The sequence below is a fragment of the Eleutherodactylus coqui genome, chromosome 9 (genome assembly GCF_035609145.1).
Source record: "Eleutherodactylus coqui strain aEleCoq1 chromosome 9, aEleCoq1.hap1, whole genome shotgun sequence".
NCBI lineage: Eukaryota > Metazoa > Chordata > Amphibia > Anura > Eleutherodactylidae > Eleutherodactylus > Eleutherodactylus coqui.
Window position 1 is genome coordinate 150,994,687 of NC_089845.1, and position 72,089 is coordinate 151,066,775.

General features: G+C 47.2%; 1 protein-coding gene across 1 annotated transcript; it reads left to right on the forward strand.

Annotated features, from left to right (window-relative positions):
* The first annotated feature begins 19,549 nt into the window (after positions 1 to 19,549).
* On the forward strand, positions 19,550 to 60,254 carry YWHAZ (tyrosine 3-monooxygenase/tryptophan 5-monooxygenase activation protein zeta). The gene is made up of 6 exons (XM_066578636.1): positions 19,550 to 19,683; positions 36,109 to 36,413; positions 47,076 to 47,199; positions 57,458 to 57,621; positions 58,090 to 58,185; positions 59,206 to 60,254. The coding sequence occupies exons 2-6, from the start codon at positions 36,120 to 36,122 to the stop codon at positions 59,266 to 59,268; spliced, it is 741 nt and encodes a 246-aa protein (XP_066434733.1). The 5' UTR covers positions 19,550 to 19,683; positions 36,109 to 36,119; the 3' UTR covers positions 59,269 to 60,254.
* Positions 60,255 to 72,089: the final 11,835 nt, after the last annotated feature.

Genomic DNA, 72,089 nt, shown 5'->3' on the forward strand with positions numbered 1-72,089 from the left:
CGCATGTAATACGCTAGTAGATGCATGATACACTGCGTAATTGTGCAAGAAAAGAACACATCTTAAATTCATTACACGAATTAGCCGTTTCGATGGCGGAGAACATCAGTGTGTGTTCTTTTGCACACACAAAAAACAATAAAATATACGCTGATTAGAGATGAGCGAGCGTACTCGCTAAGGCAAATTACTCGAGCGAGTATTGCCTTTTGTGAGTACCTGGCCGCTCATCTCAAAAGATTCGGGTGCCGGCGGGGGGCAGGGAGCGGCGGGGGAGAGCGGGTAGGAACGGGGAGGGGGGGAGATATCTCTCTCTCCCCCTCTTTCCCTCCCACTCCCACCTGCTTACTCCCGCAACTGACCACTCACCCCTGACGGCACCCGAATCTTTTGAGACGAGCGCGCAGGTACTCGCAAAAGGCAATACTCGCTCGAGTATTTTTGCCTTAGCAATTATGCTCGCTCATCTCTAACGCTGATGCACGCACAAAAAAAAACATACGCTCCCGTGTGAAACTGGCCTAAGTGCTGTTTTTAGTGCCCTCCACTGCCTCTGTTTATGCTGTATTAGTAATAAGACCCCTAATGCCCCATCACTAATAATGCCCTCACTCAGACCCCCATAGTACTGCACCCCTCACGGTCCCTCTCGTTGTCCATGTGCTGTCCTCATTTCACGGGTCTGTTTAAATTGCACAGGAATTCTCACCCGTTATTTGGATCAGAACAGCGCATTGCAGTTTTCTTTCACATAAGCCCAAAAATAATTTGCGAGAATCGCCTCATTGACTACTACGGCCTCCCGCACACACGGACGGCACACGGATGTGAATTCCACTTGTGTGAATTAGCCTTTAGGTGACCCTTTTTATTTTTTTCTCAAAACATGGAATTCCCCTTTCAGGTACAGGTGGCGATGACTGGAATGCGCTGCCCCCTCCCCAATCTACATGGCTTAGAGGTGTCAACAGTTCAGACTAGTAGAGTCATTGTGTGCGGAATGTTTTCTTGTCACTCCATAGGTCATCTGATACCTGTGGACAGACAATAGAGTGCTGAGGTTCTGAAGTCCAAATGTCCAGCATGCTATTAGATGGCGGTCTCTAATAAGGTGGCCATTCCATGTAGATTCCTGAGCAAATATATTTACAATTTGTAGGTCTTTCTGCAAATCATGGACAATTTGCAACTGTGTGACTGCAAAAACTGTATTACAAGCCATTTGAAGCCGAGGAACAGCAGGCTACGGTGTTCAATTACTGACCATACATGCTGAGATAATAGCAGCAACATCAAGCACTAGTGCAACCCCATCGCTCCACAAGAGTCCTGCCACAACCATGCAGAATTAAAGGGATTCTGCCCGAACCTCGGATAACATGAACCAGAGACAGAAGCCTAACAGCTCGTCTCCCTGTTTGTGAATAGGGAGAGGGGTTGTCAGTCAGCATACAGAGGGTGAGGAGAATTTGGGGTGGCCCGCCCTTATGACTCGGAGCTCAACTCCGATCAAACCTCAAAGTGCATCTATTCTGTAATGTTGTAGCGTTTCGGAATAAAGCGTGGACAATAGGCTTCATTATCTCAGGTTCACGTTGTCTGTGGTTGGGGCAGCGTAAATCTGGACACAGAATCCCTTTAAAGGGGTTGTCCCGCGGCAGCAAGTGGGTCTATACACTTCTGTATGGCCATATTAATGCACTTTGTAATGTACATTGTGCATTAATTATGAGCCATACAGAAGTTATCAAAAGTTTTATACTTACCTGCTCCGTTGCTGGTGTCCACGTCTCCATGGTGCCGACTAATTTTCGGCCTCTAATGGCCAAATTAGCCGGGCTTGCGCAGTCCGGGTCTTCTGCTGTCTTCAATGGGGCCGCTCGTGCAGAATGCTGGCTCCGTGTAGCTCCGCCCCGTCACGTGCTGATTCCAGCCAATCAGGAGGCTGGAATCGGCAATGGACCGCACAGAAGCCCTGCGGTCCACAGAGAGAGAGGATCCCGGCGGCCATCTTCAGCAGGTGAGTATGAAGACGCCGGACCGCCGGGATTCGGGTAAGTACTACCCGGTTTGTTTTTTTAACCCCTGCATCGGGGTTGTCTCGCGCCGAACGGGGGGGGGGTTAAAAAAAAAAAAAAAAAAAAACGTTTCGGCGCGGGACAACCCCTTTAAGTATTTTGTGAGCTAAACTGCCAGTATAGAAGGATGCGCTTCCATACGGGGTACATCAGGCATAAACACAGAGGGACACATTTAGAAAAAAGGGTGCTTAGCATAGCTTTCACTTTTCCATAGGAGCTCTAATTGATTGAATTGGGCAACAATGATAGATTTTTGATTAGACAGATTTGTTAAAAGATGCAATTAATTTGATTTTTTGGGCCCAACCCTTGGGCCTCCCACCAGTCAGCAGAACAAAAGGGGCCGTTATATTCTACATATGTGCAGCTGTGTCTGGTACTCAAATGAATGGGATTGCACTGCTGTACCAAACACGCATGCAACAACAAACACTGCACTGTGGCCTGGCCCTCTCATTTTGCAGATTGGTAAGGGTCTTGGGTAGAGACGAGCGAGCACACTCGTCCGAGCTTGATGCTCGTTTGAGTATTTGGGTACTCGAAATGCTCGTTACTCGAGACGACCACCGCGCGGTACTCGAGTCAATTGCATTTCCTTCCCCGCATGTTTAGCGCAATTTTCTAGCCAATAAACATGCGGGGAAGGCATCACCACTTCCTGCTGTGACGTGCCAGCCCCCCATCCCCCTTACAGAAGTGAGTGGCTGGGCCGATCAGGTGACCGCCGAGTACTTAAACTGGTCCCGCGCGCGGCTCGCCTCAGACGCACGCTGGCAGAGGTTAGGGAAAGTGCTGCTGCTTATACAGGGATAGTGTTAGCGTAGGATCATGTCTTCAAGAACCCCAACAGTCCTTCTTAGGGCTACTCCTCATCGTGTGCATTACTGTTGCGGCTGGCTTGGAGCAGTAGTGCACCATTTTTATTTTTTTTTCATCTCGGGCTGTGCAGGCCATTTCAGCTATAGCGTTCTCAGTCTGCAGTGCATTACGCAGAGTTTAGGGACAGAGCTGCCTATATAGGGAAAGTTTTACAAGACTCCTGATCCTCTGTGCAAGAACCCCAACGGTCCTTCTTAGGGCTATATCTCACCGTGTGCATTATGGTTGTGGCTGGCTGGGAGCAGTAGTGCACCAACTTTTGTATTACGCATCTAGGCCTGTTTCCAGCCTTGCAGTTATAGCGCTCTCAGCCTGCAGTGCCTTACAATGAGCTCTCACCGTGAAACAGTACTCTAATATTTCCTGGGCCACTGCAAAGTATTTCAGCTCTGCCACTGTGCAGAGCATCTCACAATACCCTTTCCTTGGTGGGGTTGAGATAGCCGCAGTTACCAGCACTATCCACTGGCTTTAGAGTCTTCTCCCACTCCATACAGCCTCCCTTATCTACAAGTCTCTGTGAGCAGTAAATTACCCCTAGGTATCAGCGCAAGACAGCGGGTTACTTTTTTCAATTCACAGCATAGAGCCTCCACTATCTACAAGTCTCTGTGTGCGGTGAATTAGCCACAGTTGTCAGCGCTGTACAGTGGGGTAATTTATTTGGGCCCTGCTCTATACTTAATCCGCCATGATGAGGAGTAGGGGTAAGGGTCGAGGACATGGACGCTGACGTCCAAGTGAGGGTGTGGGCACAGGCCGAGTTCCTGGGCATGGTGAATCACAGCCGGCTGCTGTGGGATTAGGAGAGAGGCAAGTTTCTGGCCTCCCCAGCTTCATATCACAATTTGTGGGTCCGCGTGGTAGACCTTTATTACAAACAGAGCAGTGCGAGCAGGTCCTGTCATGGATGGCAGAAAACGCGTCCAGCAATGTATCAACCACCTAGTCTTCTACGCAGTCCACTACTCCCGGCCTAAGGACTTCAACTCTGAATCCTCTGGCTGCTGCTCCTCCTTCCTCCCAGCCTCCTCACTCCATGAAAATGACATATTATGAGCAGGTAGACTCCCAGGAACTGTTCTCAGGTCCCTGCCCTGAGTGGAAAAAAACGGTTCCTCTCTCACCTGAGGACTTTGTCGTGACCGATGCCCAACCTTTGGAAGGTTCCAGGAGTCCGGTGATGAGGCTCGGGACTTCCGGCAACTGTCTCAAGAGCTTTTTGTGGATGAGGATGATGAGACACGGTTGTCCATCAGTGAGGTAGTAGTAAGGGCAGTAAGTCCGAGGGAGGAGCAAACAGAGGATTCGGAGGAAGAGCTGCTGGACGATGAGGTGACTGACCGCACCTGGTTTGCCAAGCCTACTGAGGACAGGTCTTCAGAGGGGGAGGCAAGTGCAGCAGCAGGAAAGGTTGGAAGAGTAAGTGGTGTGGCCAGGGGTAGAGGCAGGGCCAGAGCGAAGAATCCCCCCAACTGTTTCCCAAAGCACCCCGTCGCGGCAAGTCTCCACGCAGAGGGCTAGGTGTTCAAAGGTGTGGATGTTTTTAGTTAGAGCGCGGATGACCGTCGAACAGTGGTGTGCAAGATCAGCCAGAGAGCCACCACTACCAGCCTGACCACCACCAGCATGCGCAGGCATATGATGGCCAAGCACCCCACAAGGTGGGACGAAGGACATTCACCGCCTCCGGGTCACACCACTCCCTCTTCCCCTGTGCCACAACCTGCCACACCAATCCCCCTCCCAGGACACAGGCACGAGCACCTCCCGGCCTGCACCCACACTCTCACCTCCACGATCCTCCACTCCATCCAGCAATGTCTCTCAGTGCAGCGTTCAGCTGTTGCTAACAAAAGCGTTGAAACGGAAATACGCCGCCCCCCACCCGCATGCACAAGCATTAAACGTGCACATTGCCAAATTAATCAGCGTGGAGATGCTGCCGTACAGACTTGTGGAAACAGAGGCTTTCAAAAACATGATGGCGATGGCGGTCCTGCACTACTCGGTCCCCAGTCGCCACTATTTTTCCCGGTGTGCCGTCCCTGCCATACACCAGCACGTCTCCTGCAACATAAATCGTGCCCTTACCAACGCGGTTACTGGGATGGTCCACTTAACCACGGACACATGGACAAGTACTGGCGGGCAGGGCCATTATATCTCCCTGACAGCACATTGGGTGAATTTGGTGGAGGCTGGGACGAAGTCAGAGCCTGGGACCACTCAAGTCCTACCCATACCCAGAATAGCAGGTCCTACCTCGGTGCTGGTATCTGCGGTGTTTTATGCCACCTCCTCCAAACCCTCCCCCTCCTCCTCCTCCGCCACCTCTACCTCTCAATTAAGAAGTGTGAGCACATCGCCAGCAGTCGGTAGCGCGTGGCGCTGCAGCACAGTGGTGGGCAGGCGTCAGCAGGCCGTGCTGAAACTACTCAGCTTAGGTGACAAGAGGCACAGGGGCCCCGAGCTGCTGCAGGGTCTGACAGAGCAGACCGACCTCTGGCTTTCACTGTTGAGCCTCCAACCGGGCATGGTCGTGTGTGACAACGGCCGTTACCTGGTGGCAGCTCTGCAGCTCGGCAGCCTCACACACATGCCATGCCTGGCCCATGTCCTCAATCTGGTTGTTTAGCGGTTTCTGAAAAACTATCCCCACTTGTCTGACCTGCTCGGCTAGGTGTGCTGCGTCTGCGCACATTTCCGCAAGTCCACCACGGACGCTGCCACCCTGAGGACCCTGCAACGTCGGTTTCAGCTGCCAGAGCACCGACTGCTGTGCGTTGTGCCCACACGGTTGAATTCTACGCTGCATATGTTGGCCGGGCTGTACGAGCAGCGTAGAGCAATATTAGAATACCAGCTGCAACATGGGCGGTGGAGTGGTAGTCAGCCTCCGCAATTCTTTACTGAGGAGTGGGCATGGATGGCAGACATCTGCCAGGTCCTCAGAAACTTTGAGGAGTCTACCCAGATGGTCATTAGCGTTACCATCCCACTGCTTTGCCTGCTGAGAAGTTCACTACTAAGGATAAAGGCCATCGCTTTGCGGTTGGAACAGGAGACAGGGGATGACAGTATGTCGCTTGATAGCCAGACCACCCTCATGTCTATATCTCAGCGCGTTTTGGAGGACGAGGGGGAGGGGGAGGAGGAGGAGGGGGAAGAGACAGCTGGCCACACTGCAGAGGGTACCCATGCTGCTTGCCTTTCATCTGTTTAGCGTGTATGGGCTGAAAAGGAGGAAGAGGATCCTGAAAGTCATCCTCCTAGTGAGGACAGCAATGTGTTGTGTACTGGGGCCCTGGCACACATGGCTGACTTCACGTTAGGCTGCCTTTCCCGTGACCCTCACATTAGACGCATTCTGGCCAACACGGATTACTGGGTGTACACCCTTCTAGACCCACGGTATAAGAAGAACCTTTCCACTCTCCTTCCAGAAGAGGAAAGGGGTATAGGAGTGATGCAATACCACAGGGCCTTGGTGGAGAAAGTGATGCTAAAGTTCCTATCTGACAGTGCTAGTGGCAGAAGACACCGTTCCGAAGGCCAAGTAGCAGGGGAGGCACGGAGATCAGGCAGCATGTCCAGCGCACGCAGGGGAGCACTCTCCAAGGCCTTTGCCAGCTTTATGGCTCCCCAGCAAGACTGTGTCACCACTCCCCAGTCAAGGCTGAGTCAGAGGGAGCACTGTAAAAAGATGGTGAGGGAGTACGTAGCTGATCGTACCACCGTCCTCCATGATGCCTCTGCTCCATACAACTATTGGGGGTCAAAGCTGGACACGTGGCCCGAACTTGCGCTGTACTCCCCGGAGGTGCTGGCCTGCCCTGCTGCTAGCGTCTTGTCAGAGAGGGTGTTTAGTGCAGCGGGGGGAATCATAATGGATAAGCGTACCCACCTGTCAACAGATAGTGCCGACATGCTTACACTCATAAAGATGAACAAAGGCTGGATTTCCCCAGACTTCTCTTCTCCACGGGCGGAAAGCAGCGGAACCTAATGATTCTTTTCGCTGCAACAGGAGAAAACTGCATCCTCTATCACCACAATAAAAGGGGGAATTAGCTTTGTCAATCACTCTCGGATATTATTACTCCTCCTAAAACAGCATGTCATCACACAGAACTGCCAATTTTTCTGCGCCCCAAAAGGCTCTCTTTAAAAGTTTTTTACAATTTTTCAAAGTTTCAAAAGCATATATGCTTTAACGGAAACCAATTTTTCTCACAGGGCTGCCTCCAGGTTCTGTTACAAATTAAGCCACAGTGAGCTGTACCTTTAAAAAATGTTTATGGGTTTCACCAGCCCTCGCGGTTGAGCAATTTTTCAGGGGTACACTTGTACTCTTGGTACACCAATTTTTCTGGCCCTTGCCTATACTGTTATCTAACTAATTTTTCAGGCCTTCGTCTACACTCTTGGTAACCAAATTTTTTCAAGGGTTCGCCTATACTCTTGGTACACCAATGTTTTAGGGGTTCGCCTACACTCTTGCTACAGAAATGTTACAGGGGTCCGCTTATACACTTGGTACAGAAATGTTACAGGGGTTCGCCTATGCTCTTGTGACAGAAATGTTACTGGGGTCCGCCTATACTCTTGCTACATAAATGTTACTAGGGTCCGCCTATACTCTTGCTACAGAAATGTTACTGGGGTTCGCCTATACACTTGGTACTGAAAGGTTTGAGGGGTTCGTCTATACTCTTGCTACAGAAATGTTACTGGGGTCCGCCTATACTCTTGCTACAGAAATGTTACTGGGGTCCGCCTATACTCTTGCTACATAAATGTTACTGGGGTCCGCCTATACACTTGCTACTGAAAGGTTTGAGGGGTTCGCCTATACTCTTGCAACAGAAATGTTACTGGGGTCCGCCTATACTGTGGGTGCACAAAGGTTTCCCATTGCAGTGTTCAGCTGCCTGACACATACACAGAATGAAGTTTGTGGGGACACATAGATTTCCAATAGCTATTTAACTCACGGCAACTTGGGTCACAGAAGGTGGAGGCTGGGACCGAGCCTGACCCAGGGCTCGCTCACGTACTTCCCAAACAGAGTATTGGGTCCTACCTCGGTCATGGGTTCTCGACCTTATTATGCCACCTCCTCCTCCTGCTTGGGGCCTGGTGATCAGCGGTGGGTAACATGTATTTTCTCTTGTGTTACCACAATTATCTTAGACAGTGGCTTGCGCCAAACAAAAGGAGCATTACTGCATTAATGAGACGTTCACAGCTGCACTAGCATCCAAGTCCGCTTGAGGCCCACGATTACTAAGGGTGTGGGCAGAGGCCAAGGTCCTGGGGGGGAAGAATCAACTGCGCCAGGTATGGCCTGTGGAACTTCTTTGTGGTTCATCCAGTCTTTGGAGCGATGAAAGCAACCATAACTGCTTTAAAGAGACATTCACAGCTGTACTAGCATCCGAGTCCACTTTATGCCCACGGTTAATGAGGGTGTGAGTCTTTGAGTTTCATGGGCTCACCTATGCTGTGGGTGCACAAAGACTTCCCATTGCGTTGTTTTGCCTGTCTGGCAGAAATACACTGACTGACTTGGCTAGGGTGCAGACGGCTTTCCCATTGCAGTGTTTTACCTATCTGGCACAAATACACTGAATGACTAGGGCAGAAGTGTGGGCCGAGGTCCTGGGCAGGGTGAAACTCTGACATGTTTGGGCACTCTCTTTTTTTATGTTTAATACTGTCTTTGAGATTCATGAGCTCGCCTATGCTGTGGGTGCACAAAGGTTTTCCCATTGCATTGTTCAGCTATCTGACACATACAAAGAATGAATTGGGCAGAAATGTGGGCCGAGGTCCATGGCAGGGTGAAACTCTGCCATGTTTGGGCACTCTGTTTTCCTCATGTGTAATACCATCTTTCAGTTCCTTGGGCTTGCCTATGCTGTGGGTGCACAAAGACTTCCCATTGCGGTGTTTTACCTGTCTGGCACAAATACACTGACTGACTATGGCAGAAATGTGGGCCGAGGCCGAGGTCCTTGGCGGGGTGAAACTCTGCCATGCTTGGGCACTCTGATTTCTTCCTGTGTAATACCATCTTTGTGCACCGACAGCATAGGCGAGCCCAAAGAACTCAAAGACTTCCCATTCTGGTGTTGAGCTATCTGACACCTACACTGAATGAATTGTGTGGGGACACATGGATTTCCCATTGCTATGTAACTCATGGCACCTTAGGTCACACAAGATGGAGGCTGGGACCGAGCCTGACCCTGGGCCAGCTCACGTGTTTCCCACACAGAGTATTGCTGCATTGTGGAGATGTGTAGAAGTGCTGGCACCTGAGTCCCCTTTATGCCCACGTTTGCAGCTCCTGACAATTTTGTGACGGAGGTGGCACGGGATTAGAATGATGATCGTACGTCAATTTATCATCAATTCTCAACAGCATTGTGGGCTATCGCCCACACTTTCAAAGAGGGTCGCTGCCTGGCCCTGCCAATCCTCTGCAGTGTGTGCCTCCGGTTCCTCCTCATCCAGTACGCGCATATAAATAGACATGAGGGTGGTGTGGCTATGAAGCGAGCGTGTGGCATGAGGCCGGCTGAACGCTGTGCAGGGAAAATTTTGTGTGCTGTGTGGACGCAGGGTCATGCAGAGGGTTGGATACCAATGCCAGCATGTAACCCAGGAGAAGAGGCAGCGGTGTCACCCGCAGGCAGTGATTGTCCTTGGTTGCAGGTAGTGTGGTGCTTAGCTAAGATGTGCCAGCGCATGTGCCTTGCTAATGAGGGTTTGTTCCAAGTAAATTGTTAGGGGGGTGACCGCCAGGCTCTTGCCCCCATTTTGGCTTAATAGTGGGACCTGGGAGCCTCAGGTGCAGCCATGCATGCTGCCCCTGCCCTTCCCTATCCATTTCTGTGGTGTTTCCATGACTTTCTGATGTTCTCTGGTGAATCACCTATGCGGAGCATCGGTCCCATACAAAAATGCTCGAGTCCCCCATTGACTTCAATGGAGTTCGTTACGCGAAACGAGCTTTCGAGCATTACGAAAAGTTCGACTCGAGTACCGAGCACCCGAGCATTTTGGTGCTCGCTCATCTCTAGTCTTGGGGTTCAGGCCTTAAAAGGTCCTACATTTAAATCCTATACTAAAGCTGGCTGTACACATTAGATTACTGCCAGTGGTTAACTGACCATCCAATGTGAATGGGACTGGGAGTACTCACTCCCTTTTAACTAATAAACCGCTCCCTTCCCATAAAATGACCACTACACAGACAGCTGGCTTTTAAAGTGGGATAGACCAGAGCTTTATTAAATAACACATTTTTAAAAACTATTTGCTTTTTAAACTTTCAAAACAATCCTTTCCATGCTTCACCAAAAAGACTAACTTTTATTTGAGTCCAACGAAAAACGAAGGCGTAAGATAGCCCCTTAGCCAACTGGGCTTGAAAAACCCCTTCTCCTGACCATCGCTGGCGTGGAAAGAAAACCTACCGCTACACCTCCAGCTGTGACAACTGCTATAATCCCATAATCACGGGAAAAAACATCCCCCAGTTCCTTTTTGTCCTCTTCTATTTTCTTCTTTATCCACGAATGGCACGCTGCTCTCCACGGTGTGGCCCGGTGAGTCCTGCTCCCTCACTATGCACCATGGCACTGAATATTGGCTCTCTGCGCTGAAGTGAAGATAGTGACACACTGGCTTGTACTAAACACTGGACATGTATCCCTTAAGCGACTGTTTCCAGCACTCGTTGTGCTCTGAAGAGACTGTTTCTTTTATTCTGTTGCACCAGTGGTGGCTAAAAATTGTTGTATTTGCTAAATCACACACCCTGGTTGTTCACCAGAGCTTCATCAACTTGCCATTTTGTTGAGAAATACAGTTACAACTGAGTTCTGAAAGAAGAATGCATTGGCCCGGTTTCCTTTCCCCTGCGGAACAAGAAGCAGTAAGAGGCAGAGTATGGGAAGTCCAACTTCCCCAGGAGGAACGAGGCCGCTGCCACATACATGAGATCCAGTTCGGACCACCACCACCTTACTCAGCTAGCCTGTCTCCCAGGGAAGGCCACACCCCACCTGAACTAGTGTCTAAGGCCCATTTTCAGTAGAGGTGGGTGCTGTAGTGGCTATGCTGCAGTGGGGGACATTTAACGGGCGACTGCTACATAGTTTATTATTTAACTACATTCCCCACCATTGCCATAAATTGTTTCCTATGGAGAAAATGGATCAGAAATGGATAGCAAACATCACTATCAGTCATCATCCGTTTCCCATCCAGTGCTGTTAAGTGGGGTCAGTTAAGGCCCATTTACATGCAAAGACAATCTTTCAAACAACTGAAAGATTGACAGTTTTAGCGGTCATTTTCCATAAAGTGTTAATGGACACTGATGTCCATTAATAGTTTATCAGCTTCATTTGCGTGTAAAACATAGTAACATAGTAAGTTAGGCTGAACGAAGACAATGTCTATTTAGTTCTGCTTGTTTCAACCCCTTCCCCCTTGTTGGTCCAGAGAAAGGCAAAAAAAAATACCAACGTGCCAATTTAGTTCATTTGGAGGAAGAAAATTCCTTCCTGACTCCATAATGGCAGCCAGAGTGATCCTGGATCAACATTTGAGAAAAACAACCCCGCTGGTCACCTAATGTCTATATCCTGTAATATCATAGCGCTCTAGAAAGACTTCTAGTCCCCTCTTAAACTTCTCAATGGATTTTGCCATCACCGAATCCTCAGGCAGAGAGAGTTCCATAGTCTCACTGCTCTTACAGTAAAGAACACCCTTCTATGTTGGTGATGGAACCTGCTTTCTTCTAGACATAGCGGATGCCCTCTTGTTACCGCTGCAGTCCTGGGTATAAACAGATCACGGGAGAGATCCTTGTATTGTCCCCTCATGTATTTATACATGGTTATTTGGTTGCCCCTTAGCCGTCTTATATCCTGGGTAAATAGTCCCAATTTTGATGCCTCTCTGGGTATTCCAGTCCCGTCATTCCATGTATTAGTTTAGTTGCCCTTCTTTGAAGCCCCTCCAGTACTGTAACATCTTTCCTGAGCACCGGTGACCAGAACTGTACGCAGTATTCCATGTGAGGCCTGACAAGTGCCTTATATAGTGGGAGGATAATGTTCTCATCCCTCGCCCCTATACCTCTTTTAATGCACCCCAAGACTTTATTAGCTTTAGGTAGCAGCTGACTGGTATTGGTTGCTCCAGGTAAATCTGCAGTCCACTAATACCCCCAGGTCTTTTTCCATATCCCTTTTCCCTAGCAGTACCCCATTTAGTGTATATTGGTAACATCCGTTCCTCCTGCCCATGTGCAGAACCTTACATTTATCAACATTGACCTTCATTTGCCATTTTTCAACCCAAGCCCCCAGCTTATCCAGTTCCTTTTGTAGCCGTACCTTGTCCTCCTTTGTAGTAATTATCTTGTATAATTTTGTATCATCTGCAAAAATTGCTATTTTTCTGTGCAGCCCCTCTATCAGGTCATGATAAATAGTGCAGTGAACGTGCCAGCAATGGCTTTTACGCCTGCATAAAATGAATGACAAACAAAAAAGCGAACAATTTTCATCGTCGTTGGCTCATGCTAAGGCTCGGTTCACACGGGGCGGAAATCCCGCGGAATGCCCACAGCGGGACCGCACAGAAATTCCGCAAGATTTCTGCAGCTGAAGCCCCGAGACATTTGGAGCGGGTTTTGAAAGCGCCTTATTCAGCTGTGGTCATCTCTCCCTATAGAGAGGAGAGAGTTCACAGCAGAAACAGCGATATAAGTGACATGCCGCCGCTTTGAATTCCGTGCGGCAGGTCAGTTTCAGCGTGGCTTGGCCGCAATGGACTATCCGCAGCGCGTTGATGAGGTTTTTCGCAAATCTCGTCCACTTTGCTGCTTAGTCTCAGGCTTAAGATTGCAGACAGAATTTCCATATAGAAATTCCATGGCAATTCCATCCTATGTCAACCCAGCCTTAAGGCCTATTTACACACACAGATAATCTATCAAAAGATTGAAAGATCAGCGATCGTTTTCCATAAAGTACTAATAGGCATTAATTTCTATTAGTACTTTATCAACTTCACTTACATGCAAATGAGCTTCTGGGAGCTGTTGCAGAACTCAGCAAGAGGTCTGAGCTCTCTAATTAGCTCCATTGTTCAGCCATTGGATGCTAAGAGAAAACAATATAATCTCTAGCTTCCCATGGAGAATTCAACACCATGGACAGCAGACACAGAGTGTGGTCCTGCTAACAGCTCTTCTGCCCAACTGTCGTTTAGCAGAAAACTGAAAGATGGGCACATTTAGAGATGATTATTGCTCAAAAGATGGCTTTTGAGCGAATTTTGAGCGATAATCGTTGTGTCTAAATGGACCTTTAGTCTGAACGATTATTGTTCACTTTCACTGGTTTGAGCGATTTTTTGAACAATCATTCCGTCTAAAAGCGCCCTGAGACCTCGCTCACTGCTCCATTCATTTCTTTGAGCTAAAACGAAGCCACTAGCGACTACTGAGCGATTTTTTCACTCAGCACCCTGTTGGCTCCTGTGTTTACATAGGATAACTATTGCTGAAAATCACTCCTTTAAGCAATTTTGCGGCCGATTGTTTAGTCCCGTATGAAGGTCACCCTGAGGGCTCACACCCACTTGCCTTTTTTTAACGCTGTGATATCGCAGCCTTTTTTTAACGCGATTGTCAACGGGACTTTCTAATATTAAAAACGCATCGCAAGTTGGTGCTTGGCAATTTTTGTGCGATGCGTTTTTAACATTAGAAAGTCCTATTGACAATCGCGTGAAAAAAACGCGCAAGAAAAACGCAAGTGTGCAAGAGCCCTAAGGGCCATAAATAAACCGCGTATTAAGCACGTAGATTTCAATTACTTTCTAATACATGTCTGAACTATCGCCTACCCACGCCCCCCCACCTTCTCATTTTGCCTACCTTGTACATCCCATTCCCCTGTACCTCCTGCATCACCTCAGTCGGCAGAAATCCTCCTAATGACCTTCTAATAACTTAGAGAGCCCCCTGTCATCGTTTCCCAGCATTGCACGCGACTTAACTCCCTCACCCTCCCCTTTTTTTGCACCTCCCATAGGAGTCTATGGAGACTCCAGTGTTTTTTGGTTCAAAGATAGGGCAGGACCTATAGTTTTCGACAGCAGGAAATTTCAGTCCTTGCCTTCAGTCGCTTATGTGCTATATTGTTCGGTCCAATATTTCGGATAATCTCAGACTAAGAATTGTTTGTCTGAGATTATCCGAACCAATGGTTTCTAATGTATTCAATTTAATTGTGTGGCTAACTTAGCCACGCAAAAACGCCCGCGTGAATGAGGCCTAAAGGAGATATCCAGGGTTAACCCTTTCCAATCCAATTTGTATCCTGGTTTTCCTAGGAGGCTTACTTTTTTTCTGCCGTTATACAACAGCGCTATCTGCTGGCTAAAGCCAGTACTGCATGAGGTGACACGTTGGAGAGGCTTCGACAGCAGAGAGGCTGGCATTATACAGCAAGAGAACGCCAATGGACTTCTTCTAACATCAGAGCTGTACAGCCTTAAATCATAATGTCTTAAGATGTCAGACAGTGGATTGGAAAGGGTTAAACAAATGTATTAGTGCAGATGTTAGATCAATGGAGGTCCAAGTGCGGAAACCATCACTGATCACAGTTTCTAAAGGGCTGCTATGTCCCCTCTTCTATATAATCAGGCAAGGAGATTATTAACAGAGCAGAGTCCATACATGGCATTCCTCCTAAGGCCTCCTTCCCACGAGCGTGACGGGCTCCGCAGCGTAATATTCCGCTGTGAAGCCCGTCACGGCGCCCCCCAGAGCCCCTATACTTACCTGCGGGAGATAGCGTGAAATCGCTTCCCCGCCCACCGCCGCGCGTCACCGCCCGTCACCGCCCACCACCGCCGCGTCACCGAGCGTGTCACGTGACGCGGCCGGCCGCGTCACGTGACGCGGCCGGCCGCGTCATTTGGCGTCATATGACGCGCGGCGGTGGGCGGGAAAGCGTTTTTTCACGCTATCTCCCGCTGGTTACAGCGGGAGATAGCGTGAACGGACGGCTTCCATTGACTGCAATGGAAGCCGTCAGTGCGTACAGCCCGTCCTCACCCGCAGAAAATAGAGCATGCTGCGGGTGAGGACGGGAGAAATCGCGGTGCGTAATTCCGCGGTGGAATTACGCATCGTGAGCATTGTGCTATTAGGTTCAATAGAACCTAATAGCAGCGGGCAACGCAGCGGATTTTCGCCGCGAATTACGCGGCGGAAATCCGTTCGTGGGAAGGAGGCCTTCGGGTGACACTACTCACTACAGTTTTTTTTCACTGCGAAATTCGCAGCGTTTTTTTTTCCTGCAGGGGCCTATGGGACTTGTAATGTATAAGGGACATATGGAAACATGAGTGTGTCCTAGTCACTGGCGTAACTACAGTAAAACCTCTACTAACGTTAGTAATTCGTCCGTAAGCAATGGGCTTTATTACCTGTCCTCAGTGTTATCACTGTGTTCTCTGTGCTGTTACATAGGACTGCAGGTGACATCATTATCTGTCCTCAGCATTATCACTGTGTTCCCTGTGCTGTTACATAGGAGTGCAGATGACATCATTATCTGTCCTCAGCGTTATCACTGTGTTCCCTGTGCTGTGACATAGGACTGCAGGTGACATATGCTGTACTCATAGAATCATAGAATGGTGGAGTTGGAAGGGACCCCCAGGGTCATCGGGTCCAACCCCCTGCTCAGTGCAGGATCACTAAATCATCCCAGACAGATGTCTGTCCAGCCTTTTTTTAACTCCTCCATTGAAGGAGAACTCCCCACCTCCCGTGGTAACCTGTTCCACTCATTGATCACCCTCACGGTCAGAAAGTTTTTTCTAATATTTAATTTGTGTCTCCTCCCTTTCAGTTTCATTCCATTGCTACGATCTATTAGTATACTCAAGTCTTTTTAACATGTGCTGCTTAGCCCAATTCCTCCCATTCTGTATGTGCTTTTTTCATTTTTCTTGCCCAGATGTAGGACTTTGCATCCCATATCTGGTCATTTTTTTTTCCCAATAAGTATGGCATGAGATACTTTGTCAAATGCTTTACTAAAGTCAAGATATACTATATCCACCACATTTGCCTGATCAACCCAGTCAGTGATATTATCATAGAAGGAAATTAGATTAGTCTGGCATGACTTGTTTGTTACAAACCCATGCTGGCTCTGGTTAATTACTCCCTTTTCATCCAAGTACTTGCATACATGCTGTTTAATAATTTGTTCAAAGATCTTTCCCGGTATAAAAGTCAGGCTCACAGGCCTGTAGTTTCCTGGATCCACCTTCTTCTCTTTTTTGAAGATAGGGACAACATTTACCCTTTTCCGATCTTCTGGGACTTCTCCCATTCTCCAGGAATTTTCAAAGATTATGGTGAGTGGTTCAGCAATTACCTCCGCTGCTTCCTTTAGTATCCTAGGATGTAATTCACCTGGACCTTGAGACTTGAATTAATTTAACTTAGCTAAGTGTTCCCTCACCATCTCTCTGCTTATAGATAGCCTGCATTCTTTTATTCCCCTAATAGCACAGGGAAGATCAGATGATGTTCCATCTACTTTCTAAGAGAAAACAGATACAAAATAGGAATTTAAACGTTCGGCCTTCTCATCTGTGCTCAGAGTTATCACTGTGTTCTCTGTGGTGTTACATTGGAGTGCAATTGTACAGTACTGTACTAGTGTATTACCCATTGCCGATGATGGAGAAAGGTGGGTTGCATTAGCAGTAGGAGGAGGAGACGCCGAGCAGGAGATCACATGGGTTCAGCAGCAAGGTCACGTGGGCCGGCTGGTGTTAATCAGAGGAAACCAATATTACTAGAGACGAAATTTGGCTAAAAAAACGGCCTTACTCGAAATCAGCCTTAGTAGATATCAATGCTAGTAGAGGTTTAACAGTATAGGGAATGCAGGGGATGCGGTTGCACCCGGGCCCAGAAGGCTTAGGGGGCCCATAACGCCTCTCTTCTCAATATAGGGAGCCCAGTACTATGAATAAAGCATTATAGTTGGGAGCCCTGTTACAGGTTTTGCATTGGGGTCCAGGAGCTTCAAGTTACGCCTCTAGTCCTATTGATTGCTCGCGTTACTGCGCTCCAAAGTGATGTAGCTGCAGATGTTACATTATTGGTCGTCATGGGTGTTACTAGAAAAGGCTGGTCTACATAGCAAAATTTTGATTGGGGCAACCCTCGAAACATGAATATTTAGGGTATGTTCACATGGTAGATTTTTGCCACCATGTGATTACAGAACCGTTGTATTCAGGTAATATCCTCTTGATTGAAGTTGTCATTTTCCCTTTTTTTCTGTATCTGGCCCAGAACTCATGATCATTTCCCCTTGTCACAACGTGTCTTTACAAAATTTGACATGCAGACATCTGTGTTGCTTTTCCAGTACCCTCTCTACATTTTCCACACCTCTACACAATCTCTCCATCCATACTACCCAAGGTAGTAAATTAACCGCACACAGTAAGGCCACTCTCACACTCTTCGCTTTTTACCATGATTAGCGCGACATCTTTGGCGCCGCGCTAACTGCGGTACAACACTGCCATTGATTTCAAAGGGGCTTCACAGACATCTTTGCACGTTTTTGCGTTTTTTAACGTACCTCATCACCCATCACAATGATGGGATGCGTTCAAAAACGCTGGAATGTGTGACAGTGGCCTAAGGGTTCCTTCAGTCGACCGTATGTGCAAATGCGCATGCTTCAGTGCAACATATTTATACAGAGAACAACTTTAATTTGCGTGTATCGGCGCATAGTACTGTACCTTTTGCGCATACAGGGCCTGGTCATACCGTATATGCGCGTGCAAAACACTCCTGCCCTGATTTAAAAGCCTATTTAGCCTAATGAGGTCCACTTGTGTTGTTTTCTGCACTGTTTTGCGCAGTGTTTTACGCATGCCCGTACGTTTGGCGCGCCTCCCGTAAACTTCTATGGCGCCTTTGGTGCACAAATATACAGGAAAAGAGAGGCCCTATTTTTTTCGCGCACACAAAAAACATAACTGAGAACAAACCCATTAAAATTAACGGGTACTATTTTCTGTGTATCGTGCGGGCAAATTTAGCATGCGCAAAAACAGCTGTCGGAAGAACCCATTGATTTTGTTAAAAAAAAAACCAGCAGAATATACGCGGGTGCAAAAAAAGCAAAGTCCGTTCCCCAAATATGTGGTGCTCGTACGCGTGCAAATACGCATACACTAGTGAAATGCTGGTGCTGCTTTTCATGCCCTCCACTCAGTAAAAGCACCTCTGTTTATGCTGCATTAGCAATAATACATAATACCCCTGATGCCCCCTTCAGTAATACCCCTGATGCCCCATCAATAATACCCCTGATGCCCCCTTCAGTAATACCCCTGATGCCCCATCAATAATACCCCTGATGCCCCATCAGTAATACCCCTGATACCCCCTTCAGTAATACCCCTGATGCCCCATCAATAATACTCCTGATGCCCCCTTCAGTAATCCCCCTGATGCCCCATCAATACCCGATGCCCCCTTCAGTAATACCCCTGATGCCCCATCAGTAATACCCCTGATGCCCCCTTCAGTAATCCCCCTGATGCCCCCTTCAGTAATCCCCCTGATGCCCCATCAATAATACCCGATGCCCCCTTCAGTAATACCCCTGATGCCTCATCAATAATACCCCTGATGCCCCCTTCAGTAATACCCCTGATGCCCCATCAATAATACCCGATGCCCCCTTCAGTAATACCCCTGATGCCTCATCAATAATACCCCTGATGCCCCCTTTCAGTAATACCCCTGATGCCCCTATCACTAATAACGCTCTCTCAGGCCCCCATGACACTGCACCCCTCACGGCCCCTCGCGCCCTCCGTTTGCTGTCCCAATTTCCCCGATCTGTAGTATTCGCATGGGAATTTTTGTCCGTTAATCGGACCAGAACAGCGCGATGCAGTTTTTTTCACGCGGACGGAAAATAATTTGCGCGATTCGCCTCATGAACCATTACGGCCCTCCACACGGACAGCACACGGATGTGATTTCCGCTCGTGTGAATTACACATTAGATGACCCTTATTTTTTCCTCACAAGACGGGGAATCCCCCTTTCACGTACAGGTGGCGGTGACTGGAATGTGTTGCCCCCTCCCCAATGTACATGACTGTCTAAGGAACCAAATATGGCGTTGCCTTTATTATTGGGGTTGTCCCTCCTTCACTTCAATGCCCCCTTATCACACGACTACTACTGCTGCTCCTCAGGACAATGGCCACCAGCTCTCCCTGAGAAGCGAGCACTGAGGGCCAGCAGAGTGACTGTGCAGCCAGGCCGGCGGGCACGAGCACCCCACCCTCCACAGCCGCGCGCCCCCGAGGCCTTAAGGGAGGGCGCGAGCAGGCGGTGATTATGCCACCCAGTCAGCGGTTGCCATAGCAGCGCTTGACGTCACTCCCCGGCCCCTGCTCAGCGATTGGAGGAAACCCCGTGGATCGGTTAGAGCTTTGAGCGCTCGGAAGAGACCGGACTCTCCCAGCGGCAGTAGCCTGAGAGACGCGCATTCACCCGCCCGGGGACCCGACGACCGCCCGCTGCAGCTCTCCGTGCTCCCCTCTAACACAGGTACCGGCAGCGGGGCTGAGGCATCCCCTCCACAGGGGCTGAGCCTGACAGGGCGGGGGAGGCCCGGGTAATGGCGGAGAGGAAGCATTGTTCACGAGCAGGGAGGGGGCTGGGGCCGCGCTGGGCTCTCTCTCCTCCATCCTTTCCCATTGTACATCCCTGCTGGGTTTTTTTTTTGCCTAGCCTTATCATTGCGAGTCCCAGCATGCCTAGCTCTAGTTGTCAGGGCTGCTGGGACTTGTAGTTCCCCTTCATTTAGAGCAAAAGGAAGCCATTGTCCCCAGAATGTCTCCTTTCTGTTAGCAGTGCGGACCCTCCCTCCTCCCCCACCCCCATATATGGGGCTCGGCTGATCTCATCGCCTGCCGGATCTTCATAGACGGGAAGATTCGCCCCGATCGCATCACTTTTTTTTTTTTCTTCGTTTTTTTTGTTTTTGTTTTTTTTCTTCCTTATTTATTTTTTTTGTGGTTCATATTATAAATTGCAACATTTTGCAAATCGTTCCACTTATGTTGCAATTAAGCAATCGGTTGCGCCGATCGGAAGCAGAGCTGCAGACACCGATTTATGATAACCCCCCCCCTCCATTCATCGCCCTCCGGTGGGATGCACGGCGCTGTACGCTGCACGGGGCTGCATGCACCCTCCCCCATGTTGCATTGATGCAGTTTTTTTGTTGCAGACATTGCAGCACAGGTGAGGCCGCCCCCTCCGCCATCGCCGCTGCCGCCTCCTCCTTGTGTCCCCGGGGAGGAAGGGAGGTGTCTCTGTAGTGCGAGATCATCCTCCCTGCTGGGTCAGTGGCGAACAGACAAGGTGACAGTGGCCATATTCCCTGGAAAGGTTGAGCACATCCCCCCCCCCCACACCCTCCTCCTCCTCACAAAGGAATCCTGTTCTGGGAGAGCAGCGGCTGCGCTGGCGCCGCTGATGCATCGGGGGACGGTTGCATCCCTGCTGCAGAACATGCGGGCACTGACTGGGCCTGATCTCCTCCTGCGAAGGGATTAAGGTCACGGTGACCTCGGTACACGGCGGATAGCCCTATATTTGGTGGTAGTAGGCGGCGGTACTGCACGGCTTGCAGGCGAGGAACAATGCCTCGCTGTCTGGGCAAGTGACGCTGTTTTATGGATTTAGGATGAGGAATTTGCTCAATGCAGTGACCGGCTGAGAGTCGGCTCCTCCAGACCTGCGTCGCCCCTCCCCCGCACATTCCACATCCTTGGGAAGGGAGGTGTTCTCGCTGGGTAATAATGCCTTGCAGGTTTTGGATTGTGACGGTCGGCGGCGGCGAGGCTTCCCGGAAGAGGGGGTCTGTCTTAGCATGCATGTCTTGGTTTCCTTTCAGGGGATGTTAATGTCTTAAGTGTTTCCAGATGGGTAATGGGGGGTCTGATGAGCGTAGGGGGCATGCTGGGTCTGGAGCACCTTGTGTAAGGGGAGCCGTGCGTTAACCCGCGCAGCGCCATCCGCCGTGGCATCCTATTTCTCCCTGTTTCTTGCGGGTGATTTGTCTGGCATCTACAATTAGTCGCCTCCCTTGCTATAAAACGAGGGCGTCGGGGTGATGCCTAGTAAGACTGGCTGCAAACAGGTAACACCAGCTGGTTGGGGTGGGGCCCTCCTGATCCTTGTCACAGCCCCCCACCTTACAGGGGGACCACCTTCCGCAGCCTTGGATGACGTTGCAGGAAGAACCTCGCTTAGGCGTCCTGTAGAGCGATTTCCAGCGTGCCCCTCTATATAAAGGACGTGCCGCCAGGTAGCCGGGCCGCTCGCGGGGCGGGGTGGATGTAATCTTTCGGTTCCTGTTTGTACATGTAGAAGAGCTTGCGGCAGCTGGATGACGCCCGCACGCTTCCCCGTAGGTGGATGGGTTGACCCTTTAGTGGATTGGCTGACCTATGACCTCTGCTGGCTGGTATATGTAGATCAGTCCCTGGATTAGGGATATTGGAGGGGATTTGAGGATACGAGGGACTAAAATGCATACATACACCCAGCGTGGGGAAGTAGTTTAGACTGTCCTGGGGGTTTTGGGGAGCTTTGGTTATGCATTTGTTCCATGCAGAGCAATTAATCATGTGCGGGCATAGAAGCGGGCACAGCCTGGGAAAGCATACATGCGGCAAGGGTGGAAATGACATGTAGGTTGTGGTGTGTGCCCAGCGCTAACCGCTGGCTTAACCCTTCCGGTGCCTGTAGTGACTGTGTGACAAGCGGAGGTGAATGCGGAGTATACAGTAAATATACATGGTTGCATCCTCCAGACAGCCTTTATACATGCAATGGGTGTAGATCCTCAAGTACGTCCCCCTCTTGGTTATAAGGAAGGTGTGAACTTGCCCATTGCTTGTATTATGCACAGGCTCTCCAGGAATGGCCGCCAGCATTGATGTACTAGTTTTTCACATTTTTATAAACTTTTTCACACTTTTTTTGCTTTTAATACAGTATAATGAGCAGTCAGGTTTATCGTGTGTAAGCGATCACCTCATCACTAAAGGGGATTGTTCGTGACTGAAAAGGTACTTACCTGTCCTCGGCCCCAGCAATCCAGCACTGCAGCCTTGTGATTTCTCCCGCCTCGGAAGTCAGGTGACTGCTGCCTGCCAATCAGAGGCCAGTGTCGCCGCCCGTTCTCCTGGCATCAGCACTCACAGGGTGCAATGATGCCAGGCGTTCAGATTGGTGACGCTGCAGCCTGTGACTGGCAGACAGAAGTCACTCGACTTTTGCTATGAACAGACTGGTGGATTGGGGGTGGCGCTGAGGACGGAGGGGGACCCTTGTTTTAGTTTTCAGTTATTTGGCACTAATTTTGAAATTCCTTTGTAACCGGACCGCCCCTTTAAAGGGAACCGGGCATGTCCCCACAGCACCTTAAACTTGGGTTATAGGGCTGTTAGAAGACGAGGCGGGGAGCCGGATGAGGTGGTATTTAATACTCTCCCCCTGCCGTGATCCAGCGGTATTCCCTCTAGTCGGCGTGTGGCACGAATATCTGACTCTCCTCATGCTCTCCCATAGAAGTCTATGTAAATGTTACCACTCGCCCATCACTGGTGCTTACTATACTCTCTGATCACGTGCTTTTAGGGCATTTTCTGCTACACATCAATAGTATTTCACTGGAGAACCCCTTTAATCCTACCGAGGCTATATGAATAGACTCACAGCTGGACCTTACCAGTTGGTGGGGGGGGGGGGGGGTGCCAACAGGCTGACACTGTCCAATTGGTGCTGATGTTAGGCTTTAGAGACACGCCTCCTTGGACAAGGGGATGGTAACGCCCAATTGTTCATACATTTTCGGGAGGAACAGAGGGAACGGTGCAGAGCTGTGATACATTGTCAGAATTGTCATCGGTGGGAATATAAGCATTTACTAAAACAGATGTTAGACGGGGTGCAGGTCCTCGAAGATGCCAGAGTAGGAACACTGATTCAGTGCTTTTGTCGTTGGCCCAGACCACCAATATTGGCCATTGTATAAATTAACTATCATCTTTCAATCAAACTTTTAATGGCGACCAGCCTCGCACAAGTTCTTCTGCGATACTTACCTTGGCGTACCACGTGGGCACACCCTAACTTCTAGGACTGTACGAAGGTGTCGCTCTTAATGGCAACCTGACACATTGTAAATACATTCTGCTCTACAGGCAGCCTGTTATAGAGCAGGAGGAGATATATAGCGTGTGGGAAAAAATCTATATAACTCATATTAATACCTGCTCAATTTATGCTTAAATGGGTATTCCGGTTATAGGACGTGTTTTCACCCATCGGACAGATAAATGAAAGCTGATAGATTGGTGGTGTTGTGACCACTTGGGACGCCCACCGATTTACTAGAATGGGGACCCCCCCCCCCTATTTCACAGTTGAAGATGGAAGCTCCCCTTGCTGTAAGGGAATGGAGCAGTTGGTCGCTAATGTGCACAGTGCCTCCATTCCTCTGACTGGCACAGACATTTAACGGAGTGTAGTGCATGGCTATCTCTTGTTGGCCCCGCAGAAATGAATGAAGTGGTGTCAATCCATTCATTGGTCGGTCATCATTCTGGCACAAGCCTTCCACTTTTGGGAGATGGTAATTGGGGATCACCTGTCTCACGGCACGCTGCTGCGATCGCAGAACCTTGTAACAGGTTGGAGGGGCTTTGAGTGCTCGTCCGAGCCGGCAGATGACTGTCCTGGGAGGAAGAAGAGGCTGCAGGTGGAGTGCTGGCCGGAAGAAGAGTAAGGTGCGCAGGTTAAGCCGCGGGTGGGTATTGTATCTTGTCACCACAGGAAGTGTGTTTGGTGAAAAGATACAGGCTGCTTGACAGCCGGGGCACGCCCCCAGTTAATTGGCTGCAGGGCTGCGTCGCCCTGCTCGAGCTCTCAGGTCCTAGCACTCACTGAGAGCGGCTTCCCCCATGGCACAGCGGCTTCTTGATGCTGCTAACCTAAACTCCCCTCCAGCCTTTCCCCTATGCCGCCGCACCCTCGCTCTCCCTCACTGTCACCCACTGCTGTCCCCTAACCCTGCAGCCCTCCTCTGCGTCTCCTCCCTCACTGTTATCCAGCGCTGTCCTGTGCAGTCTTACTGCAGTGTCCCTGCTCCCAATCAGCCTTCCCCACAGCCTCCCCATCCTCTTTCCTCAGTCTCACCCAGCGATGTGCTATCAAGTCTCCGATACCGCGCCACCGCAGTTTCCTCTGTCTCCGCCAGTCCTCTCTGGTCCCACATGCTGCCAGTGCAGAAAGGCCACCAGGGAAGCTGCTATTGCTGCCGTAGAACCCGCTGGGGAAGCCAATCTTACTGAGTGCCAGGACCTGAGAGCCCAAGCAGGGTGGGAGGCAGCCCTGCAGCCAATTAAAAACGTGGCACGTGTCCAGGCTGTCAAGCAGCCTGTATCTTGTCACCACCCACACTTCCGGTGGTGACAAGATACAATAATACCCCGCGGGCCTTGGTTAGTAGGGCTACGGGACGGATTATTCACGCCGGAGACCCCTTGAAATGTTTTAGGCAGCATGGGGACAAAGTGCTGGAGCTCTCCTCCCACAGGGCCTGATGATTCCACAGGGTAAAAATAAAAAACGGGGCGACTTGTTGCGGCTTCTCCCCAAGGCTTCTGGCTGCTTTGCAGGCTAGGCCATGCTGTGGCTGCATTCGTTTCAATGGGGCTGACAGAGTCCAGTGAGCGGTACTTGTCAGTGTTTGTGCATACAGGTGTAGTGGTTGGTCGTAGAGTGAAAGTTGTCAAATCACTAAGACCACCCACTGGACTCTTAAAGGGGGGGTTGTCTGACTTTGGGGGAAAAAAAGAAGCCATACTGTCCTCTCTCCTGCCCCCAAGAAATGGTGCAGTGGGTCCTGTGACCATCCCGGTCTGTACTGACAGCGGAAGTCAGATGACTGCTACAGCCAATCGGATATCAGTGTCACCACGCTTTCCACTGGCATCAGTGCTCACATCCTGAGCACCATGATGCCTGGAGTTCAGAACTGGGGTGCTGTGACCTCTGATTGGCTGCAGTGGTCAGGTGACTTGTTTTTTTTTGTTGTTTTTTTTAAGTCTGAACCCATTGAAGCATAAAATACAAGTTACACTGAATGTACCTTTCCTATAAAACGATATATCACCCTCCTCCTGCTCTATAACCGGATACCTGCAGATCAGACTGTGTAGCCAACCTGACTGGTTCCCTCTAATGCACTGCCTGTAGAGGAGCCCTGACATCATCAAGGGGTTGGCTTATGAGGAATAATTAAGGTCTAATTTCTATGCCAGTTTTTTTTTTCCCCCCTGTATATTCAAAATTCAACAAACGTATTGAACATTACACACCAGTTCGATACATTTGTCACATTTTGCCCTGGAGAAGGAAAAAACACCCAGCAGAAAATACTTCAACTATGTGTCTTATGATGAAGCTGCCCACAAAACTGATGCCAGCTCCCTCTGGAGCGGGCTTGTGCAAGAATTGTGACTTTTTATAAAAAGTCAAATAATTAATTTGTCCTAAAATTGTACTCCAACTAAACGGCGACCAACCGTCAGACATGCATGAAACGCCAAGAATTGGGCAGAAACACCTGCTGCAAAATGGGTAAAGGAATAAAAATGGTGGAGATTGTAAGAAACATAAGGCAAAAATAAGTGATATGTTGGGCTCCATGTATAACTTGTCGCTACAATGTCCCATAAACCTGCTTGCACGGGTCGGCCGCGACTGCTGGCAACTCGTACTTTACCCGCCGGGTAGTTATTGGGCACAATGCGCAGAATTTATTACTGTTAAAGTTTCAAATGCTGGTGTTATATGAACCCGCAAGAGCAAAAGTATTGGGGTGCACATATTACTACAAAAGGGTATCTTGGGCTTTCCACACATTTTTATAAAGAAATGAAGCCAGCTGTGAATGGAGTAGGCTTCTGGTATAATTCATGCCACCCGCTAAACTATAGCCACTTTTGTTAACTGGCATGAGCAGGCGTGCATTTAAAAGGCACCTGTACTTTCAGACGACCTCACAATAAGCTGCCATGTACATGAGGAGTAATGCTATAGACTTGCCCATTCTGCAGACTCTAGCTTTGATTTTCATTTCTCTCTGAGCTGATAGATGGAGACTGCTGTCTTCTAAACACTGCAGATTCTTCTCTGAGGCCGGCTGCACACAGGTGAGGCAGATTCCACATGCGAGCCCGTGTTATCTGTACTGCGGAGGCTCACAGGTCGTTCTGCGCAGTGCAGACGACCCCCACCCCACCTTTTGAAGTTGATGGAGGCCGTCCGTGCAGAACATGCAGCAAAATAGAGCATGCTGCGTTTGTTTTGGGTTTTGCAGAATTCACATTTCATACCCACGAGTGTGAAGGAAAAATCGAAACGCGAGCTTTTCAACTACTGCCTCTTGCTGCGGTTCCTCCGTTCAAAATCCGCCTGAGTCAAGCCGGTGTTGGCCAGCTTCACACTTATTACAGGTGCATTTGTGCCTCCGTAATATGGAAGAGTCCCGACCCAACCCGAACTCAGCGCATCTTATGATAGTCTGTATTTGGGCAAGCAGTCCCACAGTTGTCGTCCATATTACGGATGCATAAATGTATCCATAATAAGCTTGTGTGACACTGTCCTAACACTTGTATATAGACTCTGCACACTGTCCATCAATGTCGCTGTGTTTTTTTTTTAATGCGAATGTTAATGGGACTTTCTAATATTAAAAAACGCATCGCACAAACTTATTATTTTTTTTTTCCTGCGTTGCATTTGTAACATTAGAAAGTCCTAATGAAATTTGCATTTAAAAAAACGCAGCGTTATCACGCTCGCCAGTGTGCAGGAGCCATTATTGTATCGGGGAGGACACTAGAAAAGTACTGAGCAGTGTAGATGTGATTCCAGTAGCTGTTAAGCAATCACTCAGCATTAGTTCCGAAGCCACAGCTATATAATGTTTACATCAGGCGATTTATCCTTTGACCAAGCGAATAATGTTAGTTCGCTCGTTCAGGCAGATACATCGTTGGCTTGTGCAAAAGAGAAACGTTCAGTTGTTAGCATTCACTGTACAAGTGCCGGAGAGCGACTGACCAATTGGTGAACGGGCCAACAATATTTACGCTTGTATAAAAGTGAACAATTCATCGTTCGTTTTCACCCATTTCAATGCCAGTTCTATGTAAAAGAGCCTTGCGTTCGTTCTTCTGTCTCCCACCTCCATTGACTTCTATGGTTGCATGAGACAGCACCCCCACACATCCCAACTTCCCATTACTAGAGAAGCTTTACTTCAGGGGTTTTCCAGTACGTGCCCACCCTGGATGGCAGGATACACCGGGGTCTGAGCCCTGTCAAGTGGCTGACTAGCATAATTGCAGGCGTAGCTCATTGAAATCAGTGGAAGCTGCCCTTGTAATTGCTGGCACAGCTTCCATTGATTTCAGTGAGCTGCACATGCAATTACAAGCTATGGCCGTTTCACAGGGGTTCGAGCAGCGGCTTCCCCTCCAACTCCGGTATATCTCGGCACTGACAGCGGATGCTGCCTGCAAAACCCCTTTAGCAGCGAACAGCGGGTTTAGAAGCGGCTTCGCCGCCTGCATTCTGATGCAGTCATCCTTCCACATAGAGAGGAGAGATGGCCACAGCAGAAACGGCGATAAGACTGACATGCTGCGGCTTTGAATTCCGCACGGCATGTCGGTTTTATCGTGGCTCGGCCACATCGGCTTCTCTGTACCATCTGGAGGAGATTTTTGCAAATCTCATCCACTTTGCTGCTTTATCCCACGATAAAAAATGCCGGCAGAATTTCCATTCAGAAAGTCCGCACAGAAATTGCGCCCCGTGGGAGCCCATCCTTGGGGTGATTTATACTTGTGTTATGATGGCCAATGCAATAAGTATAAAAGTACAGTGATTACTTTAAGGCCTCATGTCCACGGGCAAAAGAAGAATTAAAATCCGCAGCGGATTTTAACTCTTCTCCCGCACGCGGATCCGTGCCCCCATAGGGATGCATTGACCACCCGCGGGTAAATAAATACCCGCGGATGGTCAATAAAAGTGATTTTTTTTTAAAAATGGAGCATGAAAAAATCTGGACCATGCTCCATTTTCATGCGGGTCTCCCCCGGGGACGGCTCCCGCGGGCTTCTATTGAAGCCTATGGAAGCCGTCCGGATCCGCGGGAGACAAAAATCAGATTTACTCACACGCTCTGGTTCTTCTCTTCGCCGCGGCGCCATCTTCTCTCAGTCGCGGCTGGATCATTTTGCTTCGGGCCGGCGCATGCACGGGGCAAGTCACCGACGTCATCCTGCGCATCCGCCGGGCCGAAGAAAGAAGATCCGGCCACGACGCAGAGAAGATGACGTGGCAGCGAAGGAAGGATCCGGAGCGTGCGGGAGGTCAGTTAATTCTGATTTATTCTTATTTTCAGCCCTCATGTCCGTGGGGCAGGAGGGACCCGCTGCAGATTCTCCATGGAGAATCCCTAGCGGGCCTGATTTTCCCCGTGGACATGAGGCCTAAGAAGTTGCTATTTTATTTGCACAAGCAATACTTGCACTAAAATGTGCGACTTTTATACACCATTTTTGGCATTAAGGCCCCCTGTCCACGGCCGTGAATTCGCCGATTGTGGATAGGCTGAAGCTTACCATAGATTTTCCGCTCGTAGCCGGCAATTCGCAGCATGCTGCGAATTGCCCCGATTCTCCGCAGTTAGCCTATCTGTCAGATAGGCTGACCTGCGGAGAACTGTGTGCCGGCTCCTGCTCCTCTGCCGCAGGATACCACAACGCCCGTGGACAGGAGGCCTTACACTCCCAACTAATTGTGCTCCTATGGACAGCAGTTAGTCTGGCTTTACACTGGCTTATTGGTGAGCACAATACACACAGAATAGAACGCCCATTTTGGTCATACTCCAAAAAATATAGAAAATTGTGTATTCTGTCTATCTGCACACCAAAGTCAATGGGGGTGCACCGATGCAGGCGCTATGCGCAAGGAGATGCGTGACATACTGCGGAATTCCGCAGAAAAATAGCACCTCCGGAACGGATCCGTTATGTCAATCGCTTGTTTGCGATGTGCAGATGAACCTGCCTTGCGGCTGCAAACAGTGCAGTGGATTCCGCTGATGCGCTCACAAAAAGCATCGTTCATTATGCAAAAAGTGCAAACTCTCCTGTGAAGCCGACGCAAGACTCGGTGCAGAATGTGCTGAATTGTGTGCCTCACCAGCCGATCTTTGTGAGGGGCGATGCTTGCATGTGTCGCCAGCTAGTAATGTGGGGGTGTCATGGAGGGAGCCGGCGCTGTGTGAGCAGAGTACAAGGTGCATCTTCAACATTTGTTCCCTTCCAAGAGGTGAAACTTAAAGGGGTTGTCCCGCGCCGAAACGGGTTTTTTTTTTTTTTCAAACCCCCCCCCCCCCCCTGTTCGGCGTTCTTACCTTAATCCCCGCGCTCCGGTGACTTCTATACTTACCGGTGAAGATGGCCGCCGGGATCCTCTACCTCCGTGGACCGCAGCTCTTCTGTGCGGTCCATTGCCGATTCCAGCCTCCTGATTGGCTGGAATCGGCACGTGACGGGCGGAGCTACACGGAGCCCCATAGAGAACAGCAGAAGACCTGGACTGCGCAAGCGCGGCTAATTTGGCCATCGGAGGGCGAAAATTAGTCGGCTCCATGGGAACGAGGACGCTAGCAACGGAGCAGGTAAGTATAAAACTTCTGATAACTTCTGTATGGCTCATAATTAATGCACAATGTACATTACAAAGTGCATTAATATGGCCATACAGAAGTGTATAGACCCACTTGCTGCCGCGGGACAACCCCTTTAATGGCTTCTTGTTTCACAGATGGAGCAGATAGTGTTGTCTTCTAGTAAAACGGGTGTCTGTTGTATGTACAAGTCAGATCCTCCTGGAGGGGTCCGCGTGGGGGTCTAAAGCTGCACATGGAAAGTTTTTCCACTAGTTTTAGCCCAGAGCTTTTGTTTAGGGAAGTCTAAATGGAAACTCTAGTTCTCCGATCACACCAGAAGATAGAATCCCACCGGTCACCGTTTGCTTTTTCCTTATCTTGGGACTATAGATGCAGCTTATAATGAATTTATGTGGAATTATGCTAAGGCCGCCTGCACACGGGCGGAAATCTCGCGGGATTTCCGCTGCTGAAAGTCTGCATAGGAGTGCATTACAATACGCACTCCTATGCAGACGGCCACGGTTTGGCCGCGCGAAATCTCGCGCGGCAAACAAACCGCGGCATGTCCTATTTTTGTGCGGGGCTCGCACTAACCCGGCCGCCGGCTACGGTCTGCGCGGCAGCCGGCACATGAAAGAGCCGGGGCCGCCAGGCGCGGGTGAGTACGCGCTCGTCCCTGCAGGCTCTCGGGTCGAGTCCCGCGGCGAGAATGCTCGCCGACGGATCCGACCCGCTCGTCTGCAGGCGGCCTAATAAGGTGGTATTAATGGGATGTTCTCAGGATAGGCCACCAATAGATCAGCGTGGGTCTGCTGCCCAGGACCCCCACGGATCAGCCATTTGTTGGGCTGGTGCTCTTGAGCTGATTTTTGCAGGAAACTGACAACTTCGTTCCCACTGCAGTGCTCAGACTCGCTATTGCAGGCAAAGTAGGTCTCATGCCCACGGCCATAACTAACTCCGCTAGCGGAATATCGCAGCGGAGTCCACTACGGCGCCCCCAAACCCCCCATACTCGCCTCTCAGATACACTACATGAATTCTATCTGCCGGGCCGGTGTGCAGACGCTCCGGCTGTGGCCGATGACGTGGGCAGAGACGCGTATTCACACGATACTTCGGCTGTGCTCACAGCGGAAGTATAGCATGACGGCCGGCTTCCATTGACTACAATAGAAGCTGGCCGTGTGTATTCCTGCGGCAAATAGAGCATGCCGTGTTTTGCTTCACGCAGCAGAATTCTGCAGCGCAGAATTCTGCAGCATGAACCTTGAGCTATTGGGTTCAATAGAACCTAAGGCCTCTCATGCCCACGCCCATGGCGGGCTCCGTTAGCGGAATAGCACAGCAGTCTGCCCACATACTCGCCACCTGAAACCACTACGATATTCCCGTCCCTCGAGCCGGTGCGCATGCTGCGCCGGCAGTGCGGGATGACGTGGTGAGCAGGGACATGTATTCACGCAATGCCTCCGCTGTGCTACAGCGGAAGTATAACGTGCCGGCTGGCTTCCTTTAACTATAATGGAAGCCGGCCGTGCGTATTCCCACAACAATTGGAGTATGCCACGGTTTCTTTCAAGCTGCTGAATTCCGCTGTAGACTTCTGCAACGTGAACATTGAGCTATTAGGTTCAATAGAACCATATAACTGCGGTATAACGCCATGGATCTTCGCCACGTAAAACGTGGCAGAAATCCGGCCGTGGGCATTGGCCCTTTTTGAAGTTAATACAGACTGCAATACCAAGCCTGGCCACTACAGTGGGAACAGAGCTGTGTGCTTCCTGCAGAAGTCTGTTCAGCATATAAGCTAGGCTGTGTGAAAAGTTAGACTCCTGTTTAAATGGACACTTTCTGTAGATGGAAATCCACTTGTTCCCCTCTATTCTAATATACGGGGTCCACGATATGAACTCACAGGACCTCTGAATGTCTATATCTGCACTACTATGGTTTTTTTCCATGTGAATGCACAGCGGATCATCCTTGTTCGGAAAAAAATCCGCAACCCCACCTCCGATCCTATTCCCTACCTTCCTAATTGAATTTAAAATCCGCCATTGTATTTGCAGATGTACTGCGGCTCGCACGCTTCCATAGACATGAATGGAGCCCATCCGCGGTAAAATGGAGCATGCTGCGTTTTCTTTCTGTGTGTGCCATCCGCAAATCAAATCGATGCCCCATGATTCTCTAGGGGCCACTTGAACTGCGGATCGTCCATGCGTCTGCCCCGCGATTCCTATTTTGCTCATGGACATTAGGCCTAATGAATTCTCTTGGCTTATACCCCTGGTGCCATGGCCGGCAGTCTAGAGTATTTCTTCATCTCCTGCCCATTATCTCCTCCGCTTTCCTTTACTGCCGGCTATGTCTTGCTCGGCAGTTATATTGGATTCTTGGATAGGCCGGTGGTCCCCAGTATTTGTGCCCCCCTGGTACTTGGATATATTTGACTGAAGGAATGATTACTTTGTTGCCAGCTGTAAGCGGCACGAGGGCGTGTGGACTGGTGGCGTTATCCTTCCCTTCATCCATATTATGGACTAATGCTGCCGTATCTTGGTGTGAAATGGTATTTTCCGGCTGAATGTGACGTGTAATTACCACTTGGTGTGAGCTTAATAGTCGCTATGATTTGGTTATCTGAATGTTGTGATTGTACCGTCACAAGCAGACAGAAGTGTGCCAATCAGTTTACCGCAGACGCTGCGCTGTTTACTGCTGGGTGGAGAAGTGCCAGGAGCCGCATGGCCACGCTGTTAAAGCCTAATGCCTGGTGTCTTTTGGGGTCAGTCTTTGTATTCCGTCTGGGGTTCCTCTTCTGTTGGTTTAGAAGTTCTACTAATTTAGTTCAGGGGTTTTGGCATCTTTAGTCTCCATGGGGAAGAGTGAATGTAGTTCTGTGAAAAAATGGCCATTTTACTAACTGTGTTGATGTCTTTGCCCAAAAAGTGATTTGCATCCGATTTGCATCCGTTTTTCTTAGGCGTGATCGCGCTCGCATGCAGCTTGCTTGTCCTGTAAGTGTGGCGCGTGTTTCTCACGTTCCCATAGATGAACAAGAGTCACGCAAAAATAGGAGATGCAATTTTTTTCTAAGGCCGTATTTACACGCCAATAGTGAGATTTGCCCACGTTTCTCCAGCGCAACTCGTGGTGTCCGTGTGCTGCACAACGCAAGTACCAATCGCGTGTGAGAATGGCACAAAAATAAGACTTTCGCCGATGGTGTGAGACGGAGAAAATGAAGCGAGAGAAAAGAGATCTGTATACATTAACCATTAATAACTGCATCTTGCAATCGCACATTATTTACTTGGCCCGATCGGCCCAAGACAAAAATCGCTTGTGTGAATTTACCCTGTGACAGTGCAGTAGCAAGAGTGGCCTGTAGAGGGCCTCTGAGCACAGTCATTGTGTTTGATTTAGTTAACCTGCTAGGGTGCGGCTACACCGTTTAAATTTCCCCTCCATCACAAACTCGGGGTACTTGAAGCTTTGGAGCTTAGGTCCATTGAGGCCTGAGGTCTATGTAGACCTGGTGCTGGTCTGTGAGGGACCTGGAAGCACGGAGCGGACAGGGTAGTCGGCCCCTCGCTCATCGCCTGCCGGGGTGAAGTCGCCTTCCTGGAAGAAGCGTTGCTGTGAGCACTGTGGTGGATAACAGTGTGCAGTTGCATATGATATGCTGGACTGTTTGTAAACTAAATACCTATGCTGAAATAAACGCTGGAGGAACCAGCATTTGGACTTTACCCTGTTTCTGGACATCGTTGTGGTGCTGCCACCCCTGGGCAGGGAAAAATAAGCAGGAGATCCCAGGCAAGTAACCCCAACTTGCCACAACCCGTTCCATTGAAACCAGAGGCGATAACAGGGTTTAAGCCTTCGAATGGTCTTGAAGTGCTTGGATCAGAGGCGCACATGCTTGGCCTCCACTGCCAGAACGTCAGGACACAGCATGGTTGAAATCACAGCGGAGACTGCGTATGCGTGTTGTCTTCACCCCCTTTCACTGCTAAGATAAGAGTTCAAGTGCTTGTCTGTCTCCAGCAATCCCTTTGAAGTAGGTCTACGGCTTCCGCTGTCACAACTTCATGAAGCGCTTCGGATGACATCACTGGATAGGATATTTCTGTAATGGGATCGCATGCACGGTTTATGTTTGACTTCATATTGAAATGAATGCAGGAAACTGCCGCAGAAATCGCATTATTTAAATAGGCAATGAAAGTAAATTAGTCGGGCGATAAAAAGCACTGAAATGCAGCTTCTCTTACACGGCTTGTACCAAAATCTAACGTTTTCTCCTATCTTGTGGATGATCAGTGGTGGACTAATTGCTGAGACCCCACTGATCATGGGACTGGTCCCCGCATGAATGGAGGGGAGGACGTGCATTGATGCACCGTTTATTTCAATGACGGCATCGGAGGTTGCTGAGCACTTAGTCTGCTGCTCTCGGGGTCGATGGTCCCACTGGTCAGACCACCACTCTTCATAGTAAACCTCTATCCTTTTGGATAGAGGATCACTGTAGATTTTGGTATAACCTCATTAGTGAAGTACATGCGAGAGTTCAAAATGCATTTGGGTTGCATTTGTAGAGGCGGCACAGTCCGTGAACGTGTGCAATGTCCGAACGGCGTCCTTTGATGGTGATGACATCAGTACCGAAGTAAATGGACATCTGCTGGCGGCACATCCTCTATGGTAGGCGGGATGTGCCACTGACAGTGTAAACTGATACCCGCGAACAACTGCGGCATGTCCGTGTATAACGGAGCGCTGATCGACTTGCTACATCAGTTGGTGTTGATTGTATGGTTGCTTCCATGTAAATGGGTTGTCCAGGCTTAGAAAAACATGCCTGCCTCCTTCCAAATGTAGCGCCATCCTTGTCCCTAGGGTTGTGTGTGGTATTGCAACTCGGCTCCATTGAAGTGAATGGGTCAGAGTTGTAATGCCAGACACCACCCACAGTGAAGAATGGCACTGTTTGGAAGAAAGCAGCCACGCTCTTCTAACTCTGGACAGCCCCTTTAATGGTTTGCTTTACTGATTGATATGCCTTATGTATTTACAAAGCTGCACTGAGCTCCTATAATGTGCTGTATGAGGCCTAGTGAGGAGCTAGGTAGCCGGCACACCGGGATATCTGCTGCCAACGACTAAGTTTTGGTGTTTTCTTGTCAAATGTCCGTCCCTGTGCATGCTAGTACTTTGCATTACAGAGAATGTAGTCCCATGGAGCGGACGCTGCACTTGCCATATTTTCCGAACTATTAAGACCTACCCGGGTTTAGACAAAAGATAATGGGATTAAAATATTTCATACTAAATCAAACTTCCCTGGTGGACTAGAGTGGTTGTGGATATTTGCAATGACCACAATGGTAATTGTGCCCCTCGTAGTAATAGCAGTCCCCAGTAGTTCCTGTAGTAGTAGTGGCTTCTAGTGGTAACAGTGCCCTGAATACCTATGGTAGAGCAGGAAATAACTTGCCTTCCCTCCGTAGCTCTGGTCGCCACTGAGTATTGCAGGCCCTGACCCTTCCTCCCAGCATCTGCGTTACTGCACTTCTGTATACACAGCGCAGATGCCGGGAGGCAGTGTCGGCGGTCCGAGCCTGCAATACTCAGCGGAGCTACGCAGGGAGAGTAGGTGGTCACCTGTGTTAATGATCAGTTACAGCAGTTCTGCTCTGCAACTGATTTATGGAAGTAGTCAGAGGGGTCTGGCGATGCTGGATCCTTCCAACATTGGAACACGATGCGCACACACTTTTTAGCAAGAGTTGTTTGTTGTCTTCTTGCTAAAAATGGTGTCTTATTCTATAAAATCCGGTATGTCTCCTCAGCGCTTTGCTGTGCTTCTCTTCAGCAGTCCCACAGAGATTAATGGAGCAGAAGCACACATGCTCATCCACACAGAGGGAGGTGGGAGTCTGTTCTTGTGATCGGTGGGGTCCCAGCAGTCAAACCTACACCGATTAGATACTTACAATGTGGTATAACCCCTTCACTCCTCCAAAACAGGGGCTGCAGCCATCAGGTTTTATTGGGTTTCCAACACACTGATCTACATGGTAGGCTTTGTCTGCCTTAGTTGTGCACAGTATGTAGCAATGACACGAATGAGCTTCGAATTGCACTGACACTAAACCTGTTCTCCTTCTATCTAGAACCTTTAGCCATGGATAAAAGCGAGCTGGTACAGAAGGCCAAATTGTCCGAGCAGGCAGAGAGGTACGATGACATGGCCGCCTGCATGAAGCGAGTGACGGAAGAAGGAGGTGAACTGTCCAACGAGGAGAGGAATCTTCTGTCAGTGGCCTACAAAAATGTAGTAGGTGCCCGCAGGTCGTCCTGGAGGGTCATCTCCAGTATTGAGCAGAAGACAGAAGGCAGCGAGAAAAAGCAGCAGATGGCTCGAGAATACCGGGAGAAGATCGAAACAGAGCTGAGAGATATCTGTGGTGATGTTCTGGTAAGAGGCCCCCCGAGATCAACCTCTCTTTTGCATAGTCTTAGAATCTAACTAGTGCTCTAGATGGAAGGTCCTATTGCTCTATGGTTGTTCTGATGCCACTGACACATAATTGTGCACACCTTTTTTAACCAGGCATTTACAGCATTTACTGGTTTTATTTTGTTAAATTATTCTCCTTAACCTGACTTGCTGCTTGCAAAGTTTCATATCTATCTAAAGGCCCATTTACACGCAACATTTATCGCTCACACTTTGTCTAAACGGCAGCTTTTGAGCAATAGCCGTTACATGTAAATGCACGCTTGTTGTGCACCTACCATGTACTGTTTGTTCATCACTGACTTTAGGTCAGGGACCGCATGCTGAGTTCTCCGCAGGCAACATTGATAACTATGTATGCAGCCTGCGGTAGAATAGACATGTATTTAGAGAACAGATTACCCACTGTTCTCTAAATACATGCAACTGAAGCTAGTTAGCCCATTAGTAACTAATGCAAAATGATCGCTCAAAACTGTCAAACTGACTTTTGAGTGGTCATCTTTGTGTGTAAACGGACCTTAAATGCTGATTTACACGCAACAATTATCGCTCAAAATTCATCCGAATGAGCAATAGCCGTTGCGTGTAAATGTGTGCCCATTGCAGAGTTCAGCTCAGCCTAAAAGCAAGTCGTCCCTCATGAGAAGGATGGCATGTTGTGTTCTCTGCAGGCACCACTGATAGCATTGTATGCAAGCTGCTGCCCATGGGAGAACAATATACATGTATTTGGAGAACAGACCACCCGCTGTTCTCTAAATGCATGCAAATAAAGCTAGTTGGCCACTAATGGGCTACTTATTTTTTTTTGTTCTGCTTGTAATCCCCTTACAAGCAGGGGGCATGTAGCATGCCACTGTGCAGATTTCTTTGCCCTTATTTCCCATGCTGCATTGCACTGTGGTGAGTTAACCCATATGTGTCTGTTCGCACACACCCACAAGCTGTAACAGCATGAGAGACAGATTGTGGAGATTGTATGACGGTGTCTGCCGATCTGTCAGCCTGCAGCCTGTGAAAATGGCATCTCCCCATGTTGCTATGGAAATGTCTGTCGTTGTTACTATAGAAGCTCTGTACCTAATGTCTGAGTGGATTGCAGAGAAGCAGGAAGGGAGACCCCTGGTGGCAGTCACTTCAAATGTGACTTAGGCCTCCCTCACACAGGGCGTTTGCAGAAACGCAGCGTTTTTCAACGCTACGTTACTGCAGATTCCGCCCCGTTTTGGCTGCGGTTTCAGCTCGGCTGAAAACGCAGCCAAGAATGCTGAAAAGGAAAAAAAAGCAATACTCACCTAGCCGCTGCAGTCCGGGTCGCGGCCGCTGGTCTCTGCCGCTGATCCGGGCTTCCTCAGCACTCCCAAGTCTATTGCCGGAGGCCAAGTTTCAGAACCCTGCCTCTGGCAATAGAGTGCTGTGATTGGTTGTCGGTGCTTGCTCGATGCCCAATCACAGCCCTTCATTGACTCTCAGCCAATCAGAGCTTGCCGGCGTGATTGGCTGAGACAGTCAATGAAGGGCTGTGATTGGTTGTCGGCACGCTCGATGCCCAATCACAGCACTCTATTGGCGGAGGCGGGGTTCTCAAACCTGGCCTAAGGCAATAGACTTGTGAATGCAGGGGAAGCCCGGAGGCGGGCGCGAACCGGACTGCAGCGGCTAGGTGAGTATTACTTTTTTTTTTTTGTCTAACTGGGACTGATTTTCGTGGTAGGGCTTCTATTGCAAGCCCTCACCCCGAAAATCGGCGAGCGGTTAACTCTGCCAAAAACGCGGCCCCAAGTGTTGCCGCGTTTTCAGCAGTGCTAAAACCGCTGCCCATTCATTTCAGTGGGCGACGCAGGGCTGAAAACGTCCTAAAATAGAACATGCATCGCTGTCAAAGCGCAGCGTTGCAAGGCGCTGCGTTTTCAGCCCTGTGTGAGCAGCCCCATTGAAATGAATGGGAGTGTTGTACAGCGTTTAGCACTGGGCTGAAAAGGCAGCGCTAAACGCTGTATAAAAGGCCGGTGTGAGGGAGGCCTTACAGTGGTAAAGCAACACAACTATTAATGCAAGTATATTACAAAAATGATACTAACACAAGCTAGTAGATGAGCAGACGATGACTGACGTGTTCCTGTGCCTTTTAAAGGGGTTGCCCGGTTACCTATAGATAATTGCATCCAAAGGAGTTTAAAACAGTAAAGCTGAGGGTACTTGCCAATCCTTGGCACCAGTGATTCTCCTGGTGTCTTGACAGCAGAAGTCAGGTGACTGCCGTCTGCCAACTAGAGGCCATAGTGCCACTGTTCCAAACTCTTGGCATCATGGTGCCCAGGATGTGAGCCTTGTTGCCAGAAGAACGGGTGGTGATGCTGCAGCCGCTGGATTGTGGGCACTGCGGATAGTAACAGACCCTTTGCTCTATTGTTTTAACTTGTATGAACTTGACTAAAATGTGACAGAACAACCGCTTGAACTGTGCAGGGAGGTTTGGGATCTCTGGTTCTACATCTGGGCTGGTGACAGACTTCTCCGAGGCGCACCCCATGGGTTGCATCCCTTCTAATTGGTTCAACTTCTTTCTCTATGAATCGCAGATTGAGATCTTGTGGTTCCGAGCTCTGTGCCTTTGTACACTGGGCTGTTATATGGGGCTGTGGACATTGCCTTCTAAACAGTCTGTGTTGCATGTTCCCAAAATCCCAATTTGGAAGACTGAATTAAATAAGCCTCTAATGTAACTTTATTTGTCCTAGAAGTATTGCATGCTTTCCACATTCAGTCACTAGCACCAGTTTACTTGCAAGCCGGGTCTTCCGTTTCCCTTTTTTTTCCTAAGCTGGCTGCACTTTGGATGATGCCACGGAGATGAGCTGCACATTTCCCACTCGGCAGAAGGATTAACAGGAAGTGCTTCCTGGCTGCTTTGTGGGAAAGATGCACAACCTGCTGCTCGGCCGTACCCTGTGCTCCAGGCTGCGTGCGGGCCACAGCGCAAGATCAGCTCTTCGTTGTATTCCAGAAACGCATCAGAGGAACCATAAACTACTTTGTGCACGAAAATGCTTTGCAGCAGCGGCCGCTAGAGCCATTAAGGTGGTCCGAAGATGCCACTTAGCACCTGAACACGTTTATGGCTTTCTATTGTCCATTAATGTGTGGTTAAAGGGGCGGTCTGGTTAGGGTTTTTTGAAGTTTTTTAATGGCAGGTGCAGCTTTGTGAAAAGAACAAATACAGCAGCAATGACCAGCCTCTGCCTCACAATGCAGCGTTGCAGCCCCATAGTAGTCTCTTGACCAGCCTCTGCCTCACATTGCAGCCCCATAGTAGTCTGACAGCAGAAGTTGAGTGACCACTGCCTGCGAATCGGATGCCACCCGTTCCCCTGGCACTTGCGTCTTGGGTGCCATGATGCCAGGAGTTCTGAAGGGTAACGCCGGCCTCTTTTGGGGAATTTTGTTGCCTGTATAGATGTGTGAGAACAAATAGTAAGTAGACTGCTCCTTTTAACCCCTTAGTGACCAAGCTTTTCATTTTATTTTTTTTTCTTTCTATTTTTGTTTTTTCCTCCCTCCATTTTAAAAAATCGTAACTCTTTTTCTTTATCCATCGACCCGCTGTATGAGGGCTTGTTTTCTGCAGGATGACTTGTATTTTTTAATGGTGCTATTTAATGTACCATATAATGTACTCAAACTAGTAAAAAAATTCTAAGCGGAGAGAAAAGGAAAAAAGAAAGCCAAAATACACCATCTTTTGGTGCATCTTGTTTCTACGATGCATAAATTACAACAAAAATGACCTGATAACTATTCTATGGGTCGATACGATTACTACGATGCTAAACGTATAGAGGGTTTGGGGGGGAATGGGGTTTGTTTTTTTTTTTGTTTTTTTGTTTTTTTTTTGCTGTATTTTATTTTTCAGGCATTGTTCATAAATATCTAAAAAAAAAAATTTTTATTTTTTTTTTCTGTCAATGGTTGTGCAACGGCTCATTTTCTTGCAGGACGTCCTGTAGTTTGCATTGGTACCCTTTTGGAGTACATACGACTTTTAGATCGCTTTTTATTGCATTTTATCTTGGAGACGGGGGTGACCAATAAAGCGCATTTCTGGAGTTCATTCATTTATTTTAATTTTATTTATGATGTCTTTCATTGTGTGGGGTAAATAATGTATTCGCTAGATCGGACTTTTACAGATGCAGCCATACCAAATATGTATTTTTGTTATTTAGATTCTTATTGTAAATATGGCAATATGGTGCTTTTTTTTTTTTTTTTCTCTTCTTTTTGGGTGATGCTTTGATCGCTCCAGCAGTGTGATGTGATGCCATGGCATTACATCATACTGCTATCTGACAGGCAGCCTATCAAGCCACACCATGGGGATGGCTTGCTGAGTTTTCTGCCATGACAGCCCTGAGGCCTTTCAGAAGGCCCCCTACTGCCATGAGACCTGCATGGCCCCCTGCGATGAGATGGCAGAAGGCCGTACAGGACCCCCGAACATGTTTCAGGATTTAAATGCCGCTGTCTGAATTGACAGCGATATTTAAAAGGTTAACAGCCCTGATGAGCCACGCGGCTTATCGGTGCTGTTGCCGCCGGGTGTCTGCTGTAGCAAACAGCCGGCACCTGGGATGTATGAAGAGAGATCGCCCCACGATCTCTCTTTATACATAGACTGCCGATAGAGGCCGTCAAAAGGCGTATAAGCGGTCGTTAATGGGTTAAAGGTAGTCAGTCAACTCGAACATACAGTGCAAACTGCAGGCATAATGTTATAGAGCAGGAACAGCCGAGCAGAATGATATACAGTATTATGGGGAAAGATTCAGTATAACTTGTATTCTATTCACTGATATTTCTGCTAATCTGAGCTGCAGTCCAGTGGGCGGAGCTATCGGTGATTGACAGCTACCCCTGTATGTATACAAACATTCAGATAGCTGTCAATCACTGATAGGACCGCCCACTGGACTCTTCACCTAGTCCTAGCCTATAATAAAAGTAATCTTTACATAAGTGAAACAAGATGAGGCATAAAACCTAGAGAAAATACAAATATTTTGAGACTTCTATGAGATGTCCCGCTAGAAGGAAGCTGGTGCGTGCCGCTGTGCCAACTTATACCCCCCAGCCTTGTGATTGGAAAGCTTGTATGTGCGGCGTAAAGATGCATGTCCTAAAGCTGTTTGCCCAGGCACAGGTGTGGGCTCACTGTCGGCGTACCCAAGTGCAGCAGACGTGAAGGCTGGGTTCACACGGTGGAAATCTCGTGAAATGACCGCACCGAAAAACTGCGGGATAAGCGCAGCTTCAAAACCCGCTGCCTTTAACCGGGGGTTTGCATTTCCACTGCGGCCATCTCTCCCCATAGAGAGGAGAGAGGCCGCTGCGGAAATGAAAAAAATAATTGACATGCTGAGTCTTTGCTTTCCACGCCGCATGTCCGTTTCTGCGCGGCTTGGCCGCAGCGTGTGGACGAGATTTTTGCTAAGTTTTGTCCACTTTGCTGGCTAATCCACTTGGCTGCTTCTGTAATGTAAATTCACAACACACCGGCCCATGTGACTTTAGATAGAACTCTTGGGACGGCTGCCAGACACTTAAGCGCCCAATGGCCATCGGTCCTCGACTCGCACGAGTGATAGTCAGTCAGTGAATGGAGGCGGAATGCGTTGGAGATCCCTTCCAATTAGCCGTTCAAAGATGACTGACTGCCTGTTATGGATCAAGAAGTCATTTACTAGGCTTTCCGTTTCAGTGTCTAAAACCGAATGACTAGCGACTGAGTTGGGTGCTGGTTACACGGGCTGACAGTCACTAGTTTGAGAGAGATGTATAATCGGGCGACTATTGGCCAGTATAAAAGTACCCTTACCCTGGTGCCCATGAACATTTAGTAGTTGTCAGCCACACCTATTCCTCCAGTTGCCCCATATGTATGTCGGTCATGTGTGCACCCTTATGGGGTAGATGGAAAGAGCTGATTAATAATTGCTTGTTAGTAGTCGTCTTGTGTACACAGCCACCCACAGGGCTGTGAGCAATCGCTCGTTAGTTGGTTTGTTGCTCGCTGGTTGCTTCGTCTCGCTCGGTGTAAACAGGAATCATTGAGTCTATAAACGACTGCCTGTGCAGTGAAGAGGCGTCCAGAAGAGCTCTCCGATGCCCGCCGCCTCCACTGACTGAAGACTCCGGTGTTGAAGGCACAAGTGAAAGTCGTTGGGCACTTGTTCGCTGAGGATCCTCCCATATAAAAGTACCCTGTGCTATTGCTGGCTGCTTATCTCCCTCTAGAGCCAACGATCTGGCATGTTGAACCCGGAGGTGCCCCGTTGCTGTTCCCACCCTCGTACACAAGAGCCGGCTGGATGACTTCCCTCTGTTTATGGGCACCTCTTAGTTTTTAGCCGCAGAACAAGGTCTTCCTTTATCCGCAGCGGCGGCGGTTTTTGCCTGAATCTGCAGACGAGGTTTCCAATCTTCTCATTTCCGTGTTCACTACCTCGTAATAAAAGGCTTTGGGCTGTTCTGAAATTGCAGGTTTGAAACGGTTGACTCCTCAGCGAGGACAAAGTCCTTTCTGGCGGCCGTCGGGGTATGTGTCACTGGGTGTGTCAGGTGACATGCTGGGATTCCTGTTACCGCAGCACGGCCAACTCCTAAAGAAGTCATGACTTCCTGACAAATATCCCTCCTAGCAACAGTGGGGCAGTGTTCAGCCCCGGCTTCTAGGGTTTCCAGACTCGGCTGTTCCTTCAGGGTCCGCGACCAACAACAGTGCGGTGTGTTCCCTGCAGTGAGATTACCAACTGGGAAGCCTGAAAGTTTCCTTCCCACTCTGTCTAAACTTTCTGCACGAACAGCTAGCGGTGGCGTCACCCGCTCGTGCGCTTGAGACGAGTCCTGCCATGTACTAGAAGCCTTAAGACCCTCCATATGTGACTGATCCAGGCTGCCAGCGTGCGCTTTTATTGGTTTCTGTAGGATTTCCTACCCATCTGCAGCGGACAAAATAATAGGACTTAATTGGCTGAAAGTTTCCTAAAGCCCCCTGCACACAGACCATATAGTAGAATCCTAGGCACACCCCTGTATGATGGCTCTGTGGTAAGTGGCGTGCCTTGGCACATCTGCAGCATTCTGCAAAATCAGTGCCGTGCAGCATGGGCATCATGTAGGAAAAGAGAGATGAAGCTGGAACTAGAAGACGGTTCACAGGATCGAAAGGGGAAACTTCTTGTAGGTACCATTTTTGGAAGTGATCACACAAATGTAACCCCCTTCCCACTGCTGCCCCCTTTAGGCTGTGTTCCCACGCGACGAAAACCCGCGGAATGTCCACAATGGGAACGCACGGAGATTCAGCGAAACTTCTGCAGTGCAAATGCAGGTTCGAAGTGGCTTTTCTGCCTGTATTCGGCTGCGGGAATCTTTCCCCATAGAGGAGACCCCGCAGCGGAAACGGCGATACAATTGACATGTGGCGGATTTGAATTCCCCACCACATGTCAGTTTCCGCGCGGCTACTCTGCAGCAGACTGTCGGCAGCATGTGAACGAGATTATGCAAATCTCATCCACTTTGCCGCTTGGTCTCTGTTAAACATGCCATCAGGATTTCAGTTGGGAAATTCTATGGCAACTTGGTCCCGTGTGAACCAGCTTTCAAAAAAATCATTTATTAAAGGGGTTGTCCCGCGCCAAAACGGGGTTTTTTTTTTCCATCGTATCCCCCCCCACCCCCCCTGTTCGGCGCGAGACAACCCCGATGCAGGGACCTAAAGAAAGCTTACCGGAGCGCTTACCTTAATCCCCGCGCTCCGGTGACTTCTATACTTACCGGTGAAGATGGCCGCCGGGATCCTCTTCCTCCGTGGACCGCAGCTCTTCTGTGCGGTCCATTGCCGATTCCAGCCTCCTGATTGGCTGGAATCGGCACGTGACGGGGCGGAGCTACACGGAGCCCCATAGAGAACAGGAGAAGACCTGGACTGCGCAAGCGCGTCTAATTTGGCCATTAGGCCATTTTAGACGACGAAAATTAGTCGGCACCATGGAGACGAGGACACCAGCAGCGGAGCAGGTAAGTGAAAAACTTTTTATAACTTCTGTATGGCTCATAATTAATGCACAATGTACATTACAAAGTGCATGAATATGGCCATACAGAAGTGTATAACCCCACTTGCTGCCGCGGGACAACCCCTTTAAAGGTCTCCAGTTACAAAGTCACACGACAGCTCGTACTGTTGGAACGCTGCAGAAAACAACATGCCGTACCCTAGAATGCGCTGGAAGTGTAAAAAAATAAAACTTAAGTAAGAAGTGAAGTACAGCGGCACATTTTGGGGGAGGTTTGCTTTTACGTTCATGGCATCTTTATTCTGTAAGGCAGTATGGTCACTGCTATACTAAATTTGGGGGGGGGGGGGGGTTCCTTTTAGGCTGGATTCACACAGGGTGGATTTGCACTGCGGCTGTGCGGAAAAAATCCATCTTGTGAGAACAGCTTTTTGGCAAAACTCATTTGTGCTGCACTGCAAACGCAGCGATTTTGCCGTAGTGCGGATATGCAACGGCAATCCGCGGCAAAACCGCCCTGTGTGAACCCAGCCTTAGGCCGCCTACACATGGGCGGAAATCCCGCGGCGGGATTTCCGCCGCTCAAAGCCTGCATAGGATTGCGTTAACAAACGCAATCCTATGCAGGCGGCCGCGGTTTGGCCGTGCGAAATCTTGCGCGGCAAACAAACCGCGGCATGTCCTATTTCTGTGCGGGGCTCGCAGAGCCCCACACAGAAACGTCACTGACCCGGCCGCCGGCTCCGGTCTGCGCGGGCACATGAAAGAGCCGGGGCCGCCGGACGCGGGTGAGTACGCGCTCGTCCCTGCAGGCGCTCAGGTCGGGTCGGGTCCCTCGGCAAGAATTCTCGCCGCTGGATCTGGCCCGCTCGTTTGCAGCCGGCCTTAATCTGTGAAGGGTTGTTTTTTGTGCAGGGACTGTAGGTTTTATGAACACTACTTTGGTGTATAAACAACCTTTGGATCATCATTGTTCAAATTCACTTTTTTTTTTTAATTATACTGGGTGACCAAAATGTGCCATCCTGGCAGGGTCTGTTTTTTTTCCTGATGGCATTCATCATGGGGTATTGATATATTTTAATAGTCTGGACTTCTGTGAACACAGTGATAACAAATGTTATTTTTTAATAGAAAGGACTTGGAATAAGTGAAGGGGGTTTAAATTTAACACCTTTTTATTTTCTTTTTTGAGCACTCATACAGTATATTGCCATAGTATACTGTTCAAAGGCAGTTTATCAAGGCATGCCACAAGCATGTCTTAATAGGCAATCCTTCATGGCAGACTTGGGAACCTTCAGAAGGCCCTAGGTTGCCGTGACAACTGAACGGTGCCCCTTTATTGCATTGCAGTGATACAATTTGGGAGCCCTGGATATTGTGGCATTTTAAATGCTGCTGTCAGAAATGACAGCTCTAGTAAGGCAATGCCGCAAAGGTTCTCCCCCCCCCCCCCCCCCCCCCCCCCCCCATCAGGTCTGGCTCCCGATTTCCCCATCCCCAGCAGGGGTCCATTTTTGCCCGGCAGTGACTTATTGTGGGATGGCTTTATAATAATGCATTACTAGTGCTTTAGCCTCATCTCCCAGAGTCTGCAGCTTGAGGTGCGTATGGTAACTTAAAGGGAACCTGCCCTCACCGTTGAACCCCATAAAGTAAGTTATGAGGTTCAAAGGTGAGGGAACAGAGTCTACGTAGCCATTTCATACACTCCAAGCGCCCTGTTCCTGCGCTGTCCCTGTTGGCACACGGAGTGTGACTCTTCAGATGGCTGTGTGCGCGCTTCTTCCATTCATCTGTACGTGATGCGATTACATGATCCCTACCACAGAAACTGTGTCGAGGGGGACACAATCTCCTCTGGGTTACTGACTATCATACAGCTCCTGCCTCACAGTTATAGTAGAGGAGATCACAGCTTGTCATCCTGACAGAATACAGTAGTTATGATCTGTAATTATGTGAATGTAACGATTATTAAACTGCTCCCCAGCAAACCGGTATAGCCTCAGCTGATGCATCATGGGATAGATGTGAAATTGAAAGTTGAAATTAAAAAAAAAAAATCTCAGCTTGAAGGTGGTGCCTGCCAAGCATCAGACGGGGGGCAGCACCGCAGGGATGTAGCTGAAATATACAGAGATCTCCAGAGTGACAGGCGATTGGGTGAGGAGGGCAGGGATAGAAATTTTTTTTTTTTTTTTTTTGCTGTAATGTGCATTTTAACGTTAGTCTAATGCATATGGACTGGACACCTTACATCTTGCTCCACCTAGTGGTAGTCCGTATGTATAGACTTCACCTGGAGATTGCTTTGTCTGCCTTTTATAGTTTATGCATCATGCAAAAGCTTACTTTTCTATCAACTTTGTATTAACCCTTTGCAAATCGCTGAACAGCAAAAATATACTCTATGTAAGCTTTTATACAGATTTTGAAGGAGTGGATGATTCTTAGTTACTGGAGTGATGTTGGTCTTCACACTTGTGTTTTTTCATTAGATTTTAAGCATTTTGTTTCTTCTGTCTTGCAGTGTCTCCTGGACAAGTACTTGGTTCCCAACGCAACACAAGCGGAAAGCAAAGTTTTCTACTTGAAAATGAAGGGCGATTATTACCGTTATCTGGCTGAAGTAGCTTGCGGAGATGACAAGAAAAGTAAGTTTTTGTGTGTGTGCCCATGTATGGGTCACTTATATCCCTCTACTGCAAATGGTAAAGAAGGGGATGGGCGAACTACACTTCAATCATTTTATTCTAAGCCAGCCTTCTAGTGACAAAGGGGGTTGCTTCACCACAAACACCTCATCTGGTTGGCAGTTTCCTGCTCCTATGGCTGTGCCATGCCAGACGTTTGTCCTGCTGCTGAAGGGGTCAAATCTGCACCAAAATCCCCACACAGTTACTTCTGCACCAAGTCTTAAAAGGAATTTCTGATGTACCCCCAAATCATTGGTAAAAGAAACAAATGAGGATGGCAGCGCCTTTATCATATAGAAAATTTAAATAAAATAGTAAAAATGATCGGACTTAAGCCCCATTTACACGGGACGACTGTCGGACAAACTATCCCCGACACTCATCCCTGCATATGCTCGCTCCCGTGCTGCTGCACAGGAGTGAGTATCATTGGCTCACAGTGGGGCGGCTGGAGCAGATTTCTCTCCTCTCGCTCCCCCACCCCTCTCCATTCACTTAACACGCGGCCGTTCAGTACTGAAAAGCTGCTGTTTATACTCAACGATCATCGTTCAGCTCATCGTCCATAGTTAATGCAGCCTAAACAATGAAGGATGAGCTGAGCGATGTCTTAACTATAAGCAGCAGCCGTTCAGTACTGAATAGCCGCTGTGTTAAGTGAATGGAGAGGGGAAGGGGAGCTAGAGGAGAGAAATCTGCTCTCCCAGTCACTGTCAGAGCCAGTGATACGCTCTCCTGTGCAGCAGCACGGGAGCAAGTATGTGCAGAGACGAGTGTCGGGCACCATTCATCCCGTGTAAGTGGGCCTTTACCTGGCGCCAGACGGAGGGGAGGGGGTGTCCCTAATTACTTGAACCCACCCGCTGACACCTGAAGTCTGGCAGACCTTGATATTACTTGCTTGATTTTTCTGTCGCACAGTATATCCATACATCTGGAGTGCAGCAAGCGAACCAATCCCAAATTCTTCACCAAAAAATGGTTAAATGGATCCAGACAAAAATGCAGAACCTCATGCAAAAAAAGCTCCTCTGTGCTCTTAGGGGGGCAGATGATGTATGTAGTGAAGGACTTTTTTCTCACATGTAATGGAGAATAATGGAAGATAAGTGGGGCACTATCCAAAAGTCACCACGCGCACACACGCACCCACACCTCCACCCAATGGGAAAGAAAGAGGCAAATGGATAATGCCTCTTAAAAAATGAATGGTCCTTTCTTTCCTTATTTGTCTATATAAAAGAAAAAGCCTCCTACGGTATACTGCACCGCGGTACAACATGCCTTATGTTAATCATACATGGCACAAAGCAGTTACTTATGCTTTTAATTTACATTATAACTTAGGCTTCCATGTTCTCCTCCTCCATGCTTGTTTGCGGAGCGCTGGGTAGTGAAATGATGTCGGCGCTCCAGGCGTAACCCAATGACAAGCCAACATGGCCGCCTGGGGCTTCTACATTTATAAGACCACTTAACAGACCTGCAGGATGTCACTAATCCAGAAGACCCAGTGGCGTCACCTGCCACATCCAATGGCACCGAAACGGCGTTACTGCACCACAGTGAGCAATAATGCTTTTATATAGTTTTAGCCCCACCCCCAAAACGATTATATTGAGAACCCTTTCAGCTTTGCTCACATGTGTCGGAGGTTCCATTTGAAGCCTCCATTGCTGATTTCAGTGAAAATACGGAACCCCATAGTGCAGTGACCTGTTTCATCGAGTAAAATGCTGGACTGCAACTGAACAGACCACTATAGGCAATGGGGGGCTCTTTGGTTCCGTCATAAGGGGACTTTCAGACGTAGTGGAAATGATGCCGGGTGACTCCTGCTGTGGGGTTTGATGCAGAAATGATAACTTCAGTTGGATTTTCTGCTTCGAATAACTTGCACCACCTCTGCTACATGTGAATGTTTCCTTAGGGCTCATGCCAACGGGCGTATGTGTAAAACGCTGCAGGTCATGGAAAAGCCATTTCAGTGTTCATAATAGCCGGACTCTTGCTGGGAGGCTTATACCTGCACACAGCGCTGGCAAGACGGGGTGTCATCAGACAAATAGTCCCCTTGTGCACTAACTGTATAGGAGCCCTATGATCTCCGGTAACAGTGTGCCGGTAGTCGTGGGCTATGAAGTGTATTACTTCAGTCTCTTACAGGTAATGTAGATAGCAGGTGGTTGCTCCTGGGTTTGGGCCCCCTTACCTGTTGGACAGGTCACACATTGGCCTAGGGACGAGCACACAATGTGTATTGGTGTCACACTGTCTTGATATAAAATTGGTGTGAGACGGGACAGGAATCCCAACTGACTTTAGGGTTTAGACAGGAAGATTAAACATTTTGTACCGGGCAAGTTAGAATCCTTCTCTCATCAGTCTTTGTTTTCAGCTCCTCTAAAAACCGAGTGACAGATTCACCATACAACAAACATCCCTGGCCATGCGTGAATCCCCAATGAAACAGATGTTCGATGGGGTAGAATGGATTGACTTATGGTGCTTTAAACACCCACAAGCCTACGAATACACATGTCACTCCCCGGGTAGAGGATCCCTCTCCCGGATAGATTACATATTTGGATCACCAACACTTACTCCATACCTAACATCAATAATACACGGTCCCAGAGGAACATCGGATCACAACCCGGTCCTGCTCACATTACAATTTCCGGGACAATATTTCACTCCCACTTGAAAGCTCAATCCCTTCTGGTTTAAGCTGCTGGGAACACCGAACAGAATCCCAGACCAAATAAATGCATTTCGTCAAATACATGAAGAAGAAACGCGACAAACATTAAAGTGGGATACGATGAAGGCATATCTTAGAGGCTGCTTTAGATCAGCAATATCATACATTAAGAGAACAACTTCACAAGCGGTTCTTCTGATAGAACAGCAAGTAGCGGACGCTGAAAAGCAATATACTACAAACCCCACAGACACCAACAAAACGCAATGGTTAGGACTAGAGATGAGCGAGCGTACTCGGAAAAGTACTACTCGCTCGAGTAATGTGCTTTATCCGAGTATCGCTGTGTTCGGGTCTGAAGATTCGGGTGCCGCTGCGGCTGACAGGTGAGTCGCAGGGGAGAGCGGGCGGGAGAGAGGGAGAGAAAGATCTTACCTCCGTTCCTCCCCGCTCTCCCCTGCAGCTCCCCGCTCTGTACCGGCAATCAGTCCAGCCATTTATTGGCTAATCTAGTTAAACAGAATGGACAATCTAACTCAGTACTTAAAATCAAAACGACAGACGGCCAGCTGCTGACAGAGGCCCAATCCATTGTAACAAGATTCAAAGAATACTACACTAATCTGTACACCTCCTCAAATAGCAAGTCAGTAACTGATAATTTAGAATATTTGGAAATTATAACCTTCCCAACCCTTACGACAGAACAGGTGGAGCTACTAGAGGCCCCAATCGACATAGAGGAAGTTCAACAAGCTATAGAAGAAATGTCGTTAAACAAATCCCCCGGACCGGATGGCATCCCTTCAGAAGCGTACCGGAAATATGCAGGTCAATTAACACCAATTTTACACGATGTTCTGCAGTGGGGATATAATGAAAACTCTCTTCCGCCCTCATTTTATGAGGCATCAATAATAGTGCTGATAAAACCGGGCAAAGACCCAACTGAATGCGATTCATATAGACCTATATCATTGCTCAACGTGGATTATAAAATCCTGACCAAAATATTAGCTACTAGGCTAAATAGAGTAATATTATCTATAATCCACGAGGATCAAACGGGGTTCATGCCCGGGAAATCGACCACGATTAACTACGTAGGACGCAGACAATAGTACAATTAGGCAGAAAATATAATAAACCCCGGGCAATGGCGTCTTTAGACACAAAGAAGGCATTCGATTCATTGGAATGGAATTTTTTAGAAGCCTGCCTGACCCGTTTTGGCTTCGGGCCGCGATTCCTAAAATGGCTCAAGCTATTATATAAGTCACCCATGGCAAACGTAATAGTTAATGGTATACCATCAATGAAATTCCCGCTATCACGGGGAACACGCCAGGGATGTCCACTATCCCCAGCTCTATTTGCGATAGCAATAGAAGCACTAGCCATCCGCCTACATAGAAGCACTAGCCATCCGTCTACGTAATGCCCCTGATGTGACTGGAGTGCAATGGGAGGGCAGAGAAAGTAAAATTGGACTATATGCAGACGATACGACTTTATATCTCTGCAACCCTGAACACTCATTCCCACAAGCCCTAGAAATAATAAACGGTTTCTCCAAATACTCCGGTGTATGTGTATACATACATACATACATACATACATACATACATACATACATACATACATACATACATACATACATACATACATACATACATGACCAAGTCAGCCATAATGCATACAGCCAAAGACTCCGTCATGATCCCATGTGTACTCTCCGGTGGACTACTGGAAGTAACAAAATTCAAATACCTAGGAGTCAATATAGTACAGGATCATGAGAACACCCTAGATGAAAATATAGATCCGCTATATGACTCAATAAGCACTAAAGTAAAGGTTTGGTCCAGACTTCCCCTCTCTGTGGCCGGGCGAGTAAATTTGATAAAAATGGTGATTCAGCCCAAGTGCCTGTATTCCCTACAACATATACCGGTTAAAGGACCAGAAAAATGCTTTCAAGCATTAAACTCCCTGATTATTCGCTTTATCTGGGGCCAGGCCAGATCTAAACTGCAAAGGTCTAAGAAACAGGCGGGAATGGCACTACCTAACTTCAAATTATATTACCTATCGAGCCAACTACGAAACCTCCGTTCCTGGTTCACCAGGGGGAAGTTACCACTGACGGACTATTTAGCTAGCGAGGTAGCGGGACAAAACTTGATTGGATTCCTGGAACATCCAGAATACACAAAACCATCTAAATTACTACCCATACACCGACTAGCCCAATCGGTGTGGTGTGGCCAAGGAGATCCAACAATTCACTGACATAATGACTGACCCCCCTCTGTGGGAAAACCCCACTCTGCCATCACTACAAGATACTAGATATTGGACTTCTCTGGGAATACAGGTGCTGGGAGACATATACGAGGACAATGTAATGCTAACTTACACACAATTACGGGAAAAACTGCAAATGCCGAAATTACAACTATTTAGATACTTCCAATTGAGATACGCCCTAAATGCCCAATTTCCACCAGAAACGGTTAGAATCTCTAAGTATCCAATAGTGGGCGTCCTCAGGACACCAAAGGACTGATATCAATGCTCTACCCGCACTATCAGCCAAAATGGATAATGAGCCATTATTAGTCTATGACAGATGGAAAATTAATATCCCTACTCTGACAACAGAGGACTGGCAGGAAGCGATGGAGTCGCATCTATTAGTGTCACCGGCAGTTAATAATAAAATGATACAACTATACGTGATACACCAGTCCAATTGAATAAAATGGGCAGACCAGACACAGCGAGATGCCACAGATGTCACCAACCGAATGCCGACTTTTGGCACCTACTATGGGAATGTTATCATGGAAAGAAATTCTGGGAAGATATTTAATACCCTGTCTTCGCTCCTGCCGACCCCACTGGTCATGGACCCCAAAATAGCAATATTTGGACTGATAGACAAAGAAGCGAGACCGGCCCTCCATTACACAATGGAAAAAGTTAGCTGACACTATAATAACCTATGAAAAGGTGGTTTACCAGCACAGAGGATGCCCGGAAAAATTTGAAAAAGTGTGGGGTGAGTGGCTAGACTCGCACAACACAAGTCAAAGCAGGCACAGGTTAGATATCTAGTTGGAAAAGAGGAAGAAATTCACACACAACGAACCAAACGCACCAACAGGTTTATTTTATTCTCTCAAATGTTAAAAGTTAACATGGAAAACGTTCTGTAACCATAAAGGGATAGAAGATGCAGAACAAATGACTTGTATACAGAAATACATGTAATATTTGTCTTACAATCTGTCAATAGAAGTAAAAAAAAAACAAAAAACCGAGTGACGTTTGGCCCATGAAACTATGACCGACTATCAGTTTACTCTGAATGGAGGTGGGAAGCCGGAAGAGATGTCCGACGCGTTCCGCTTCCGTTCAGTGAGCGATCGTTACTCCTGTGTGACGACACAAGAGCGGCAATCGCCGGGAGCGATCGGCAGTCATCCCTGTAAAAGTAGCCTTGATTACTTGCGATGGAGGCGGAGCCTCGTGTGCCACCCAGTTGTCTTCTCTCCCTGGAGACCCGGTGGGCATTTACTGTGCTGGCTGCACATAGTCGCAGCAGTCGTGCCTCCGTTTACATGTGGAGACTTCTCGCTGGTCCGTGGTTATCATGGATAGGAGTTGATCGGATACAGAAGCTTCCAAAGATTTCCCTGGTTTGACCTGAAGAATATCTGTAACTCGTGGCCCCCTTCCACACATCTGTTATCCTTCAGGTTGGCCAGACTCGGATGGGCCGTGCTTTTACATTGTACTATTAGTTCTTCATACATACAAATAGGTTTGGTTTGTGAAGGAGACCTTTATTAAGTATATTGCCGTGGTGATTGACTGTAGATTAGGAATTGGCGCCGTACGTAGAAGTATTATGATGGCGGTGTTCATCCGATGCTCGGGGCTTGAAAAATGTGATGTATCTTGTACATCTGTAGTACTATTGGTTTGCAGCTCGGTCTACGCGGCAGTATGGGACACGTGGCCAAAGATCAGGTTATAGTGCTGTTATCACAGGGTGGGTGGAAGTGAACGCGGTCGCCTGCAGGTTACGGCTTCCTGACAATGTTTGGGTCGCAGCAGCGTGCGAGCTACAATGTGACCTAATTTACATCCTTCTGTGCGATGTTGCAGGATTATACTCTGCCCTCTGGTAGGACACGGCTCATGTAGTCCTGGGCTGAAGGCCCTTGCACAGCGGACGATTACACTGGTCAACAAATCAAAAAAAATTCTTACAAAAATTATAAATGATGTATCGTGAGGTTTTTATGCAATTTAGATTTTTTTTTCAAAGATAAATACAGATTCTACACCCAAAAATCCATAAAAATTTATATAGATCGCACACCAGATGCAAAAGTGCTGTTGAGCGGCGTTCTCGTTCTGGCGCTTGGTTTTGAATCCACATCGTCCCGTGTAAAAGCATGCAGAAACGGAATGAATGACTCGGCCAGATTCGTCCAGTTTTAAGCATGCTTAAAATCCTGAAGGATGATCATTTGGTGTAAACAGCGGCCGTTCAGTACTGACCGCTGCTTACAGTGAATAGAGAGGGGCAGAGAACTCTCCTCCAGCCACCCCAGCCCCCTGCTGGGCGCTCTGAGCGATCCAGCCATACTCTCTCCTGTACAACAGCACGGGAGCGAGTATGCATGGGGACGAGTGTCTGCCATCGTTCGGCCGACTCATCCTGTGTATTTAAAAAAAAAAAAAAAAACCTTCAAGGGACACTTGAGGAAATCTGATACTGCTATACCTACTACAGGTGTGATGAAGTGGGAGTTGTGCCCCTCCCCAAGGAATCCCAATGGTAGGCTCTAGTACTCTTTTGTACCGCCTCTAGCTTGGATAGAAGATGTGATATGGAGGCATACAGGTTTCGTATGGTATCCTGCGGCATATCGCTGTAAAGGCTGGTTTACAGGGGCCGATCGCTCAAACCACAGTTTGAGTGACAGCTTTGAGCGATCATTTTGCATAAATAACTGGTATGCAATCATTGGTATTTAAGTAGCTACTCAGCTACTTAAGTACCAATTAGATGTGCAAATGAAGCTTCCCTGAATGCAGTTAATGGCCCGAGGCTATTATCTGCGCTCAGATCCTTTTGTTCTCCATGGGGAAACAATGCTATCAGCACTCCCATGGAGAACTACTGATAAAAGTGAGCCACGATTTTTAAGTTAGCTTGAATTTAAGTCAGCCAGCAGTGCCCGAAAAGCAGACGATGGGCGCACATTTACACGCACTGATTTACACATTTACACGCACTGATTTACACATTTACACGCACTGATTTACACATTTACACGCACTGATTTACACATTTACACGCACCGATTTACACATTTACACGCACCGATTTACACATTTACACGCACCGATTTACACATTTACACGCACCGATTTACACATTTACACGCACCGATTTACACATTTACACGCACCGATTTACACATTTACACGCACCGATTTACACATTTACACGCACCGATTTACACATTTACACGCACCGATTTACACATTTACACGCACCGATTTACACATTTACACGCACCGATTTACACATTTACACGCACCGATTTACACATTTACACGCACCGATTTACACATTTACACGCACCGATTTACACATTTACACGCACCGATTTACACATTTACACGCACCGATTTACACATTTACACGCACCGATTTACACGCACCGATTTACACGCACCGATTTACACGCACCGATTTACACGCACCGATTTACACGCACCGATTTACACGCACCGATTTACACGCACCGATTTTCGCTAAAACGATCGCCGATTAGCTTCCCTCCCGTCCCCCAATCATCAGCTGGTGTAAATGGGCCTTAACTGAGCCTCTAGCCCACTGATGGTGAACCTTTTAGAGACAGAGTGCCCAAAACCAACTTATCACAAAGTGCCAACATGTCAGGGGGCGGGGCTTATCACGATGTATGATTTTTTTACCCCGTCGTTCTAAAAGGGTCAGGGCTGCTTTAAAATAGACGGTGCAGATTTTGACTGCTTTTTGGATGCGGAAATACTGCAGAACGTCTGTGGAAAATTCTGCAGCATTTCCGCTATCAATCTGCACCCGGTCTGTTTTGGGACAGCCCTGCCCATTTCTGCCACGTGTAAACGTACCCCAGCGGTAATAGTGATTTTTGGTTTTTGGTGGTGCGGCCTTATTAATATCCACATAGGCTTTTGGAGGTTGGCCATCCAGGCCTATATTGTAGCGTATGCACACTTCCACACGATAGTGAGGACTGCTGCTCACAGCCCATCGCTGCCACCATCTGCCCCTTTATTAAACACACAGACAACATGGGATGAGATATAAAATAACGTATCTAGATTTTATATTACAGGATATCACATTTGGGTATTTTTTTTGCCTTTGGCAATTAGAATTGTCTTTCTTTAACCTGGAGTATTCCTAGGGCAAATACATAATCTAGCAGAAACTACAGGGTGTCCCACAAAAAAATGAGCCCTCCAACAACTAAGTTGATGGGGGGGGGGGGGGGATTTTAAGTAATGGCGGCAGAAAATTAAAAAAAAGATTTTTGGGAAAAAATAAATAGTACTACAAAAAACTATAAATTTGGTATAGTAGTAATTGTAGGGATCCATAGAATAAAGTTTTGTTGCAGTGTGGTCGCTGTAGAAATGACGCACCCAAAGATGGCGGAACTTGTGTTTTTTGTTTTTTTGGTTTTTTTTGTTACCATCTCACTCATGTTTTTTCAGTACATTACATACTACCATTGAAAAATACAGCTCGTCCCACAAAAACCAATCCCTCAGACATCAGTCGGGGGGGGGGGGGGTGTAAGGGCCGTGTCTTTAAGAGGTTAATACTGACTTTGAGAATTGTCCCATTCATATCTGATAAGTACTTGCAAGCAATTGCTGTGAGTTTTCCTTAATGTAAAAGAACGCGGTATGACCGTTTAGGTATATAGACATGGAGGAGGGTGGTCCCACACCCCCACCTACAGGGGCCAGGACTAATCTTGGTTTCACAGTTCTGGTAAAAGCTAAAATTTGATTAATTGTCCTTTTGCCGAGACCATTCTATGAATTGCCCAGCCGCAGCATCAGGTAGTGAAAGGAGCGCCACATCCATCTTGAAATACCGCAGCAGGCCAGAGGAACAGGGAGGGGATCCATGACCGTAAGGACGTAGAGGACACGCGGTAGTAAGATCCAATTCCCCTTCCTGTTCCAGGACATAGTTTGTCCCCGGGACCAGAGGGGGCGCTTTCAAAACTTTCAACCACAAGCATTGAAAACTGCGACTGTATTGTAGAACATCAGTACATAGAAGCTAGTTGGGGATGTGGTGAAGGACTGAGATCTCCTTCCTGCGGGATGATGATGATGATTCCTCTTCTGATGTATACAGAAGCGAGTGATGTGCCCAGATTGTAACCCTCCCTTCTATTCCAGCGATCGTGGAGCAGTCCCAGCAGGCGTATCAAGATGCCTTTGACATCAGCAAAATGGAGATGCAACCAACACATCCCATCAGACTCGGACTGGCTCTGAACTTCTCTGTGTTCTTCTACGAGATCCTAAACTCCCCAGAAAGAGCCTGCTCTCTGGCAAAAACAGTAAGAACTGCAACTGATGCTTCATTGAGGGGGGTGTCCAGTGGCTTCATTGAGGGGGGTGTCCAGTGGCTTCATTGAGGGGGGTGTCCAGTGGCTTCATTGAGGGGGGTGTCCAGTGGCTTCATTGAGGGGGGTGTCCAGTGGCTTCATTGAGGGGGGTGTCCAGTGGCTTCATTGAGGGGGGTGTCCAGTGGCTTCATTGAGGGGGGTGTCCAGTGGCTTCATTGAGGGGGGTGTCCAGTGGCTGGCTGCAGAAATGGCCCAACATCTGTCTGTGGGCTGTCTGCTACTGCAGCTCTGTTGGCATGAATGGAGATGAGCTGCAGTACTGCCTGCGGACTGAGGGGTGCTGCTGTTGGCAGAAAGCTGCCGTTTGTCTCCTACCCCTCTACCATTATGGGTCATTTCTCACAGTATTAAGGGGGAAAAAATTCTAACCGAGTTGTAACTTGACTTCTCTCATTTCAGGCTTTTGATGAGGCTATTGCTGAGCTTGATACTCTGAGTGAAGAATCATACAAAGATAGCACATTAATAATGCAGTTACTTCGAGACAACTTGACAGTAAGTACTAAATTCTTCTAATTATATAGTGTACTTATGGTCCAGCCGATGCTGTCCTGCCTGTCGTCATCACTGTAAATCCATATTGTAGACTCCTCACTGCTTGGTATTCACTCCCCTATTTGTCTTCTATGGGTGACCATTATGCTAACTCTACCCTTTTGGTGTAGTACATGCAGGTAAAGGGCTCACATGACAGCTGACATGCTACCTGTTTGATATATATATATATATCAATTTTTATTTTTTTTAATTAGTAGGAGGAGTGGGTATAAAGTTGGGGTTTGCCACGCACATTAATAGCAGTTGTCTTTAAATGTCCATTGTATGCTTTGTGGAGAGGGGTCCATAAGTGTTTTGAGTCTAACTCTCTCTGTATTAAAAGAACTATAAATGCACAATGTAGTATAACTTCAATAGTATGGGGGGGGGGGTACTTTGGTTTTACAGATGGCAAGGGACCACCCTGCTGTTGGGTTGGAGTTAGCCCCATTGAAAACCTAGGGAGTACAGCGCGCTCCTTTGACAGCTATTTCAGGGGATTCCTTCATCCAGCTGCGGCAGAGGTCCGCAATGCTATCCCATTGTTTTCAATGGGGCCGGTGCTGCTGCAGCCCCATTGAAAGCAATGGAATGAAGGTTACCACCGCAGCAATGATTTTTCAAGAAAGGGCTTATATTTTAAGCTCTTCCCTAAAAATCATTGCTGCGGTGGTGGTAACCTTCATTCCATTGCTTTCAATGGGGCTGCAGCAGCATCGGCCCCATTGAAAGCAATGGGATAAGCATGGCGGATCTCTGCCATAGATTACTTCTCCTACTGACTATCGCAGCCACACCTATTCCCTGGAAGTGACTGTAGGAGAGCAGCGGGTCACCCTGACTTCTGTACTACCTGATCTCTTGCAACCGGTACCCCATAAGGAATGGGACCTCCTATAGTGGCTCTGTGACCCCGGTCTTAGTGTTGTAGTAATTCTGGGGATAACCAACTAAATCCTCTCTTCTTCTTCCTTTCAGTTGTGGACATCAGACACTCAAGGGGACGAAGCTGAGCAAGGGGAATGTGGCGGAGAGAATTAATCAGCCTTCCTTTTTCTGTCTGCCTCATTCTAAAATAAATTTACACAATAGACCATTGTCATCCTTACTGTCCCACAAATAGGTTTATTTTTTTTTTATTTTTTTGTTTACAACTATAAAAGGTTTGTTACTTCTATTTGGATTTCTATATTTCCCATGTGGTTTTGTGTTCAATAGGGAGTAGGGCCAGTTAACACTTTGGGGGGGGCTTTTTTTTTTTTTTTCCTTTCCTCCACCTCATAAGGTGACCAATATGGGGAATACAAAATTTTTATACATGTTAAATGTTTGGCGGAGTACTTCAGGTACATTTCGGGCTACCACAGGGCCCACTATTCCCCATATTCAAGCATCATGAACTGCTTGTCTATTGGTCTGTGTAACGGCAAGTAAGGGGTGTTCGGTTTTCGCTGTAGGCGGAAACTCTAAATTTCCTTAGCACATTGCTAGAGGGCAGTGCTGTAGTCCACAATCAGATTCCCTCACTGTGCCTAAACATACTTTCTTAGCAAATGGTCCCTGCGATAGCCGGTCAAAATCCTGAGCAAAAAAAAAAAAGACGGTTCACATTCCATTCTCCTTACGGTTGGCTAACTTTTTTGCTTTTGTTTTGTCGCTATTCTCCATTTTTCTTTGTATTTAAATTGTTTAAACAACCTAAGATCAAAAAAAAAAAAGAGAAGTACTTGATGCATTAAAGACATACATGCTTGGTATTCCATAATTTCACTATATATCAAGCACAGCAGAAAAAAAAACAAAAAACATATATTTAACTTTTAGTTTTATTTTTGTTTTTGATACTTGCCTAACATGCATGTGGCTGTAAAAAATTACAATACAATATAGTTACCAGGGGAATAACTTGAGATGATGGCTAGCTTTGTTTAATGTCTTATGAAAATTTTCATGAACAATCCAAGCATAATTGTTAAAGAACATGTGTAATAAGTTGATGTAAGTGGAATAAAAGTTTTATGAATGGACTTTTCAACTACTTAAGACATGGTTATATATAGTGCTTTTTATTTGGGTATTCTCTGGTGCATCTACACCCCTCTAGAATATCAGTGCCAATTTGGTGTTTGTGTGGCGTGACCAGATGTTATCTGAGGCAGAAGTGTCGTGGAGGGCTTCACCTCTCTCGAAATAAATGGGAACTGGAGCCTCCTATTACACTTTTATGGCTCTGACATCTGGGTGGGATGTAGAAGTGTAATAGGAGGTAGTGCTCCCAATATGGACAAAGCCTTTCTATTACACTCTGACCACCGATGCAGATGTCCAGCTCCACTGCCCTGACAGCAGGCCAGAGGATCAGCTGATCACTGGATTCCCGGCAGTTGACTATTGATGACCTATTCTGAGGATAGGTCATTGATAGGCTTTTGCCGGGCCATTTGTTTTGGTGTCTGTCCACAAGTATCTGAAGACCCAGGATGTAGCAAGAAAAGACGACTCCCCCTCTAATAGTCTGACCTGGTGACACCTGACAGGAAGGGTTTGCATGGATCCTTTAGGCCTCATCCTATAGAGATGTGTACACAGAGCCTGTATTTAGGCACATGGGCTCCCTACTCCACTGAACGCTCACAAAAAGTTTGTGTACTTTAACACAACACTTCAGTGTTCTTTATGTTAAGTTAAATCTATTCAATGGTGCTTCAGATTGACCAACATGTATATTTTTTTTTTTATTTTTTTTTTTGTTCGAGATCTCAACAGATGGACTTTTGCTTTGGCATATATCTTAGTTCCCATTCCTTTTGGTTGTAGACTGACCTGCAAGTCAAATTGCTGAAACTTGACTGATTCCTATTACAGCAATATGCCTTCCAGAGACAGAAGCCAAATCCTAGACACTTGTTTTAAGAAAAAAAATCAGCCTAGGACTAGTAGAGGAGTCATAATGCATGCCTCTAATATGTGGGTCCTACAACACAGCAGATGTCTGCGAGCAGCGTCTCCACACTTTCACCTCTTGGGCTCAGTGTGAACTCTCATATCCGTGAGGAGAGCGAGGTGTCGGACCTGCTAATTCTGGTGGTCTCTGGCGAGTACCAGTCAAGCTGGACTGTGAGCACAGGTCCCATTTACAGGATGTCGGACAATCGTGGAGGCTGTTTTGGCAGAGATGTGCGGACCAGTAGCCTACTGGAGGCCATTTGTAGGGCTCTGTCAGCGCCCCTCTTGTTACACAAAGGAACAGATACCAGTCTTAAAAGCATCCTATAATACACTGATCCCAAAAATAAACTTGAGATCATGCTAAAGGAATGTGCTGGGCTGCTTCTCCCCTTTTTTCCAGTAAAAAAAAAGTGCTCCTACACACCACTACCAGAAAACCTAAAGGTGCAGCATATGATATACAATGTTGCTGAGGGCTTCAAACATATCAAATACATCTTGCTACTGCCATGTTCCCTGTAGGATTACAGAATTGCTGGCTCCACTTAGTCTCGGCATGTAGATGAGCGCTGCCGGCTGAGGACTTGTTTAGCTGAAGGCTCTCTTACGTGCTGAAGTGCCTGACAGCCGTCTCAGTGATGATCGCTCCTGTGCTGTCACAATGGAGCGAGGATCACTCGCTGAACAGAGGTGTATGTGGACGGGCCGCAACAATCTGTTACCCACCCGCCTCCATTCACCGTAAATGGGCTTTTAGGCCCAATGTCTACGGGCGGGTCGGATTCCGTGCGGGAGATCCTGCACAGAACCCAGCCCTGCGTATCATGTGCAGACATGTGCAGTACACTTGTGGTTTTGTTTTTTGTTTTTTTTAAATTTGCTTTTCCACGGGATCCGTGACACGTCTGCAGTGGGGAACCATGCAGACAAGAGGTCCGCAAAACAAATCTGCGTACCTTAATCCATTTGTGGGCGCCCATGCTTCTCTACAGGCGGCTTGATTTGCGGATCTCCCACATCAAATTTGCCCGTGGACACCGGGCCTTCTAGACAAATGATGGCCTATTTACGCAGCCTGACTGGTTTGGGGTTTTTGTTCTCTTTTTAATGCCTGCAAAAACTGGACAAATGAATTCTTTCGTTATTCAGTCGCTGCGGGCATCTAGACGGCCTGATCATCGATCAGATTCCCATGATCCAGTGAGATTCTGAATGTCAATCGTGCCGTGTAAAAGGGCCCTAACTCTTGACTACAGCTTTTCAGAGACCTGCCTCTTACAAGAACAAGATGGAGAATGTTCAAATACAACAGGCCTGATCCTTGTTTCCTGTCGGGTTATCCGCATCCTCATTAGGTTTCTGCTCGTTCCTGATGCCATTGGCTTCAGTCTTATCTAGTGTGTAGGACCAGCTGGAGGGATGCAGAATTTAATAGCTGGAAAACCAGATGCTTTGACAAAACGATATAGGCAATATGGCGCAAGCGGCTCTATTACTTCCTGTACTTAAAGCCATGATGGGGTTGACATCAATATACCAGCAAACCCTGGCCTGCCGCTTCACATGCAGCAACAAATCCAGATGTACAGGGGTATATTTTTACCTGGAGTGCTTACTGCCATTTTATCGGCCCCCTAGGACGACGAAACTCTGAGCTCCCATGATCCAACTGACCCAAAATGAGATTAGCGCAGGCTTCTGTCCAGGCACATAACTCTTCATATTAACGTGTAGACCTGTCACGGGAGCAGATGACCTTGGGGAGGATTTTAACCTCTAAACTTCAGGTTAGCTTGGACTTACAAGCAGATGTCATGGATATTAGAGATAAGCTTGTAGCTAATCGCAGCATGAGAACAGGAAGGCAGAAGACCATGCAGACGGTCTGATGTTACATCTTTTTATCCATATCGATGTTGCACAGAAACTCACGAATACTAACCAATCGGCCCCTGTCCACGGACGTGATTTCGTCGGCGACTCACGCCGTCTGAAGCTTTCCATAGCATTGCTATGTCCACGAGCGGCCGGTAATTTCCATAGCATTGCTATGTCCACGAGCGGCCGGTAATTTGCAGCATGCTGTAAATTGCAGTGATTCTCCGCGATCAGCCTATCTATCAGATTAGGCTAACAGACGGAAGTTAGTCTGTGGCTCCTGCTCCTGGGCGGCGGCTCCCGCAGCGGAGCTTCACCGCGGGATACCACAACACCTGTGGACGGGGGGCCATAAGCGCTGTTTGACCTCCGGGAAGCTCAAATAACCAATAACATGAGCCCTGGCTGCATTAAAAAAAGAAACTAAAAAAAAAACACCACCTAACAAGCGCTGTCTGCTCCGCCAGACATCATCTCTGGAGTCAGAGTTTTTGAAACCCCTGCCCAGGAAGTGCTGACTGCAGATAAGTGTCGGGGACCTGCGGAGAAGAACTGCGGCGGAGCAGACAGCGCCTCTCAGATGATGTATTGGTTTATTTTTTTTCAATGCAGCTGTGGGTTATCTTGGGGGGAAAAGTAGGATTTCCTGCTGTAAAAGTTGCATCGCGCATGAAAACTGCGTTTTCGTGTGAAGCAATAACACAAAGGAAGGCTCCATAGGGAAGCATGCAAATTGCGACAATATTTGGCATACCACGGTTTTGGGTTTCTTTCCATGCAATGTAGCAGCCTACAAAACATGTAATGTGAAGGAATTCCTAGGAAAGCACGGGCTTCACACGTATGTGATTTGTAGCACTGTCACATCACACGATTTTGTCACCCGTGTGAATGTGGCCTTACACACAGACATCTTTAGCTCTTGGTGGTTTCAGCACATCCTCATCTTTCCCCACTTCTACACAAACGCTCCATCCATGCTGCCCCAGACTGTAATAATGTTCCCCGTGGTGCCCCAAATAACAATACTGACCCCAAACATTAATAGTGCCCCTTATAGGCCCCACACAGTAGCCATGTTCCCTTTGTGTCCACACGTAGAAATAGTGCTACCAATGTGCTCCTATCTGGTAATAGTGTTAGTAATGTGCGCCCCCCCCCCCCCCCCCCCAATATAATAGTGCAACCATTGTGCAAATTAAAATAAAAATTCACCTAACAGCCGTTCCCATGACTGGTCCTACTGATGCCATCGCGCCCTGCTGCGGAACCCCGCCTGCTGAAAGAGATTCAGAGCAGTGCAGGGCAAAGACACGGCTGGACGGCCCTGAGCCCCGGCAGCTGAGAAGAGGTGAGTATATATTTTTTTTATTTTTACCACATTCTAGGGATGATTTTCAGGGAAGGGCTTATATTTAAAGCCCTTCCCCCGAAAATCCCTGCAGGAGTTGCTGGTAGCCCATTGCTTTCAATGGGGTTGCAGAAGTGCCGGTCCCATTGAAAGCACTGGGAGAACATCGCAATCCTCTGCCACAGCTGTGGCAGGGGATTCTTCACTGCCCGCAGGGACTCCCCTTGATCCTAAACACTGTGACAGTGACAAGGGGACTCCCCGCGGGGAATATTTACACGGCAGCAGCAGAGAGGTGAGTGTATGTATATGTGTGTGTGTGTATATATATATATATATATATATACATACACACACACATACATAAACCAGGGATGATTTTCAGGGAAGGACTTATATTTCAAGTGCTTCCCTGAAAATTACTGCAGGGGTTGCCGGCAGCAGCTGCGGCCCGATTGAAAACGAATGCTGCATGGACCTGCATTCACGCGTGTTTGTTCACGTACATGAGTGCGTGGTTTTCTGCGCACCCATGTACGCACATGCTCGTGTGAATGCACCGTAAATGGGAAGCACTGACTTGAAAAAGGACTTGGGGATTTTAGTTAACTGTGTTTGCAACCAGTGTCAGGCAGCTGCTGCCAAGGCAAATAGGATCAAAAGAGGTCAAGGTGCACTTGATGAGAACATTATTCTTCCTCTTTACAAGTCACTGGTCAGACCACACAGGAAATATTGTGTCGTTTTGGGCACTGATCCTCAAGAAGGGCATATCAGAGCTTGAGCGGGTACAAAGGCGGGCAACTAAAGTAATAGAGAATGGTCTGACTACAATACCCAGAGAGGTTATCGTAATTGGGATTATTTAGTTTAGAAAAAAGATGGCTGGGGGGGCGACCTAATAACTATGGGAGACAATACAGAGATATCTCCCATCATCTATTTATACCCAGGACTGTGACTGTAATAAGGAGGCGCCCTCTACATCTAGAGGAAAAAAGGTTTCTACACCGGCTTAGAAAAGGGTTCTTTACTGTAAGAGCAGTGAGACTATGGAACTCTCTGCCTGAGGACGTGGTGATGGGGAACTTACAAAATTTTGCAATTGGTACCAGATTTTTCAGTCTTGTTGCCATTTGTGACATGCTCCGCTGCTGCATGGGTGTAATGAAAGATGTTTCTTCTGCATGGCACATCTGCTAGAAGACCGCATTCCCTGTAGTGAAATATCCAGCTGTGTGTTGCAGAATATGCCAGTGATTTTTGCAAGGAATCTGCAGCATATTTGAAAAAAAAAAACTATTTATGGTACAGATTTCAACCCTAGAAATAAAAGGGTTAAAATCTGCAGTAGATCCGCATCAAAAACCACAGCATAATCTACACCGGATTCCTGCAGCAAATTTGCCCCGAGTGAGGGTAACCCAAGGGTAAGGTCACACGGAGGCATTAACATCGTAATCTTCCATGTGAATTCCGCCTCTAGATTTAGAGAAGGGCAAAAAAAAAAAAAACCCCAATGAGGTAGCGGCCAATATTCCTCATTTAAGGGTAAAAAAAATTCCTTCCCAAGGGGGTCAAGAAATACCCCAAAAAAGCATGAGAGGAGGAGAGACACCCGGTTTTATTGCCCCATGGGCCCATCCCAACCCGCCTCCATAATTTCCCCTGTCTTAGGAAATACCACACAGTTCACATTATTACTTTTATCTAAGATTTAGGGAACGCCATTTTGTTCTGTTTGGGCAATATGTTGTGCCCTGAAATCCAACGGGTGGTCCCTCCATTACAGGCCTAGCCATGTGTCCTATAAGTAGATTAGGACTACAATGGGGTTATTGCTGAACACAGAAGAACAACTAGTGCTATACAATTTGGGGTGCATCTCCCCAGGTTTCCTCTTGAAACAAAGAAAACTGTCATAAAAGTGACATTTAGGAAAAAAATTAAAATTTATTTTCACTTGCTTTATTCTTTTTGCAAAGAATTGTGGGTTCAGAATGCTCAGTACGCACCTAGATAAATCGGCTAAGAGGTCTAGATTTCAAAATGGGGTCACTTGTAGGGGACATTCTATCATTTAGGAATCTTGATGGCTCTATAAGTGAGCAATGGGGCCTGGAATTTGAAAGCCAAAGTGTGTTCCCTCCATTATAGGCCTAGCCATGTGTCCAGTAAGCAGACTGGGGCCACAATGGGTATGTCTCTGAACACGGGACAAACAGGGGGATCCATTTTGGGGTGTAAGTCTTCATTCATATGTGTGCTGGACAATAAAAACTTTCAAAATGACACAATTGCCCAAAAAAATGAAAATTGCTTTGCTTAGATTCATTCAAAAACTGTGGGGTTAAAATACCCAGTACATCCCTAGAGGAATTGTTAAGGGGTCTAGTTTTCAAAATGGGGTCATTTTGGCCCCTCAAGGGCTCTACAAGTGGGCAATGGGGCCTAAAACACTTTCAAGCAAAATTTCTGTTCTGAAAACCACCGGCTGCTCCTTACAGTTTGGGCCCCGTTGTGCATACGGACAGAAGATTACGGCCATAATCGGTATGTTTCTGAATACAGGATCAATATGGGTATCCATTTTGGGGTGCAAATCCTCATTTTCATGTGCACTATAGAAAAAAAACTGTTTTTAAAATGATATATTTGCAAAGATTTTAAATATTATTTTTTCTCCTCTAAATTACATTAACTTCTGAAAAAAAATTATGGGCTCAAAATACTCCTGACTCCCCCCCCCCCCTCCCCCCTCAGTGAATACATTAAGATGTATATTTTTTAAATAGGGTCATTTGTGGGGGTATCTATCATTCTGACATCTATGAGTCTTTGCAATCTTGTCTTGGTGTAGAAAAACAAGGTGTTCCTCAAAATTTTACCAATAAATGTTAAATTTGTACGTCTCCTAAATGGTGGAAAAAACCTAAAGTTTTTCAAATGTGCATCCAGAATATAGTAAACAGATGGAAATATATATCTTGTAAAAAAATGAGTTTTTTCAAAATTGTTCTCAATTTTGGCACTTTTAATAAATATACACAAATTCTATCGGTCTATTTTTACCACCTAAATGAAGTAAAATATGTGGTGAAAAACTAATGTCAGATTATATATATATATAGGCGAAAGCCCTCACTGACTGACTTGCCACTAATTCTCTAACTTCCTGGTACTAAATAGGAAATGTAAAGAGGTCACAACTCGATTATTCAATGCCAAGTGCAAAAGTAAGTGCGCCCCTATGTAATGTAACTTCCAGCTATCGTACAATCTTGACATTTGCCACAGGGTCGCAACTTCAAAATTCAATGCTAAGCATGAAAAACTGTGAAAATCTGCAATACATGACATAGTACTTCTCTCAGAAACCATAAAGCTTATACCGCTATGTGTATATACTGAGCAGAATGAACCTCACCTCTATGTGTATATACTGAGGAGAATCTACCTCACCTCTATGTGTATATACTGAGGAGAATCTACCTCACCTCTATGTGTATATACTGAGGAGAATCACCTCACCTCTGTGTGTATATACTGAGGAGAATCACCTCACCTCTATGTGTATATACTGAGGAGAATCACCTCACCTCTATTTGTATATACTGAGGATAATCTACCTCACCTCTGTGTGTATATTGAGGAGAATCTGACTCACCTCTATGTATATATACTGAGGAGAATCTACCTCACCTCTATGTGTATATACTGAGGAGAATCTACCTCACCTCTATGTGTATATACCGAGGAGAATCTACCTCACCTCTATGTGTATATACTGAGAAGAATCTACCTCACCTCTATGTGTATATACTGATGAGAATCTACCTCGCCTCTATGTGTATATACTGAGGAGAATCTACCTCACCTCTATGTCTATATACTGAGGAGAATCTACCTCACCTCTGTGTGTATATACTGAGGAGAATCTACCTCACCTCTGTGTGTATATACTGAGGATAATCTACCTCACCTCTATGTGTATATACTGAGGATAATCTACCTCACCTCTATGTGTATATACTGAGGAGAATCTACCTCACCTCTATGTGTATATACTGAGGAGAATCTAATGCTCCTCTATGTGTATATACTGAGGAGAATCTACCTCACCTCTATGTGTATATAGTGAGGAGAATCTACCTCACCTCTATCTGTATATACTGAAGAGAATTTACCTCACCTCTATGTGCATATACTGAGGAGAATCTACCTCACCTCTATGTGTATATACTGATGAGAATCTACCTCACCTCTATGTGTATATACTGAGAACAATATAACGAACCTCTATGTGTATATACTGAGGAGAATCACCTCACCTCTATGTGTATATACTGGGGAGAATCACCTCACCTCTATGTGTATATACTGAGGAGAATCTACCTCACCTCTATGTGTATATACTGATGAGAATCTACCTCACCTCTATGTGTATATACTGAGAACAATCTAACGAACCTCTATGTGTATATACTGAGGAGAATCACCTCACCTCTATGTGTATATACTGAGAAGAATCTACCTCACCTCTATGTGTATATACTGGGGAGAATCACCTCACCTCTATGTGTATATACTGAGGAGAATCTACCTCACCTCTATGTCTATATACTGAGGACAATCTACCTCACCTCTTTGTGTATATACTGAGGAGAATCTACCTCACCTCTGTGTGTATATACTGAGGATAATCTACCTCACCTCTGTGTGTATATACTGAGGATAATCTACCTCACCTCTATGTGTATATACTGAGGAGAATCTACCTCACCTCTATGTGTATACACTGAGGAGAATCTAATGCTCCTCTATGTGTATATACTGAGGAGAATCTACCTCACCTCTATGTGTATATAGTGAGGAGAATCTACCTCACCTCTATCTGTATATACTGAAGAGAATCTACCTCACCTCTATGTGTATATACTGAGGGAATCTACCTCACCTCTATGTGTATATACTGATGAGAATCTACCTCACCTCTATGTGTATATACTGAGAACAATCTAACGAACCTCTATGTGTATATACTGAGGAGAATCTACCTCACCTCTATGTGTATATACTGAGGAGAATCTGATCTGACTCACCTCTATGTATATACTGAGGAGAATCTACCTCACCTCTATGTGTATATACTGAGGTGAATCTACCTCACCTCTATGTGTATATACTGAGGAGAATCTGATCTGACTCACCTCTGTGTATATACTGAGGAGAATCTACCTCACCTCTATTTGTATATACTGAGGAGAATCTACCTCCCCTCTATGTGCATATACTGAGGAGAATCTACCTCCCCTCTATGTGCATATACTGAGGAGAATCTTCCTCACCTCTATGTGTATATACTGAGGAGAAGCTACCTCACTTCTGTGTATATACTGAGGAGAATCTACCTCACTTCTGTGTATATACTGAGGAGAATCTACCTCACCTCTATCTGTATATACTGAAGAGAATCTACCTCACCTCTATGTGTATGTACTGAGGGAAATCTACCTCACCTCTGTGTGTATATACTGATGAGAATCTACCTCACTTCTATGTGTATATACTGAGGAGAATCTACCTCACCTCTATGTGTACATACTGAGGTGAATCTACCTCACCTGTATTTGTATATACTGAGGAGAATCTACCTCCCCTCTATGTGTATATACTGAGGAGAATCACCTCACCTCTATGTGTATATGCTGAGGAGAATCACCTCACATCTATGTGTATATACTGAGGAGAATCACCTCACCTCTATTTGTATATACTGAGGATAATCTACCTCACCTCTGTGTGTATATTGAGGAGAATCTGACTCACCTCTATGTATATATACTGAGGAGAATCTACCTCACCTCTATGTGTATATACTGAGGAGAATCTACCTCACCTCTATGTGTATATACTGAGGAGAATCACCTCACCTCTATGTGTATATGCTGAGGAGAATCACCTCACATCTATGTGTATATACTGAGGAGAATCACCTCACCTCTATTTGTATATACTGAGGATAATCTACCTCACCTCTGTGTGTATATTGAGGAGAATCTGACTCACCTCTATGTATATATACTGAGGAGAATCTACCTCACCTCTGTGTGTATATAGTGAGGAGAATCTACCTCACCTCTATCTGTATATACTGAAGAGAATCTACCTCACCTCTATGTGTATGTACTGAGGAGAATCTACCTCACCTCTATGTGTATATACTGAGGAGAATCTACCTCACCTCTGTGTGTATATACTGAGGAGAATCTACCTCACCTCTATGTGTATATACTGAGGAGAATCTACCTCACCTCTATGTGTATATACTGAGGAGAATCTACCTCACCTCTATGTGTATATACTGAGGAGAATCTACCTCACCTCTGTGTGTATATACTGAGGAGAATCTACCTCACCTCTTTGTGTATATACTGAGGAGAATCTACCTCACCTCTGTGTGTATATACTGAGGAGAATCTACCTCACCTCTGTGTGTATATACTGAGGAGAATCTACCTCACCTCTGTGTCTATATACTGAGGATAATCTACCTCACCTCTATGTGTATATACTGAGGAGAATCTACCTCACCTCTATGTGTATACACTGCGGAGAATCTAATGCTCCTCTATGTGTATATACTGAGGAGAATCTACCTCACCTCTATCTGTATATACTGATGAGAATCTACCTCACCTCTATGTGTATATACTGAGAACAATCTAACGAACCTCTATGTGTATATACTGAGGAGAATCTACCTCACCTCTATGTGTATATACTGAGGAGAATCTACTGCACCTCTCTATGTATATATATTGATCAGAATCTACCTCGCCTCTATTTGTATATACTGAGCAAAATCTACCTCACCTCTATGTGTATATACTGATGAGAATCTACCTCACCTCTATGTGTATATACTGAGGAGAATCTACCTCCCCTCTATGTGTATATACTGATGAGAATCTACCTCACCTCTATGTGTATATACTGAGAACAATCTAACGAACCTCTATGTGTATATACTGAGGAGAATCTACCTCACCTCTATGTGTATATACTGAGGGGAATCTGATCTGACTCACCTCTGTGTATATACTGAGGAGAATCTACCTCCCCTCTATGTGTATATAGTGAGGAGAATCTACCTCACCTCTATCTGTATATACTGAAGAGAATCTACCTCACCTCTATGTGTATATACTGAGGGAATCTACCTCACCTCTATGTGTATATACTGATGAGAATCTACCTCACCTCTATGTGTATATACTGAGAACAATCTAACGAACCTCTATGTGTATATACTGAGGAGAATCTACCTCACCTCTATGTGTATATACTGAGGAGAATCTACCTCACCTCTATCTGTATATACTGAAGAGAATCTACCTCACCTCTATGTGTATATACTGAGGAGAATCTACCTCACCTCTATGTGTATATACTGATGAGAATCTACCTCACCTCTATGTGTATATACTGAGAACAATCTAACGAACCTCTATGTGTATATACTGAGGAGAATCTACCTCACCTCTATGTGTATATACTGAGGAGAATCTACTGCACCTCTCTATGTATATATATTGATGAGAATCTACCTCGCCTCTATTTGTATATACTGAGCAAAATCTACCTCACCTCTATGTGTATATACTGATGAGAATCTACCTCA

What these genes read in the sequence shown, in the direction of transcription:
- YWHAZ (XM_066578636.1), top strand. Translation starts at nt 36,120, where the DNA reads ATGGATAAAAGCGAGCTGGTACAGAAGGCCAAATTGTCCGAGCAGGCA. An exon ending in ATATCTGTGGTGATGTTCTG is followed by an intron (nt 36,414 to 47,075) that starts GTAAGAGGCCCC and finishes TCTGTCTTGCAG; the next exon opens with TGTCTCCTGGACAAGTACTT. An exon ending in TACTTCGAGACAACTTGACA is followed by an intron (nt 58,186 to 59,205) that starts GTAAGTACTAAA and finishes TCTTCCTTTCAG; the next exon opens with TTGTGGACATCAGACACTCA.